The 68,673-nt window shown below is 41.5% G+C and overlaps 4 protein-coding genes across 5 annotated transcripts; 1 reads left to right on the top strand and 3 right to left on the bottom strand.

Annotated features, from left to right (window-relative positions):
- The first annotated feature begins 5,438 nt into the window (after nucleotides 1–5,438).
- Nucleotides 5,439–10,349, top strand: clpp (caseinolytic mitochondrial matrix peptidase proteolytic subunit). 2 transcript variants are annotated; one of them, XM_034089093.2, is made up of 7 exons: nucleotides 5,439–5,560; nucleotides 6,260–6,426; nucleotides 7,024–7,095; nucleotides 7,188–7,284; nucleotides 8,931–9,118; nucleotides 9,217–9,322; nucleotides 10,013–10,349. In XM_034089093.2, the coding sequence occupies exons 1-7, from the start codon at nucleotides 5,458–5,460 to the stop codon at nucleotides 10,225–10,227; spliced, it is 948 nt and encodes a 315-aa protein (XP_033944984.1). In that variant the 5' UTR covers nucleotides 5,439–5,457; the 3' UTR covers nucleotides 10,228–10,349. The 2 variants fall into 2 exon arrangements, with proteins under 2 accessions (XP_033944984.1, XP_033944985.1); XM_034089094.2 differs by having other exon boundaries at nucleotides 5,465–5,560; nucleotides 6,325–6,426.
- Nucleotides 10,350–11,273: 924 nt separating this feature from the next.
- aldh3b1 (aldehyde dehydrogenase 3 family, member B1) lies at nucleotides 11,274–31,175 on the bottom strand. The gene is made up of 10 exons (XM_034089092.2): nucleotides 30,967–31,175; nucleotides 23,422–23,591; nucleotides 17,726–17,836; nucleotides 16,672–16,792; nucleotides 15,350–15,435; nucleotides 14,698–14,779; nucleotides 13,636–14,028; nucleotides 13,230–13,396; nucleotides 12,631–12,730; nucleotides 11,274–12,156 (listed from the first exon to the last, which is right to left on the bottom strand). Exons 2-10 carry the CDS (start codon nucleotides 23,581–23,583, stop codon nucleotides 11,969–11,971), a joined length of 1,410 nt encoding a protein of 469 aa, XP_033944983.1. The 5' UTR covers nucleotides 23,584–23,591; nucleotides 30,967–31,175; the 3' UTR covers nucleotides 11,274–11,968.
- Nucleotides 31,176–36,433: 5,258 nt separating this feature from the next.
- Nucleotides 36,434–44,362, bottom strand: LOC117451238 (serine/threonine-protein phosphatase 4 catalytic subunit B). Its single transcript, XM_034089440.2, has 9 exons — nucleotides 44,196–44,362; nucleotides 43,336–43,602; nucleotides 42,418–42,469; nucleotides 42,274–42,324; nucleotides 40,280–40,381; nucleotides 39,986–40,159; nucleotides 39,318–39,444; nucleotides 38,605–38,794; nucleotides 36,434–37,155 (listed from the first exon to the last, which is right to left on the bottom strand). Exons 2-9 carry the CDS (start codon nucleotides 43,443–43,445, stop codon nucleotides 37,026–37,028), a joined length of 936 nt encoding a protein of 311 aa, XP_033945331.1. The 5' UTR covers nucleotides 43,446–43,602; nucleotides 44,196–44,362; the 3' UTR covers nucleotides 36,434–37,025.
- A 519-nt stretch (nucleotides 44,363–44,881) lies between these two features.
- On the bottom strand, nucleotides 44,882–66,244 carry cln3 (CLN3 lysosomal/endosomal transmembrane protein, battenin). Its single transcript, XM_034089224.2, has 15 exons — nucleotides 65,963–66,244; nucleotides 65,208–65,244; nucleotides 64,106–64,202; nucleotides 63,937–64,014; nucleotides 63,262–63,341; nucleotides 62,184–62,269; nucleotides 54,719–54,791; nucleotides 54,028–54,171; nucleotides 53,686–53,819; nucleotides 51,690–51,742; nucleotides 51,544–51,612; nucleotides 49,264–49,319; nucleotides 48,745–48,838; nucleotides 47,451–47,591; nucleotides 44,882–46,701 (listed from the first exon to the last, which is right to left on the bottom strand). The coding sequence occupies exons 1-15, from the start codon at nucleotides 66,015–66,017 to the stop codon at nucleotides 46,585–46,587; spliced, it is 1,314 nt and encodes a 437-aa protein (XP_033945115.1). The 5' UTR covers nucleotides 66,018–66,244; the 3' UTR covers nucleotides 44,882–46,584.
- Nucleotides 66,245–68,673: the final 2,429 nt, after the last annotated feature.

Genomic DNA, 68,673 nt, shown 5'->3' with positions numbered 1-68,673 from the left:
TTAACAGCATTCCCACTAAATGATATATATCATCATGTTTTTAAACCCATTGTTTGTTTTCTATTTAAAATCTGAATTTGATACGAGAAGCACACATTAAACAATAAAAAACACGAGAATAACACGAGGTGATAAATAGTAGTAAATAAGTAAGTAGTGTTTGTGATGGTCCTAGTGGTAGTAGCCTAGAAGTAATAGAAGAAGTAGTCGTATTAGTGGTAGTTAAAGAGCCTGTGACACGGTTTTCCCCCATCATCCAAACCCATCAATTTGAGTACATATTGTCCCCTTGAAAACCGTTACTGAACTGATTTTGGATATTTGTACTTTGATAATCATTAATCTGCCTTCAATGTTGACAATTTTCTGGAGCTTCTCGCGGATTCTTCAAGTCCCGCCAAATGATGGGTGACGTCATTGCGGGCACAGCGCTCCAGCTGCACCGTCCAGGATCCCAGCATCTGCATGTAAACCTTTATATATATACAGTCAGATGTAAACGCACGATGGTGCACACAGCAGCAAGCTCAGACAGCGATGACAGGTTAATGTTGAACGTGTCTGAGAGCTCATATGAGGCTGAAGGATCGGTTTATGTTGTATCTTCTAAGTTTAGGAATGAGGTGCGTCAATATGGGCGATCATATGGTCATGTAGCCAGTGGTGGAATGGGACTACAAATCATCCCGGGACTCTCGACCGGCCCACTTCGGTACCGCTAGTAAATTGTCAACGGGGGGAGTGGGGATGTCAGGGGCGGCAGGTGCTGTATATAGTAAATGTAAATATGTAAATATTTGTGTCACTGCATCCTGGTAAAATACAAATATAATGTATAATGTCTGTGACTTTGATATTAGCGCTGCTAGCCACCTGTGCCCTGTACTACGAAGCCAGTTCAACAGACCCTGGATATGTTTGAGTAACAAACAAACTAACAACAACAAACTAACAAACGAGATCTCGCTAAGCGGTCCGACGACGCTGGTTATCAACTCGGTAAATCAAGCCAGGGTTTCTCTCTCCAGCTGAGAGCGCGTTCACGTCTAAGACACGCGTGGATCTGACTTTAATTACATTTGTCTCGAGTGTTTCGTCAACATAATGTGTTAAATAATACTTCTGCATACAGTCTGTGACACTGTGAGTGTTGCACGGCCAGATGAGGCTGGAGAAGCTGACTCAGATAAGGAAATATATGATATATTATGATATTATATGATCGACTGATTGATGATGTAATATGAATGATAAGTGCGACACGTCGGCGTCTTCTCTGCATACGGCAGTTTAAACTATATTTCCTTTATCCTGTAATATGACTTGAGAGATTTAAACTCCGCACACTGAGTCCATCTATTTTCTATAGACGCCGGAGGCGGGCAGCGTCAGGTAAAATAAGTTATTTAGCCTTCTCAAACCTGAGCCTCACGCGCCGCCTATGGGGGATGTGCAGGTGACTTATCCGACCGGCCCACTTCGGTACCGACCCATCGGGATTCGTCCCGATGGCCAGTCCGCCACTGCACCCAGCCCACGTAAACTGTCAACGGGGGAGCCTCGCTGCGGGGAAACGATGGACCTAGTGTCCTGATCGGAGTGGGAATAATAATAATAATCCGTGCATTTTATCCATTAATTTCCCCAACATTGTGGTAAAAAAAACACACGTTTAATCCATGTTGTTGGTGTACTACAACTACAAAAAGCATCGGTTTGTTTTCTCATCAGGAAATGCAGACCAGCTCAAACAAACAATCATTTAATGTATCATATGTTCGGCGAATTGACATGAAAGCACTAATAAATGTAGTTTCATCCACTTGAGTTTACAACCACAAAAATAATCGATTTGTTTTTATATCACATCCGACGGGAGGAAATTCAGCAGCTCTCACTCCCGATTTTTAATCCTAATGTAATCATCATCTTCACCACGATCATCTATGTTTATGTTGCCGAATTGACATGAAAGCACTGACAAATATGAATATACTGTAGTCAACTTCATTAAAACGTTATTAACGTGCCTAATCTCAGTAATTCACCATTTCTACGCATAACAACACACTTTGTCCGTGTTTGGCTCTCGAAGCGTTCCCGCATTGACGTCACTTCCGGCTTCCCCCAAAACTTCAAAATGAGTGAAGGAATTTCCCCGCGATGTTCGAAATTATTGATATTTAACGGAACGGTATCGCTTTTTCTTTTTTAAACTGACGGTTCGAGATTACTAGTAGACCAATATTTCATTGCACAACAGTTGTTGGGATGGTGTCACAGGCTCTTTAACTACCACTAATACTAATCCTACTCACCTATAATACTACTACTACTACTACTACTACTACTACTACTACTACTACTACTACTACTACTACTACTACTACTACTACCAGTGCTACTACTTAAAGAGCCTGTGACACCATCCCAACAACTGTTGTGCAATGAAATATTGGTCTACTAGTAATCTCGAACCGTCAGTTTAAAAAAGAAAAAGCGATACCGTTCCGTTAAATATCAATAATTTCGAACATCGCGGGGAAATTCCTTCACTCATTTTGAAGTTTTGGGGGAAGCCGGAAGTGACGTCAATGCGGGAACGCTTCGAGAGCCAAACACGGACAAAGTGTGTTGTTATGCGTAGAAATGGTGAATTACTGAGATTAGGCACGTTAATAACGTTTTAATGAAGTTGACTACAGTATATTCATATTTGTCAGTGCTTTCATGTCACTTCGGCGACATAAACATAAATGATCGTGGTGAAGATGATGATTACATTAGGATTAAAAATCGGGAGTGAGAGCTGCTGAATTTCCTCCCGTCGGATGTGATATAAAAACAAATCGATTATTTTTGTGGTTGTAAACTCAAGTGGATGAAACTACATTTATTAGTGCTTTCATGTCAATTCGCCGAACATATGATACATTAAATGATCGTTTGTTTGAGCCGGTCTGCATTTCCTGATGAGAAAACAAACCGATGCTTTTTGTAGTTGTAGTACACCAACAACATGGATTAAACGTGTGTTTTTTTTACCACAATGTTGGGGAAATTAATGGATAAAATGCACGGATTATTATTATTATTCCCACTCCGATCGGGACACTAGGTCCATCGTTTCCCCGCAGCGAGGCTCCCCCCGTTGACAGTTTACGTGGGCTGGGTGCAGTGGCGGACTGGCCATCGGGACGAATCCCGATGGGTCGGTACCGAAGTGGGCCGGTCGGATAAGTCACCAGCATATCCCCCATAGGCGGCGCGTGAGGCTCAGGTTTGAGAAGGCTAAATAACTTATTTTACCTGACGCTGCCCGCCTCCGGCGTCTATAGAAAAGAGATCAACTCAGTGTGCGGAGTTTAAATCTCTCAAGTCATATTACAGGATAAAGGAAATACAGTTTAAACTGCCGTATGCAGAGAAGACGCCGACGTGTCGCACTTATCATTCATATTACATCATCAATCAGTCGATCATCGATCATATAATATCATAATATATCATATATTTCCTTATCTGAGTCAGCTTCTCCAGCCTCATCTGGCCGTGCAACACTCACAGTGTCACAGACTGTATGCAGAAGTATTATTTAACACATTATGTTGACGAAACACTCGAGACAAATGTAATTAAAGTCAGATCCACGCGTGTCTTAGACGTGAACGCGCTCTCAGCTGGAGAGAGAAACCCTGGCTTGATTTACCGAGTTGATAACCAGCGTCGTCGGACCGCTTAGCGAGATCTCGTTTGTTAGTTTGTTGTTAGTTTGTTTGTTACTCAAACATATCCAGGGTCTGTTGAACTGGCTTCGTAGTACAGGGCACAGGTGGCTAGCAGCGCTAATGTCAAATACACAGACATTATACATTATATTTGTATTTTACCAGGATGCAGTGACACAAATATTTACATATTTACATTTACTATATACAGCACCTGCCGCCCCTGACATCCCCCACTCCCCCCGTTGACAATTTACTAGCGGTACCGAAGTGGGCCGGTCGAGAGTCCCGGGATGATTTGTAGTCCCATTCCACCACTGGCTACATGACCATATGATCGCCCATATTGACGCACCTCATTCCTAAACTTAGAAGATACAACATAAACCGATCCTTCAGCCTCATATGAGCTCTCAGACACGTTCAACATTAACCTGTCATCGCTGTCTGAGCTTGCTGCTGTGTGCACCATCGTGCGTTTACATCTGACTGTATATATATAAAGGTTTACATGCAGATGCTGGGATCCTGGACGGTGCAGCTGGAGCGCTGTGCCCGCAATGACGTCACCCATCATTTGGCGGGACTTGAAGAATCCGCGAGAAGATCCAGAAAATTGTCAACATTGAAGGCAGATTAATGGTTATCAAAGTACAAATATCCAAAATCAGTTCAGTAACGGTTTTCAAGGGGACAATATGTACTCAAATTGATGGGTTTGGATGATGGGGGAAAACCGTGTCACAGGCTCTTTAAGTAGTAGCACTGGTAGTGGTAGTAGTAGTAGTAGTAGTAGTAGTAGTAGTAGTAGTAGTAGTAGTAGTAGTAGTAGTAGTAGTAGTAGTAGTAGTAGTAGTAGTAGTAGTAGTAGTAGGTGAGTAGGAGTAGTATTAGTGGTAGTAGAAGTAAAGCCTATAAGCCGTACTTTTTGTGTCTTAAAGTGAGGTGGACAAAGCTCATGAAATACCTTTCCGACCAGTTTTAGGTGCTAAAAATCCAACGAAGAAAAATGGCAGGTATTAACAAAGATGCTCTATAAGTAAAACCCTATAGAATATCTCTGGTAACAATCCACAGTGTATTTATCAAAGTTGTGGCAGAGGTCTTTGGAGATAAAGAAATGTAGTACATGAGTTATTTATATTCATAGTTTATATCCAGTGGTGTAATTAGTACATTTACTCAAGTAATGTACTTATGTGCAATTTTGAAGGACATGTACTTTACTTGAGTATTTCAATGTTTTGCTATTTTGTAATTCTACTCCAATACAATTCATCGGTATATTGTGTACTTTTACTCCACTGCATTTATTTATACCTTTAGTTACTTTACAGATGTGGATGAATGATGTGAAATATAATCAAGTGTTAAATCAGACTTTAGTTCCACCTGGAGTAAATCCACCAGCTACCCTGCAGTATACAAAGTCATTCAAACTAGCTGCACCTTTACCAGCTTTGAGAACACTTTCATGATCTATCATTATAAAACATATCATATATATTATTCTGAAATTGACCAATCAGAATGTACGAGTACTTTTAGTCTTGGTAGGCCTACTTTAAGTAAATGTTGATGCTAATACTATTCACTAGTTAGTTTATATGAATACTATTTGCTGGTATTCAGATATAGTAATGTTAGGAGTCTATCACTCCGATACAGCAGGGGGCGCTATGCTGCTCCTCTACAGGTGGTCCAGCGATGGCAGTGGTTCTTTGCATGCATGGTTCTTTGGTTCAAGAGCCAAGTGGTAGTAGTTTCCGGGTTATCTGGGGGTCACACACACAGGGGACAGAAACGTGAAAAGCTTCAAAATGCTGCTAAGGGTGAGTACATGTCTCAGTGTTGGGGTCAGGGTCTCACTGTTCTGTGGCTTTAATATATCCGACACGGGGCAGGGGTGTTAGCACGTGGGCTCGATTCAGGCTGTTAGCTAGCTACAGTTAGCCGCTAGTGTTACATCACTTCAGAGCATCCAAACATGTCAGCTTTAATATCATGTTTACCTGTCCGCTGCATGACATCCTCTTTATGTTAGCTTCATAGTATTATGTTAACATGCAGAGGTGGGAGAAGTTAAAGTCCTGAATAGCCAATGTTACTTAGGTAAAAGTACAAAAGTATTAGGATCAAAATATAGTGAAAGTAGCGACAGTAAAAGTAGTCATTGTGCAGATTGGTCCATTTCAGAATAATATATATGATATGTTTTATAATGATTGATCATGAAAGTGTTCTCAAAGCTGGTGAAGGTGCAGCTAGTCTGAAGTACTTTGTAGACTGCAGGGTAGCTTGTGGATTTACTCCAGGTGGAACTAAAGTCTGATTCAACACTTGATTATATTTCACATCATTCATCCAGATCTGTGAAGTAACTAAAGGGATTAAATACATGTAGTGGAGTAAAAGTACAGTATTTACCTCTGAATTGTAGTGGGGTAGAAATACCACCCCTCGCACCCTCAAAGTTGTACATAACTTGAGTAAATATACTTAGTTACTTTAAACCACTGTTTCTCTTTCAGCATCCTCTTATCCTGATATCCTGTGTGTTTGTGTTTGTGTGTGTGTGTGTGTGTGTGTCTTTCAGAGAGTGTTTCACATAGGAGGCTTGACGCTGAAACACAGCAGGTCCATCCATCACAGTCCTGCATGGAGGAGTCCGCTCATCCCCATCGTGGTGGAGCAGACGGTGAGGGAGCTGTGTGAAAGCTGCACTCCGCACACTCTCAGCCTCACTCTGTGGCTACAGTCTGAGAGAATCTACTAACAACAAGTCCAAAATGTCCCTGCTCTTGGACAGGGACATTTAGCATGAGCAGTGGAACACACCTTACAGACAAAGATTTTGGGAAAAAATGACAGTATGCTGGTTGAAAAGAATAATAATACAAATAATTCCTGCGCAGGGAATGGAGATGTTATTCTCCAACAGGTAGACACTTCTGCAATTTATCTTTACATAGCTGCTTTATTATTGCTCTCAATAGAGATCCTATGTACCAAGTGCTTAGGTTGATTCACAGCTCATTGTATAAGAATATAAAATATCAACCGAGCCATTTTAGCGGGAGAAAACTAATCAACCTAAAGGACACTTTAAATGTGGTCACTGTTGGAATCACAAAGGCTTCAGAAGTCAGAGCGTCAACAAGGCGAGTCTATGCCTCCAGTAATTGGATCTTAAAATAACTCAAAGCGATTTAAGCCGGTTCCATCAAACCGAGTTCAGTGCTTACACTACAGACTTGTTTCCTTGGTCATTTATAAACCTTTCTGTCTTTTTCAGGGGAGAGGAGAAAGAGCGTACGACATCTACTCCCGCCTCCTGAGAGAGAGGATCATCTGTCTCATGGGTCCTGTGAGTGTCTCCCCAGATGTGATCAAGACAACTTTTATTTTGACATTTTCAAAGTGATTTTCATTGGTACTCTCTGCCCCCCCCCCCCTCAGATCGATGACAATGTAGCCAGCGTGGTTATCGCCCAGCTGCTCTTCCTACAGTCAGAGAGCAACAACAAACCCATCCACATGTACATCAACAGTCCTGGTAAGACTCACAGCGCACACAAGCCTTCGACCCAGAAGGCAGATATTGAAGGGTTCAATGTTTATTTTTTTGTTTTGCCATTTAAGATTGGTTTACTTCCTGAACATAGTGACATCATTATGTAACACTCAGGCTTCTATTGGCTAGCGCTCCAACACATTGTACGTGATTGGCTAAGGCAGGGGTGGGGAACCTTTTTCCTCTCAAGGGCCATTTCAATTTTGTTCCCATCCTCCGAGGGCCGTACAAATGATTGACCTCTGCTTAAAAAAACTAAAATCACAGCCCATTCATTCGGCCTTTCTTTCATGCAAAGAAAAAGCAACCTCTGAATCCAGATATCTCACCATGACAAGCGCATGCATGCACGTGCACGGTGTGGCATGACCACCAAAACAGAAAGATATGGACACAAGGTGTGTGCACATGTATTTAGTGTCCTATGTGGACATGATTTAAGTGGGGGGGACCTAACCTCGTCTAGGGTGGTCCGGGGGGGCATGCTAAAATGTTGAAGTTAAAAGCATCAATCTGGTGCACTTTCATTTCATTTCAAACCTTTATTTATTCAGATTGGTCCCATTGCGATCATAGATCTCTTTTTCAAGGGAGACCTGCAGCATATAGGTTCCACATGAAACATAAAACAATAAAGGACATTATACTTACTTACTTACTTTGAGAGCAACATTAGGAGATCTATGGATACATCTCTCAACACCCAGATGAAACAGAACTGGAAGCAGATTTACTTTTTCTTTATGGATATTTTACAAATCACTCTCCTTTTTAAACTGTCTTCTTCTTTATTAATAACAACTTTTTTTGTAATATAGTATTTTATACCTGTTTACTTTATTCTCTTATTTTTTATAACTATAATGATGATATAAAGATGTGCCTTTACCTCACTGGTTGGAGAAAAAGCTTCTTATATTCGTTAGCATAGCGAGCTAACCTGATGCTAATAACAACACAGTTATTGTCTGTCTGATCAGTGTGACAGATGAGCAGATGCCACTGGGCTTTCAGCTAAAACACAGCCACGCAGAAACTGCGGCATGTGTACGGCTCCTTATCTGAAGTGCCGGAGCGACGATCTGGTGCGCTCCGTCAGAACTGCACCCCTGTCGAGACATATACCACGTGATGACAGTTAGGCTCGTGTTGTGTTCAAGGACCCTGACCTTGGCCAGGAAAAACAGGCACTCGCTTGTTTAATTATTTTGCGGTCTAGATTTCTTTCTTTCTTTTCTTTTTTGCGTGTGTTTATAAATTACCTCAAGGGCCGTATCAAATGGTCTTGCGGTCCGTATAAGGCCCGGAGGCACCCCACCCCTGACCAATCTCAACAGAGCCGGCCAGCTAACCAATCAGAGCAGACTGGGCTCTGGTTTCAGACAGAGGGTGAAAAGAGGTGCTGCAGCACAGACAGTATGAGAACAATAAAGAGCTTTGTGAACATTAAAGCATGGAGACATGTCCCAGTAGAGACACTACATACTGATATGATCCTGAATATGTGAATACTGGGGCCCTTTTTAAAAAGGTACCATGGTCTCTGCAGAGGTGCACATGAGCAAGGACCCCTGAGGATTTTCAGTCCTCCGTTTCTGTGGTGTTTTCTAAACTCATGCCACCCTCAGGTGGTGTGGTGACAGCGGGCCTGGCCATCTACGACACCATGCAGTACATCCTGAACCCCATCTCCACCTGGTGCGTGGGCCAGGCTGCCAGCATGGGCAGCCTGCTGCTGGCAGCGGGCACGGCAGGCATGAGACATTCACTGCCCAACGCCCGCATCATGTTGCACCAGCCCTCAGGGGGCGCCAGGGTGAGCTGCCCCCCCCCAACTTCCTTATACTGATCTGAGACCAAGCATAGGGGGTTACTGAGTCTGTAAACATGATCATTTCTCTGTGATGCGTTCAGGGTCAGGCCACAGACATCGCCATCCAGGCTGAGGAGATCCTGAAGCTGAAGAAACAGATCAACCAAATCTACGCCAAACACACGGGCCAGCTGCTGCAGACCATCAGTAACTTCCTGCTCTCTCTCTCTCTCTCTGACATTTACTCACGTCGTGCACCTAAATACTGTACTTCAGCTGAGCTCTTCATTTTACTGCTACTTCCTACTTTTACTGAAGATTCAAAGAGATTAGCAGGCTTTATTTTATTATGCACAATAGCTACGTCGTAGTTATGGCAATGAATATCGGAAGTCCCAGGCTCCCTCAACTATTCAACATACATTATACTTAAGACATTCAAAGAAATACAAATAGTACAAGAATACATTGAAATAAAAGACTGCAAGGGGCACACTGGTGCAAGTTAAATGCAGAAATGAACAATATAAATGCAAAATAGAGTAAGATAAAAAGGAATGTACATTGGAATAAAATACTGCGTATTGTAATAATATATAAAGAAATATGTAGACTGTAAATGGATGTATGTGTTTTAATATGTACATATGTATTTTTCCACTGCACTGCATTCATTTTAAAGTTTTAGTTCCTGAATCTGAATTTGTAATTAAAAAATTAATCGAAGTAAAAGGTCATTAATGTCCCTGAAAAATGTAGAAGTATAGTGGCACAGAGAAAAAAGACTAGTATAAAAGACTAGTATATTTGAACCTCAGTACAGTACTTTAGTACACGTCACCACTGATGATGAATGATTGATAGCATGTGGCTAACTGTTAGCTGGTCTCCCTGTAGACGGGGTTATGGAGCGGGACCGCTACATGAGCCCGGTGGAGGCGCAGGACTTCGGCATCATCGACCGGGTGCTGGTCCACCCCCCCCAGGCCGGACAGGACGAGCCCGAGCTGGTGCAGAAAGAGCCGGCAGCCAGTCCCCCCCCACATGCAGAGTGTGCAGCCTCTGAGCAGCCCCTCCCTGGGACCCCCTCCTCACACAAACCAGAGCCATGACGACTCAACAGAGTCGAATAACAAATTATCAGTGTTACAATGTAAGTCGGGGAAGGGGTTCTGTAAGGACTATAATGGACCTGTTTCAACTCTCATATTTGTAATAAACGTTATCATTTTGACCTTCTTGTTCCATGATCGTCTCAAATGAATATGGAGATGTCATTATACAAAAGTGAAAAATAATATATTTGAGATCACAGTGACTGCAGGCACAGGAAGTGGAACCCTCTCGCCTTCATTTAGGCAGGTCTTTCACTGCTTTTTAGTACTTTTCCAGGAAAATACATTTTACTCGAGTATGCATTTTGATGTGTTATTTTTATGACTGAAAGCCCCGATCAGTCAAATGGAATACAAAGTAATGATGTCATCATAGCTCTGTATTTTAATGAAGCTAAAGTGTTCGGGAGCTGTTGAAAATGTTTTTACAGATGTCCTCAGTCAGGTCGTGTAGCAAATTACTACAGATCACTCCTCATATTAATATCTCCGAGTCATCATACAAAGGAATATATTTGAAAAGGGGGGTCAAATTGACATGTCATTAAAGTGCCAGGTCACTAAGAAGTGTGTAGCAAATGATAAGCTCCCTGTGTAAAGCTCTGTATTCATATTAAACGGGTCGACTGAAATAAAGCACTACCTTAAAGTACCAAATCATTTGTTTTAAAGGCTTTGAAATATATATTTTAGAATTGAATCTGAAAATACACAAATACAGTGTCATGAATTCAACATAACCTACTTAAAATTCTTATACTAAAACATTTAGTTTACACCACACTGATGATGGTCTAGCTGGAAGAAGGGAGCCTCCGTAAGCTACCGAGTGTGACTACTGACTACTGTCACGGAGTGGGCAGGGGGCGGTTTGGAATTGGGCCTTATTTTCCCCATCCATTGGACTCCTTTGTTTACTTCCTGCACCAGCTAACCGATTAGAGCGGAACAAATGAAGAGCTTCTTGAGCATTAAAGCACGGGGACATGTCAAACTAGAGGCAGAATATGGGTGTTTGCTTTTTCAAACAAATTGTTCATCAATAAAAGACGATGTTTTATTTATTAGTAGTATTTCATGTAAAACAGTATAAAAATGTACAGTGTCAAGTAACCCAATAAGGTAAAAAAACTAAAACGCTGTAATCCCATTCTCTATTTATCCAGATCAAAATATCAGTGTATTAAACAGATCAGCCATTTTAAAAGGTTTCACTCGTAAAATAAAGCTGTACAGTATCAATGACTTCAAATGAAGTGTGGATGTATCAAACTCAATAGAAATACACAATATAATAGTGGCAAAAAGACGTGTCATGCTAAGAGATGGGGCGAAACACCCAGTAATACACGCAACCATCACATGATTAATCACTGTATATCCCAAACAACACACACACACAGAATCAGGTTTATAGCCTCGTAGGCGTACACACACATAAGAGGCAAGCAGTTGTCAAAAAGGAACAAATATATCACTTTGAATCCTTCAGAAAACATGACTGAGGTTAACTGACCAGCGGTACTGCTCGGCATGAGACAGAAACACATTGGGGAAATACAGGAGCTCCATCTGGGAAAAGAAGCGCCAGCATTAGTCCGTGCTCATTATAGAGAGGTGCAGGAATCAGTTCTAAAACTATTATTCAGCATTTTACCACATCGGGTTCCCTCGTCTTCACGTCAACTGCGTTTGAACGTGTATAGAGTTACAGCAGATGCCTTAACAAGCTCTCACTTCACATGAGTGAGCAGCTGGGTTTGGCAGAGGTGGTCCAGCGCAGCCAGCTCAGCTTGTCCTCTGTGTAGGGGGGGTAGCGCAGGCCGTTGAGTCTCTCCAAGGTCCACCCCCGCAGCATGACGGCCCTCTGGTGGCTGAGGGTCTCAAAGCCCCAGCGGCCATGGTAACTGCCGAACCCGCTGGCCCCTGGAAGGAGGGGTCAGAACCGTGATCCAGCATCTTAAACAGCCTCTTTTCATAATTAAGTTAATCATTATTTTTTAGAATCAGAATACTTTTTTTATCCCCGGAGAAATTGGGTTACAGGCCAGTTGCTTCATTTCAGAAGGAAATAAAAGATAAAAAATATATAAGAAACATTTTCATGTAAACATAAGAAGTTAAAGTAGTTAAAATGAACTGCAAACACTAAGTGTCCTAAAATCAGCTGTTGCTAACAAGTGACTAAATTAGACTACTATACATCATCACGCCAAACATTAGCCACCTTTAGCTTGGCGGTGGTAAAGTGGTTTGTTTATTGCCTAACGTTAGCTTTTCACTTCTGGTGACTCCATTTAGGCTTCAATTATTATAACAAATTATGTTCCCACTGAACAATGTGTGTGTTTGCCACAGATCCCAGTCACTGTACATGTACTGTGTGTGTGTGTCCCTTACCTACACCCCCGAAAGGCAGCGTTGGCAGCGCCATGTGGATGATCCCGTCATTGGAGCAGAATCCTCCGCTGCTGCTCTTCTCCAGCACCGTGTTCACCACCTTCAGAGCGGAGACAACATGGCGTCAAAACAGGGACAGCAGGATGTCGAATAAAAAAAGAAGCTGAATAGTGATCTCCGCATACCGACTGCCATACATTCCAGAATGGTAAATTAAATGATTAATCACGTTACACACCCAAAGTGGACTATGACTGGAGATATGATGGGGATAATCCATGGAGAGTATTACATGTAATGAGCATGTACACTCTAAAGGAGAGAAGGCTCGATGCGTGTCAGGCATTAGATCGTGTCTCTTTGCAGAACTATCGCAAAGTTCAAATCTGGACCTAGTTTTATAAAGTGGGTAAAAACTCTGTATTCGAGTCCACTCGCCTCCATCAGAGTCAACACATCCATACAGATCTTAAAACGTTGCATTGGAACGAGGATGTTTGCTATCACCTCTACTGTTTGTTTACTTTTGCTCACTCTCTGGATATAAAGTAAACGTAGATATCAAAGAAAATGCGTCTGAGGTGTTTCTGTGTACTTACAGAGGACTCTTCAGAGAACACGTAGAGGGCCAGTGGCTTCTCTTGGCGGTTGATTAAGGCGATGGCTTCCTCCAGAGTCTCTGCGGTGAGGATGGGCAGGAAGGGGCCGAAGATCTCCTCCTCCATCAGAGCGTCATCTTCAGCCACGTCCACCAGCACTGTGGGAGCTGACACAAGCAAAGAGAGATTTATAAACACAACATTCTTCAAGTTCCACAAATAAAATAATATATGTGAATATATTAAAAAAGCGAATATCTTTCGAAACTTTCGATCAGGCATTTGTGAATCCAGTTTTTATTTGTGGATCTCAAGTCTATGTGTGTTTTGCATTTTACACACCGTTTTGCGACTCACTTTCCCACTCATCTGAACAACATGTTCATTTACTTGTTTCTCTACCCACCGATGTACTTGCTCTCCTCGTTGCTCTCTCCTCCCATCACCACCTTTCCCTTGGACCTCTTGAGCAGCTCCATGAGTCGGGTCCAGTGTCTTGGGGACACGATGCGTGGCAGGTCGGCGGAGCTCTCGGGCTCCTTGCTGTAGAAATCCTCCAGGGTTTGTCTCAGTGCGGGCAGCAGGGCGTCCCTGGTGGCCTTCGAGCACACCAAGAAGTCCGGAGCCACACAGCTCTGGCCCGTGTTAAAGAACTTTGACCAGGCGAGCCGGCGCGCGGCGTAGGGGATGTTCACCTTACCGTATATCAGGCACGGACACTTCCCACCCAGCTCCAAGGTCACAGGGGTCAGGTGGTCCGCGGCCGCATGCAGGATGTGGTGAGCCACGGCCTGAGAACCTGAGTCAGAGGGAAGGGTTCATGAGCTTATGATAATGTGGCTGCTCGTACTCCAGAGATGTAGCTCCAGACCAAGTGATGGAAGCATGGGAGCAGAGAGAGAGATGGAAACACGTAGGAGGCGGGACTTCGTTCTTTCCTATGAAAGTTGCTCAGTAGCGCATGAAACTAAATATGGACTGACTGTAGGTACAACAAATACCCAGAAATCTTAGACCAGGCACACTTGCATTTTCCTTAAGCCCCGCCTCCAGTCCTCCATCACAGCTTAGTCAAATGAAAGACAGATTTAAATTCTCCAATATTCAAAGACTTGTGGAAGATCAATAACAGAAGTTCATTAAATGCAGGGTGATAACAGCAGACTATGTTATTTTGAAATAAAGACAAAACACTGTCTTCCTCTTACAGCTTTGATCAGTTGAACGCACCGGGTATCCAGACAACATGAGTTTCTACTTTATGAAAATACTGTTTCAGCATGAACCACATGTGTAGATGGATTCGTGTTGCGCACCCTCGATAAATTGTTCATTATAGAAACTTCTAACCCAAATCTGGTAATAGCAGTGGTGTTTTTTGGATCTTAGCCCTGATATGTTCTTAGCTCAAGTCCACTTTGGGATGTTTTGTGTAAAGGACATATGAGAAGAATGACTCATTGTTTACCTGTGTAGAAGATGTGGTCGAATCGGTTCTTCAGTAGAGCCTTGGTCTCCTCGGCTGCCCCGCGGACTACTGCATAACAGTCCTGTAGCACAGGATCATACAAAGTACTGTACATATATACCGTACTTTTCGGACTATAAGCCGCGACTTTTTTCCCCATTTTTTGTGTACAGCTAACGGCCACTAGGGCACCTCCTAGATCTATGGATTTTACAGGTAAAATTAACCACCTTTAACACTATGGGCTCTAGGACCGGTCCGCGCCTGCCACCTTTAAGCGGCGGGCTCCAGCAGGAAAAGCTGGAGGCCGGAAAAGAGTGAGACAGGTAGCGCGCCAAAGTAAAAGTGGAACCGAGAGACAGAACGAGAGCAAGACAGACGGACAGTTTAGCTGCTGCGGCTTATATGCAGGTGCGCTTTATAGTCCGAAAAGTACGGTACTGTGTATAGTGTTGATTACTGTTCATTGTACTTTAAGTTCATTTTGATGTAAATACTTTTGCTTAAGAAAGAGTTTGAATGCAGGACTTTCCTTGTAACAGAGTATTTAGCATGAGTCACAAACAAAGATTCTAATCCTTCTGTTGACGGAGAGTGTTATAGTGTTATACTTCCTGGATTCAAACCATGTACAATCTTGCTGTTGCTTTACCTGAGACATATATTTTGGGATGAGCTCTGCGACAAGAGCATCTGTGGCGGCGCTGACCTCTGAAGGCTTGAGGATGGCACAGTTACCTAGACAACAACATTTCTCAGTCAGTACAGGAAGCAGAAATCCACACGACCTGTTTCAGGAGGTGAGAAATGCTCTTTAAGACCCAGAGTAAGACCCTAAGCCACGTGTTATCTTTGCAGTCTGTGCATGTGGAGCCCCTCAGCACTATATCAGGGACCCTATCAAAAGGCAGCACATATACTACAAATGTTTAGGATCAGGTTTCTTGTTTTGACAACTGCCTATTACATTGGAACAGAGTGTCTTGATGAATAATGACCTTTACAGAAGAATGAGGAAGTAGATGTATAATGGTGTCACGTAAGGACATGCTTTTGTCTCAACAACACATTCAACAGATCAATGACGTCTATTACACAAGAAGCTACATACTTGATGTAAAATGATCTCTCAGGATCCACTCTGAGCTGGCAGCCTGTCTGTACAACCAGGACACCCGTACACTGACCTACTAACTCATCTCTTGCCAATAGATAACTAAGACACAGACGCACTACAAGTGAATAACCAAGCCGCTAACTGTGTGGCACTTCGACCTACAGCTGGAACAATACAGAATGTAAAATCAAAATGGATCACATGGCTGATTGGAGTGTGTAATATTGCAGAAAATAAGATCTGTGGCAAACACGCTTTAATGATACTCGTGTTTTGTTCAGCAGGATAAACACCACTTTTATAATAGTTGAAGCTTAATTGAAATCAGCAGAAGTAATAAAACATTGGCTACAAACAAACTACATCGCGGTCACATGACTTCACATCACCTCCGCTAAGCTAAAGGGGGCTAATGTTTGGAGTAATGACGTTTTGTAGTCTCATTTCAGCAACCGCTGAGCAGAAACCCATTCCAAACACCGTTGACTAAGGGACATGGAACCTGGAATTGCTAAAATAGTAACTTATTTCTGGCCTTTTTGGTACTCTATCAATGCTCTCATCATGTTGTTGTTGCCAACAACATGCAGCTGTTTACTGTGAAATATTAAAGTCAGAGACTAGCTGGTTAATTTAGTAACTTTTACACTCAGTGGTGTGGAAATTAGTCTTTAAACCCTAAAATGAGTTTTCGCTCTTCAATATATTGTATATTTGGCAGCCGTGGCCCAGGGGTAAAATAGGCATCCTATCAGAGGGTCTTTCTCCCATAGGCGTGTCTGCGGTATTGATGTGTATGTTAGTTGCTTTAAAAACTGTAATACGGTAATACTGTGGTGATACGGTGTGGACCATACCTGCACCAATGGCTGCGATCAGAGGTGAGAGGAGGAGCTGCAGGGGGTAGTTCCATGGGCCGATGATCAACACCACCCCCAACGGCTCCCTCCGCACAAAACAATCATCTAGCTTTGTGGCCTGAAAATGGACAAAGACAAATAAATGATAGAGCAAAGGAAAACTATTTTTTGTGGGTATATATATATATATATATATATACACTTTACAATCATACATTTTTTCGAGGACCGAATAATAATTATATCAACAGTCACATTAAAACAGTTACTAAATCAGCCTACTTTAATCCTACTTTAATCCTAAAGAATATATCTAGGATTAAAAGACTAATGTCACAGCAGGATTTGGAAAAACTTGTCCATGCTTTTATCTCCAGTAGACTCGACTACTGCAATGGTGTCTTCACAGGTCTCACTAAAACATATATTAGAAAGCTGCAGCTGATTCAGAACGCCGCTGCTCGAGTCCTCACTAACACTAAGAAAGTGGATCACATCACTCCTGTTCTGAAGTCTTTACACTGGCTTCCTGTGTGTCAAAGAATAGATTTCAAAATACTGCTGCTGGTTTATAAAGCACTGAATGGTTTAGGCCCAAAATACATTTCTGACCTCCTGCTAAATTATGAACCATCAGATCTCTCAGGTCTTCAGGGACTGGTCAGCTTTCTGTCCCCAGAGTCAGAACTAAACCTGGAGAAGCAGCGTTCAGTTATTATGCTCCAAATATCTGGAACAAACTCCCAGAAACCTGCAGGTCCGCTGCAACTCTGACTACTTTTAAATCCAGCAAGAAGACTTTTCTTTTTGTCGCTGCTTTTAATTGAACTATTCATATCTTAGACTGCACTGTAACTTTTATGCATGTATTTTTTCTTTTAATGTTTATTTTATTGTCTTTTTTTTTTAATGACTGAATTTAAATGCCATTTTCTTAATGTCTTTCATTTTTGTAAAGCACTTTGAATTGCTTTGTGTTGAAAGGTGCTATATAAATAAACTGGCCTTGCCTTGCAATAGCCAGTTTTAATAAATGCTATATTAACCCTACCAGGTTCTTGCTGACGTACTCCGGCTGCATCCAGCTGTTCAGGTTAGCGATGGTGAAGTGCAGCTCATTGATCACCATATCCACCTCAGCTATGACGGACTCAAATTTGGGCTGAAGTGCGAGAACAACAATAAGAGAGGCAGGTTAGTTCTTCATAATATTCAGGACTGCAAACCCCCAAACTGAAGGTTAATAATGATCAGCTAGAAAGGGAAGATACATCCTACAGTAGGTCGCATTTTAACTTCCATCATTCACTTCGTTAATAGTGAGCATCACAAGGGCTCCCTCGACAAAATCGCCTTTTGGCTGAAACTTTAAGTGGGTATCCCGCATGGGGGGTGTTAGAGAATGGGTCCACAGGTTCAGCTGGTGGGTGAGGTTCCTCTAGATCAGTGGTTCTCAAAGTGTGGTCTGCGGACCACTGGTGGTCCGTGAGCACCCCCTAGTGGTCCGTGAGTATATCGGTAAAATGTCACATTTGAAATAAATTAATTAATTTAAGTTTTCCGCACTGTCGCGGGAATATCTCCGCAATGGAGCAAGCTTAAGTTTCACTTTCGATTGCATGATATAGCCTAGATAAACACCTTCATCACACATGTTGCCACTTGTTTGTACCATTTTCAGGCGATTTGTAAAAAACGATGTGTTTTTGGATATTTGTGGAGTTAGGTGGTCCGCGAGTGTTTTTTTATTGGTTAAGTGGTCCTTGGTATGAAAAAGTTTGAGAAACACTGCTCAAGATCAGTGCTTCTCAAAGTGTGGTCCTCGGACCACTGGTGGTCTGTGAACGCCCCCCAGTGGTCCGTGAGTGTATTGGTACAATTTCACATTTGAAATGAACATTTATCCATGCTGGAAGTAGATTTAGATGTTAGGAGTGAGATAGAGATTATTATCTAAATATGCATCCGATAAAGCATTGCATGAAGTCTGTTGATGATCAGAGGCTGTTGTTGGGGCTGCAAAAACTCTTTTATTTTTGTTTTGTAGGCAGACCATGCAGGCCAGCCCGATGGTCACCAGGGTTCATGTTTTAATAGCATTTAAAAAAAAAAAAGCCCAGGCGAGTCTAACATGCGAAAACATGGCTTAGACCTCAGAGTGTTAAACTTGGGCCTGCGACCATAGTTTTACTGTATTTTGTTTTGAAAATCCACAGCGGAGGTTTGTGTCGTACTACATGCGGTGTATTTTGCATTTCTCTCAGTTGCCAACGATCTGGCTCGGACATAAACTCCGTAATAAATGTAGTCTACATTTCATAAGAGCTGTAAAACCTATGAGCATTTTAAATCGCATTTGAACTAAATGCTTATATAATGTATACAGTGGGGCAAAAAAGTATTCAGTCAGCCACCAATTGTGCAAGTTCTCCCACTTAAAAAGATGAGAGAGGCCTGTCATTTTCATCCTAGGTATACCTCAACTATGAGAGACAAAATGAGAAAGAAAAAAAATCCAGAAAATCACATCGAAAAGATGCAAAATAAGTATTTGCTCAATAACAAAAGTTCATCTCAATACTTTGTTATATACCCTTTGTTGGCAATGACAGAGGTCAAACGTTTTCTGTAAGTCTTCACAAGGTTTTCACACACTGTTGGTGGTATTTTGGCCCATTCCTCCATGCAGATATCCTCTAGAGCAGTGATGTTTTGGGGCTGTCGCTGGGCAACACGGACTATCAACTCCCTCCAAAGATTTTCTATGGGGTTGAGATCTGGAGACTGGCTAGGCCACTCCAGGACCTTGAAATGCTTCTTACAAAGCCACTCCTTCGTTGCCCGGGTGGTGTGTTTGGGATCATTGTCATGCTGAAAGACCCAGCCACGTTTCATCTTCAATGTCCTTGCTGATGGAAGGAGGTTGTCACTCAAAATCTCACGATACATGGCCCCATTCATTCTTTCCTTTACACGGATCAGTCGTCCTGGTCCCTTTGCAGAAAAACAGCCCCAAAGCATGATGTTTCCACCCCATGTTTCACAGTAGGTGTTCTTTGGATGCAACTCAGCATTCTTTCTCCTCCAAACACGTCTAGTTGAGTTTTTACCAAAAAGTTCTATTTTGGTTTCATCTGACCATATGACATTCTCCCAATCCTCTTCTGGATCATCTAAATGCTCTCTAGCAAACTTCAGACGGGCCTGGACATGTACTGGCTTAAGCAGGGGGACACGTCTGGCACTGCAGGATTTGAGTCCCTGGCGGCGTAGTGTGTTACTGATGGTAGCCTTTGTTACTTTGGTCCCAGCTCTCTGCAGGTCATTGACTAGGTCCCCCCGTGTGGTTCTGGGAGTTTTGCTCACCGTTCTTGTGATCATTTTGACCCCACGGGGTGAGATCTTGTGTGGAGCCCCAGATCGAGGGAGATTATCAGTGGTCTTGTATGTCTTCCATTTTCTAATAATTGCTCCCACAGTTGATTTCTTCACACCAAGCTGCTTACCTATTGCAGATGCAGTCTTCCCAGCCTGGTGCAGGTCTACAATTTTGTTTCTGGTGTCCTTTGACAGCTCTTTGGTCTTGGCCATAGTGGAGTTTGGAGTGTGACTGTTTGAGGTTGTGGACAGGTGTCTTTTATACTGATAACGAGTTCAAACAGGTGCCATTAATACAGTTAACGAGTGGAGGACAGAGGAGGCTCTTAAAGAAGAAGTTACAGGTCTGTGAGAGCCAGAAATCTTGTTTGTTTGGAGGTGACCAAATACTTATTTTACCGAGGAATTCACCACTTAATTAATTAAAAATCCTACAATGTGATTTCCTGGATTCTTTCCCCCCATTCTGTCTCTCATAGTTGAGGTATACCTAGGATGAAAATGACAGGCCTCTCATCTTTTTACGTGGGAGAACTTGCACAATTGGTGGCTGACTAAATACTTTTTTGCCCCACTGTATTTGTATTGTTGATTAAATGTATTGTTGATTTACTGTGTGGCGAGGAGATATAGGTTAGAAGGTTAAGCTGTCATTATTAGGCTGTACTTTGTTATATACTGTTGGAGTGGTAAGCCGGCCTATTGTTTTGGGATATTTGGGGAGTTAGGTGGTCCGTGAGTGTATTTTATTGGTTAAGTGGTCCTTGGTATGAAAAAGTTTGAGAAACACTGCTCTAGATCAGGGGAGTCCAAACATTTTTCACTGAGGGCCACATACAGAAAAACATACAAAGGGCTCGATACTTGAATATGCTTTAAGAAAATAAACAGCTCTTCATAGGGTTTCGTTTATTTAGTTACAAAAAGTGTTAGCAGCTCGTTCCTTAAAACAGAGGCTTCAGATTGATTATAATAAGGGGAAATATGAAGGGAATATTTCAAGCAAGCTATGTAAATAACATATTGGGATTTTTTGCATCAATACAAATGTTTTTAGCTTTAATTGACTGCATTTATTTGAAAAGTGGGCTTATAACCACATGAACACTACTGTGTGATATATTTACACTGAACAAAAATATAAATGCAACACTTTTGTTTTTGCTCCCATTTTTCATGAGATGAACTCAAAGATCTAAAACATTTTCTATATACACAAAATAACCATTTCTCTCAAATATTGTTCCCAAATCTGAAAAAATATGTGATAGTGAGCACTTCTCCTTTGCCGAGATAATCCATCCCACCTCACAGGTGTGGCATATCAAGATGCTGATTAGACAGCATGATTATTGCACAGGTGTGCCTTAGGCTGGCCACAATAAAGGGCCACTCTGAAACGTGCAGTTTTGCTTTATTGGGGGGGTCTGGGGGGGTCCGAAAACCAGTCAGTATCTGGTGTGACCACCATTTGCCTCACGCAGTGCAACACATCTCCTTCGCCTAGAGTTGATCAGGTTGTTGATTGTGGCTTGTGGAATGTTGCTCCACTCCTCTTCAATGGCTGTGCCAAGTTGCTGGATATTGGCAGGAACTGGAACACGCTGTCGTAAACGCCGATCCAGAGCATCCCAAACATGCTCAATGGGTGACATGTCCGGTGAGCATGCTGGCCATGCAAGAACTGGGATGTTTTCAGCCTCCAGGAATTGTGTACAGATCCTTGCAACATGGGGCCGTGCATTATCCTGCTGCAACATGAGGTGATGGTCGTGGATGAATGGCACAACAATGGGCCTCAGGATCTCGTCACGGTATCTCTGTGCATTCACAATGCCATCAATAAAATGCACCTGTGTTCGTCGTCCATAACATACGCCTGCCCATACCATAACCCCACCACCACCATGGGCCACTCCATTCACAACATTGACATCAGAAAACCGCTCACCCACACGACGCCACACACGCTGTCTGCCATCTGCCCTGAACAGTGAAAACCGGGATTCATCCTTGAAGAGAACACCTCTCCAATGTGCCAGATGCCATCGAATGTGAGCATTTGCCCACTCAAGTTGGTTACGACGACGAACCGGAGTCAGGTGGAGACACCGATGAGGACGACGAGCATGCAGATGAGCTTCCCTGAGACGGTTTCTGACAGCAGAAATTCTTTGGTTATGCAAACCGATTGTTGCAGCAGCTGTCCGAGTGGCTGGTCTCAGACGATCTTAGAGGTGAACATGCTGGATGTGGAGGTCCTGGGCTGGTGTGGTTACACGTGGTCTGCGGTTGTGAGGCCAGTTGGATGTACTGCCAAATTCTCTGATACGCCTTTGGAGACGGCTTATGGTAGAGAAATGAACATTCAATTCACGGGCAACAGCTCTGGTGGACATTCCTGCTGTCAGCATGCCAATTGCAAACTCCCTCAAAACTTGCGACATCTGTGGCATTGTGCTGTGTGATAAAACTGAACATTTTAGAGTGGCCTTTTATTGTGGCCAGCCTAAGGCACACCTGTGTGTGCAATAATCATGCTGTCTAATCAGCATCTTGATATGCCACACCTGTGAGGTGGGATGGATTATCTCGGCAAAGGAGAAGTGCTCACTATCACAGATTTTTTCAGATTTGTGAACAATATTTGAGATAAATGGTTATTTTGTGTATATAGAAAATGTTTTAGATCTTTGAGTTCATCTCATGAAAAATGGGAGCAAAAACAAAAGTGTTGCATTTATATTTTTGTTCAGTGTATATATATCTATTTAAGAATTACAATATAAGACAAGCACAAGTTTCAGGTGTGGGCCATATTCCATTATACTTTTGGTCCTAAAAGTATAGGCCCGGGTGCTGCAGTTGGCACCCGGGCCGTAGTTTGGACACCCCTGCTCGAGAAAGTATTAGAGGCGGCCTTGACAAAGAGCTAATGGGATTTTTTCCAGTCTGGTATTTAAGGCTGTATTTTATGTTGTAGAACAAAATCAAAATAACTTGTAAGCTTGTAATAATGACATTTTACAACCTTAATTTCAGGCATCTAAATAGTGTTAAAAAACAAAATGCTGACTCACTCTACGGTCTCCAGGGTGGGGGCTGAGAGCCGCTATAGAACATGTTCAGTTTAACCATCATCGGGACGGTTGCTGCGTCACGCGGCCAGGCCTTTGGCTGGTTGTGTAAAGATGTGTGGTTTGTGTATGTAGCTGTGTGTGTGTGTGTGTGTGTGTGTGTGTGTGTGTGTGGGTGTGTGTGTGTGTGTGTGTGTGTGTGTGTGTGTGTGTGTGTGTGTGTGTGTGTGTGTGTGTGTGTGTGTGTGTGTGTGTGTGTGTGTGTGTGTCACATGAGTGAGCAGTGTTGTACCTTGGCGAGGTCTTTCTTCAGTGCATCTAAAATCTGATCTTCATTTTCTGTCATCAGGGACATGAGCTGTTTTAGCTGAGCTTGACGGAACGCCTCTGGTACCGTGATACCGGACCGAAACGCCGAGCGCAACCTGTCCAGAATCTGGCTGTGGGTCTCCATCCTTTCACCTGAAAAACACACACAAACAAAAAAGCATGTTTAACAGAAATATATACATTGAAGAGGCCCTATTCTGCTTTTTGGGGTCCTCCCTTTCCAGTGGTGTGTTCAATAGGTTTTATTTGCATGTAAATTATGTGAAAAGGCTAAAATATCCTGTGTATTATGACGTGTCTTCCAGAGTAAGGAACTCTTTACTTCAGGTCCACTTCGGCAGAACAGCAGAAATGTAATTTGTGCTATTTCCTGGTGCACACTGAGACAGCAGGTGGCACATTTTAATGTAACCCACGCAGTGGCAGCGCCAGAGATTTTCTTTTTGGGGTGCTGTGGGGTAGCTTGACGTTTCATAGAGGGTGCTCAAACATGTGGGGTTTCCTATTTCTTTTTTTAATATTGAAGTTAAAAGCATCAATCTGGTGCACTTTGAGAGCAACATGAAGAAATCTATGGATACATCTCTCAACACCCATATGAAACAGAACTGTAAACAGATTTTCTATTTCTTTATGGATATTTTACAAATCACTCCCCTTTTAAACTCTATTCTTGTTTCATACCTGTTTTTCATTCATTCTCTCGCGCACGCACACAAAATGGCTCGTGCTGCACACACACAGAGCTGAGGTTGAATGAAACACAGAGACCCAGAAGTACTTCTACTGTAGCATATTATTTTCGAATCAATCATTTTTCAAATTATGAATTTCACAACAACAAAAAAAGACACTGTAGAGCCGATGAATGGGAGTCGGAGGCGGCGTGTTTAGTATGGAACTCCACACTTTATTTTCCATTAGATTTACAGAGGAAAGAATAACTTGCTACCTGCTACTGTCAAGCTAGAATGATAACAACAACAAGGTACACTCTCCAACAGGTCCGTGGTGCAACACACACTATATACCACGGTGAATTCTGTCCCATAATGTTCCACCACAACACATACATTTATTGGGGGTGCTTAGGGCAGTGGTTCTCAAATGTTTTCTGTCATTCCCCACTTTGAACAGGTGGGTTAATAAAATGTTAGGCCAAGCTTAAAACTGTCAAATGTATCGTTCTATAACAGGGGTCTCCAACCTTTTTTAGGATGAGAGCTACTTTAAAACAATAAAACAAGTCGTGAGCTACTTTTACTCCTCTTTGTTTTTCAGTGTATATAATTACAACATTTTAACATTATTATATGTTTACCTTTAACCTTTGTGTGTTGTTTGGGTCTGTGGGACCCGTTTTCAGTGTTTACTAAAAGAACATTTATGCAATTTAATTATTTTTAACCTGCAATCTGGTGCACTTTGAGCACAAAATGAATTAATGAATACAGCTCTCAACACTCATATGAAAGGGAGCTGTATACTTGTCCTCGACAACTTCTGTAGTCCTATTCAACCACTTGTTAACAACCATCGTTTTTCAGACACGTAAACTCTTCAAAAATCATCATGTCATAGAACAAAACGTGATCCGTCTCTTATATTTGTGTCAACCACAGACCTTATTTCGAGCTATTTTCCGAAATCCTATGGAGAAATCCCATTGGAGGGAACAAGTCCCCAGGAACTGCGCCGGACTCTGAGGAAAATATGTGTTGTGGCCAAACGGCGGTACTACACTTCCGTATCAGTTGCTGGGCCCGGAAATACTAACATTGGGAAAGAGACGTCTGTAAAATCGTTGGATATTTTTTTTAAAACTAAATAAACTACCCAGTATGAACATTTGTATAGCCCTTATTAACATTTGGTCCACAAGTTGTAAAAATGTGCTCATAACATTATTCTGAGTTATTTTCCTCTGCATTATGAACGCGGATCTAACCCACAGGACCGCGCTGCCCGACACGTTCATGTGACGTGTTCAGTACTACATGAGTACCTTTTTTTTTACCTTTACCCATGGATGCACAATAAGAACGGATTATATGAATACTTTAATGACGTTTCGCTCGCTCAAAAGTTAGGCCATTTTGTCTTCATGCACTAATGAGCGACTCTCATAGGAATGGTGGTAAAATGCTAACTCACTACCGGGTTTTAGGACTCGTCACTGCACCTCTCTATAGAGAGGCGTAGTCCCGCCCATCTACTTCCTATTGGGACATGGGACATGGGACCTTATTTCGGAAAAATTATGTATTGAAGTCAATGGGGAGAGAAAGATTATCTTTCGATCCCGTTTGATTTGTGTCACGAATTACACATATGATGTTTGTCAATCTTAAACAATTATTTCCATGTAAAAAAAGTCACAGTTTGTCGTAAAACTGTTGAAATATAAGACTATGAAAAATACACAACTAGAAAGACTACAAATCCCAGAATCCCGGTCCTGCATGCTGGCTCTTACGACTGCTGAAGCACCCCCCAGGATTGCCAAAGCACCCCCTAAGCACCCCCAAGAAATATGTGTTTTTTTTCTTTCTGAAAATTATTATTATTATTTTTATTAAATTAGAAAAATAATTGATTACATCAATGCAAATGTGAAACAAACACATTTTTTACCAAAAACATAAAGCCAACACAGGTGATATGATTAGGCCAATGGCCAGCATCCATTCGATTTTTGACCTACCCATAGGCTAAATTACTTTGTGACACTTGAGTGACTTCCTGTTAGCTAGAGCGCCAAATTATTTGCCAACAGCAAAGTGAAACATTTATCGTTTTTTAGTCCTTAAAAGTCCACGTGTGGACACTCAATCAAAACCACCTGAAAGCGAGAGGGATTCTGCACATAATAGCATATAGTCCATGGGCCCATACCTGGATTTCCACTTATCGGTACCACCCACGGTGGCACATTTTAGTGAAGTGTTTTCAAGTGGCATATATCTATAGATGATATTTTGGTATGATAGACATTCCAGAGTGGTAGCTTAGTCATAGAAATCAGCTATTGAATACAATGGCCTGAAGTGCCAAATTCGAAGGTGTAAAATGTGGCTTGAATGTACATATAACTCAAATACCAACATGAAGTCAACCATTTAATGGCTAATGCATTGTTCTTATGGTGTTGTTTAGTTAGACAGGTCATTCTAAAGTAACTTGGACAATATTTTAGCCAAATAAAATTATTATTACTTGAAAAAAAAACATAAAACATGGAACTGCATAACATAGTTACATGTACATGTCTGTAGTGTCTAGCTTTGACCAGCCAACTAGACAAAGTCAACTATACTACCAGTTTTACATGTAGAACTCCTTCACAAGGTCAAGAAATATTCATGGGGGCAAGTCTAGTTTGATTTACTTACATATTTACCCAGTACTTGAGTATACATCAGTTTATACTCATCGACAGTGACTTGCCATGCACTTCATGGGTACTATACATTCATCTGAAGTTGTACCGGTATGACTATAAAGTCCAGACCATTGCCTAAACAAAACATTGTCAGTTCTCTTCATCATCAGTGTCAGACTCGTCCAGTTCCACTGCGACTTCGTCCTCATCTTCACTTCTCTGGTTGGTGCATGTCTGCAGTTTGCACATGTCCGTGCACTTCAGTTGGTTCTCCAGGCACACACAGGCTGGAAGTTTGCAGATATGTGCACACTTGCAGGACATCAGCTGCAATACTGCATCAGGTGCCGGTGATCCCTGCATCCATTCTATTTCCAGACTGCCATCGTCACCTGTAGTCCAGCCACAGCCCTTGGGGTCTGGCACAACAGGTTCACTCACAAGACAGCGTCGCCAAATCGCGGTCTGATAGTTCGTGCGGAGGACGTGCATGTGCAAGCAATCCTTGCATGGTGGCAGTTGGCTGGATTCCACCTCTCCCCGTTGTGCACAGAAGAGTTGGTAGCGGAGTTCATTGACATCAGAGGTGGTGGATGAGGATGCATACAACCGGCAAACAAAGTCCTGCATCTTATCAAATAGGTCAGCAGATACATCCCATGCTTCACCAAGACGCTTGAAGGCCTCCTGGTAGGTCTCATTCTCCTTCAGATGCTTCAGTGCACTTAACTTTCCACGACCAGCGAATGCACTGACCGTGTCACACCCAGTGAGAGCATGTAGTCCAACAAGACCTTGGCAGACTTCCTCGCCCAGGGAGCTCGCTAGTTTACCAATGTCTATGTATCGTGTACGATTCTGTGTACCACACTTCTGATACAGAGGGCAGGCCATCGTCTTGCTGAAGCAAAGGCACAGTATCAGCACATCAGTGTCTTCAGCTGTGATGATTATGGACCCATAACCATCCCCTGAAGCATGTCTGGCATGAAGTAGCATGCGCGTATCAGCTTCTTCTTGGGTTGATCTCAGATCTTGGATTTCATGCCAGTGATCCTTGGTGATCAGGTAGCATGCCTCGCCACAGGTCACGTACAGCGACTTGTCCTGGAGCCTCTCTCCAGTAAAGATGCTTCTGCACTTCCTATGGTAGGTGACAGGTGGTATGACATCATCTGGCAAGTCCTTTGCGATGTCTAAGATCGGTGCATGCTGTCTGATTTCTGCTGCTCTCAGCAGGGTTTTCCAGGAACTAATGTCTTTTGGTGATACCAGGGTTGAGTCTTCATCTTGAGATGTGCAATGGATGAGGCACTCCAGGCGTGGCCGCTTTGGTGCCGTGCCGCTGGGTCCTGCCTCTGGGACTGAAATATTAACTTAATCTTAACTATACATCTTTACTAAAAATGTATGTCTACATACCGGTACATCAGACGCAGTGTCCGATAACATGTAAAATGGCAATAACATGCGGCTCCAATAACATTATCTGAAAAGCAACAAAATGAGCTTCTTCCCCAAAAATCTGAAAATATATTCCAAATAGAACATACAAAGCTTATATAATATTCATTCAGGCAAGTTTCATTACCATTTTCCACATAGCAGGGACAAACACAGAACATACCGCCAAACTTTGTAAGTGACAAAATGCGTTATTTGATCAATAATGGGGTAGCATGTAACTCCGCTAAGCTACTCAGTTGGAAAGTCTATCATGGCTTAATGTACTTATATGGACCCTAACAAAATGGTACCACAAATGTTTTGCCACCTCGGGTGGTACCGATATTTGGTCTGGCCCATGGACTAATAGCCTCGTGAGTACAAGTAGCTTACTTCTGGGTCTCTGTGTTTCATTCAAGCTCTGCTCTGTGTGTGTGTGGCACGAGCCATTTTGTGTGCGTGCGCGAGCGAGAGAGCTCGCGCACCGGTGGTTATCTACTGGAGATCGTTGTGGTTAGCATCTGGTGCTAGCTAGCCAAGCTAACGGATATAAGGAGCTTTTTCAACAACAAGGTGGAGGGAGAACTCTCTCCTGTCAAACGGAGAGTCTCAGATAACCTCAGCTCAGGTGAAGTAAAGGACTCTCAGTGTTTAGATAGTTAACTTTAGTCTAGTTATCTCAGTGGGTCTCAAACGGTTTGTTTTAAAAGGGGAGTGATTTGTAAAATATCTATAAAGAAATAGAAAATCTGTTTACAGTTCTGTTTCATATGGGTGTTGAGAGATGTATCCATAGAGCTCTTAATGTTGCTCTCAAAGTGCACCAGATTGATGCTTTTAACTTCAATATTTAAAAAAAATCTTCCCGGGGAAACATGCCCCCGGACCCCACTAGAGGAGGTGAGGACCCTCCTAGAGGAGGTGAGGTCCACCACCCACTTGTAAAATTAGCACTTTACCCCTGCTTCCACCTATATGCCGTGAGCTGATTATCGTGCCTTCATTGTAACAGTCGCGGGTAGGCTACACTGTGTGGGGAGTATTGCAGTAGAAAATTCAACGGTAGCGCTGGTGCATTAATGGGAAACCCTTAATGTTTGAGCAACCTCTATGAAACGTCAAGCTACCCCACAGCACCCCCTAGAGAAAATCTCTGGCGCCGCCACTGCGTGACGACCGTCTTGGTGTAGATGTAGTTCATTGAGCGGTTTCACACAAAAAGTGTTACTTCAAACCCTTTTCCGGGGGAGCGCCATGGGACCTTATTTCGGAAAAATTATGTATTGAAGTCAATGGGGAGAGAAAGACTATCTTTAGATTCTGTTTGAATTGTGCCACGAATCACACATACGATGTTTGTCAATTTAAAAGATAAGTTAAAAAATAATGATGTGTCCTACAACTGTGAAGTTAAGACACTTTTTTGTGTGAAAACACTCAATGATCTACATCTCCCGTCTCGCACCACACACCAAGACGGCACATTTGACTTCTTTCTTTCAGAATGAGGCAAAAAGTATTAAACAAGGTGAAAATCACTTCAAGTCTAGGCATGTTGAGAGCCGTACATACATACACAAAAGGGGAGTTAGTCGGTTCCGTAAGAGCCAGCATGCGGGACCGGGATTCTGGGATTTGTAGTCTTTTTAGTTGCGTATTTTTCATTGTCTTATATTTCAACAGTTTTACGACAAACTGTGACTTTTTTGACATGGAAATTATTTTTTAAGATTGACAAACATCATAGCCTATGTGTAATTCGTGGCACAATTCAAACGGGATCGAAAGATAATCTTTCTCTCTCCATTGACTTCAATACATAATTTTTCCAAAATAAGGACCCACGTGTCGGAAGTAGATGGGCGGGACTTCGCCTCTCTTAATTTTAATAGATTAAATAAATACAAATCCAGTTCTAACCATAGACTGTATATAAATGGACGTAGTGTCTGTGACGTCACCCATAGGATTCTGCAGAGTTGCAGAGAAACCCTTACCCCCTAATCCCACCAGGAGTGTCTGCTCTGCGGCGTTTTTAGCGATCTCTAGTCAATGGGTGCTATTCCACCAGACCCGCTGCGCCGCGGCTCGAAGCGTCCCAGAAGCTCCTCGCCGCAAGGAATGACTAAAATATAGGATAATTTGCTCCCGTTTAGCATTATGGACGTCATAGCCATAGACTATAAAAGTCTTACCCAAGGCTGAATCATAAACTAAAATGTATATGTATGCATAAAGAGTTACGTCCTTAGCTGGCTAATAAGTAACAAGCTAAACTACCAAGCACACAAACACCTGCGGGGAACGGGGATTAACATGTATAATATTATCATTTTAGACTTCTTGGAAGTTCTGTTAGTAGGTGGAATATAACTATATCGATAATAATATTTATTGCATCCATGGGTAGAAACATGTTTTTTTCTGCTGTAAAATTGGGCATTTTAACATGGGGGTCTATGGAAATTGCTCCTTTCTGAAGCCAGTCTCTAGCGGCCCATGTATGAACTGCAGTGTGTGGCACTTCCGTATTGGCGTCCCGGCTGTTCCCCAGAGTTTGCCGCTTGGTTCTAACAGTATATCCGAGAATTGACACTTAATTTCCATGAAGCCTTTCACACAAACGTCGGTTTACCAGCACCAGGGGAAAAAAGAGAGTAGCGAAGAGAGTAACGTTACCTGCTGCTGTGTTCCGAGGAGATGGTAGGGAGGACGTTTAAGTTTCTAGAGTGTTCCCGGGATTGTTCTCTTTTCTAACACCGCTCGACCTGGCAGTTCCTGTGACAGGGCGTGGGGGGGGGGGGGAGGTTGTGGTTCAGCCTGAAAAACGAGCTTCCAACCTGTCAGGCGAGAGACACACCGGGCGAGCTATTGCTACACTAACTACGGAGCCCGGTAAGGGACAGCAAGAAATGATGTCGAACATTTATCAAGGTGATAACCGTGATAACTTCATTTCATTTCATTTAAAACCTTTATTTATCCAGATTGGTCCCATTGAGATCATAGATCTCTTTTTCAAGGGAGACCTGCAGCATATAGATTCCACATGAAACATAAAACAATAAAGGACATTATACATTATATTTACAGGATACATAGTTATAGACATTTACAAGTGCCCATTGTATCAGCAAGCATTTCATTTTGCCTAGCTTTAAAAACATGCAGAGGAATGAGATTGCTCAGTTTCAATTCTTGCTGAAGATTGTTCCAAGCAAGTGGAGCTGCGCACATAAAAGCTGTCTTACCGAAGACAGTCCTTGCTCTTGGCACATCTAACAAGACTACATCATGTGACCTCAGACAATAGCTGCTTGCAACTCTCTGTGTTATCAGAGAGCAGATATAATACGGGAGTTTACCCAACAAAGCTTTATAGATAAACGTGTACCAGTGACTGAGCCTCCGTACAGAGAGTGATGGTAAACCTGCCTTGGTATACAGTGTACAGTGATGTGTAAGCGCTTTACAATTTGTAACTAGTGGTACTCTCCGATTTACTACTTTAGTTAAAGTAGCAATACTACATTTTAAAAGTACTTCGTTACAAGAGAAAGTCCTGCATTCATAATCAAAGCCAAGTGAAAGTCAACAGAGGTGGGAAGTAACGAAGTAGCCTACATTTACTCAAGTACTGTACTTAATTACAAGTTTGAGATACTTGTACTTAACTTGAGTATTTCAATGTATGCTACTCTGTACTTCTTCTGTACAATTTTAAGGCAAACAGTGTCATTTTACTCCACTACATTTATGTAGTGCATTTAGTTACTTTGCAGATTTGGATTAATAAATATAATTTAATCAACGCTTAAACAGATGTGGGAGAAGTACTCTGATCTTGTACTTGAGTAAAAGACGTAGTACCAGTAGTACTACCAAGTAGAAGTACCAGAGAGTAGGAATACTCCTGTTACAAGTAAAAAATCCTGCATTCAAAATGTTACTCAAGTAAAAGTACAAAAATATTAGCATCAAAATATGTTAAGTACCAAAAGTCAGCTAGTGATTTGTGCAGATTGGTCCATTTCAGAATAATATATATGATATGCTTTATAATGATTGATCATTAAAGTGTTCTCAAAGCTGGTAAAGGAGCAGCTAGTCTGAATGACTTTGTAGACTGCAGGGTAGCTGGTGGATTTACTCCAGGTGGAACTAAAGTCTGATTCAACACTTGATTATATTTCACATCATTCATCCACATCTGTAAAGTAACTGAAGGTATTAAATACATGTAGTGGAGTAAAAGTAAACAATTTACCTCTTTTGACCTTTGAAGACCATTAACATGCACAACACCTTTATAACACACTACAGGAGAGGGAGAACCCTACAATTAATAAAATGGCCTCTTTAACAGGCATGGGGCCTTTCTCATTTCACTAATTTCCCCTCCTCGACTCCTATCCTCGTGTCTTAGAGTCCCGCCCACAGGAGAAGCGAGTGGAGGACTGAGGAGGGGAGCCGAGGAGAGAGGAGGGGAAGCAGCAGGCGGTTAGAGAAATGAGAACTCCTCTCCTCTGAGCGGTCATTTTAAAGAGACGTCCATTAATGATGACAGGAGGCACAGCAGCCCTCTGTCTGATGGACAGATGTGTTCATGACGACTTATATATTTACTTTTAATTAATTCACAGTGCGGTATGAGACAATAACAGGCTACAGATGCGGACATACACACATATATATATATATATAGGTGTATATATATACTGAACAAAAATATAAATGCAACACTTTTGTTTTTGCTCCCATTTTTCATGAGATGAACTCAAAGATCTAAAACATATTCTATATACACAAAATAACCATTTCTCTCAAATATTGTTCACAAATCTGAAAAAATCTGTGATAGTGAGCACTTCTCCTTTGCCGAGATAATCCATCCCACCTCACAGGTGTGGCATATCAAGATGCTGATTAGACAGCATGATTATTGCACACACAGGTGTGCCTTAGGCTGGCCACAATAAAAGGCAGGCCCCCCCAACACAAGTCAGGCTCAGTGGCGGCGCTAGAGATTTATTTTGGGGGTGCTGTGGTGGGGTAGCTTGAAGTTTCATAGAGGGTTCTCAAACATTTAGGGTTTCCCATTAATGTACCGGTCGCTACAGTGGAATGTTCTACTGCAACACTCCCCACGCAAATACACAATGTACCCGCAACTGTTACAATGAAGGCTCGATAATCAGCTCACAGCATATAGGTGTAAGCAGGGGTAAAGTGCTATTTTTATAAGTGGGGAGTGGACATCACATAGGGGGGTCCGGGGGCATGCTCCCCCGGGAAGATTTATTTTTAAATATTGAAGTTAAAAGCATCAATCTGGTGCACTTTGAGAGCAAAATTAAGAGATCTATGAATACATCTCTCAACACCCATATGAAACAGAACTGTAAGCAGATGTTCTTTTTCTTTATGGATATTTTACAAATCACTCCCCTTTCAAACTGTATTCTTGTTTTACTGTCATATAGTATTTTATACCTGTTTTTCATTTATTCTCTTATTTTTTTATAACTATAATGATCATATAAATGTGTGCCTCGGAAATAATTGTTTACATTAATGGTGACCAAAATGTTTGAGACCCACTGAGATAACACAGAGTCCTTTAGCTCACTGAGCCTCTCAGTATGACAGGAGAGGACTCTCCTCCACTTTGTTGTTGACAAAACTCCTTATATCCGTTAGCGTAGCTCGCTAGCACCAGAAGCTAACAACAACGATCTCCGGTACCGGTGCGCTCTCGCTCGCGCACACAACATGGCTCGTTCCACACACACACACAGCCAAGCTTTAATGAAACACAGAGACCCAGACGTAATAGTACTGTATCATATTATTTCCGAATCAATAATTTTTCAAATTATGATTTTCTTTTTAACCATTTTTCGTCCTGGTCTCTCGCGCCCCCGTCATGCCTCTGCACCCCCCACTTTGGGAACCACTAAATTAATACATTTAAATGATCATAATCTATTCATTTAATATAATTGATTGTGAGATGGGCCATTATGTTTAACAAGTCATTTTAGTTTTGGTAGTATAAAGATTTATTTTGATACATTTTTGAATGCATGATTTTTATTGTAACAGTATTTTTTACCAATTAGAACTGCAACGTTTACTTAAAATATATAGGTTGAAAATAGTATAGTAAATATAGTAATAAAGTACTTCTTCCATAGCCGTTTGTGTCATTAGCTTAGGCACATGAGGCGCTTTCACACCGGAGTACATTTCCCAGAAATAGTTCCGATAGTTCCTGGGATGTTGCGTTCACAACAAAAATATTTTTTTCTTTCCGGGAACCTTTTCACCCCTTTTTGGTCCATGCTAGATAGCAGGGACTTTCCCGGGCTGAAAAAGGTTCCAATTTCGGATTGGCTGGACGAATTCTCTCGCATTAGCATTATTAGCATTAGCCCAGCGCACCAAAGGAGAGAGACTAACTTATGGCAACACAAAATAAAACGTGGGATCGGTGGAGTGATGAGGAGGAGGTGTCGGTGCTTCTGGCGATTTACTGCCACCCAAAGTCCCGGACTCCGGCGGGCAGTATATGCCGTGAAGTTGTTTGCGGCCTGCCAGTAAACACAAAGCAGAAGAAGTGATGTCAGCAGCTTCATTTGCCTAATCCCCCCTCAGGGACTTATTCCCGTGTGAACGCGATTTACTAGATAGTTCCGGTAACTATTCCTGAGAAAAGTACTTGGTGTGAAAGCGCCTAATGGCGTGTGTCTCCAACTGGTTCACATATTTGTTGTGACTGTAATTCACACACACGGGAATATCCTCTTTTCCACAAATTGTTTCACTAAAGACAAAAGCACTGTAGTGGGATACAATGCTTTTTCCATGTCTCCATTGCGGCTTTCACACCAGCGCTTTTCAGTTTCTAGCTCCGAGCGGGAGCTTTTCTGGTTCAGCTCCGGTTTCCCTTTTCAGCTCCCGCTCTGTGCACACCGCCCACTGGCGCCCCAGAGCTGCGTCATGACGTCACCGTTTACATCGCTGATTTGCCCCCCAACGGCAGCTCACAACAACAACTGCGTCGGGTCGATGATCGTGTTGCCTTTAATCACACGAAGCCAGAATAAATCGAATAACGACTTCTCCAACCTTATACTTTTCTCCAGAGTGCCGTGGTTCATTGTTTATTAATGTGTTTCTGCAGCATTTACCGACCGCTGCAGTGCTGCTCTTCCACAGGAGTTTATTCTCCCGTTAGCTCACACTGCAGCGGCCGCTCTAAAGTATCACTGTCCGACTCACACAAGCAGCTGATGCATATCCCCAGTTCCCCTTAGCCTAAGTGAATGTGTGTCAGTCTGAATTGACACTGTTTGGTATCACAACGCTGTTATGAAAGTTTCTCTGGTATAAAACGGGTGATGTTGGCATAGCAACCGAAGCTAAACTGACTACTTGCATCCGATAGCTGCAATAATACAAAACAACACGTCTGCCTCTCTCCACAATGATCGATAACAGCGAACGGATGGTCAAAGTAAGGCACAAATAAACAGAATCACACGCAGCCTGGTTAGTGTTGCCTGACTTTATAAAGTGTGTTTATAGGCACTACTGCTTGTAGGCAGGCATAACAGTCGACCCATGGGAGGTGGGTTTAGTTTCCTGCACGCCTCGACGTAAGCGACGTCACCTCTTAGCTCCAAAGCTCTTGCCTCTAGACCGACAATTTTTTGGAGCTGGAAATGAAGCGGATTCCGGAGCTAAGAGCCGGCGCAGCTCCAGTGTGAACTGGAAAACCCGGCGCTTTTCAGGCTCTAGCTCCGAGCCGGAGCTGAAAAGGCGCTGGTGTGAAAGGGGCACATGAGAGAGATTGTCATATGATGTCCAAGTGAGTCTAGTGAAAATGAATCATATACATCATTTTTGACTGCTACATTTAGTAAACCTCACTATACGTTGGACTCATTAGGGGACAGTCTCATCAAACAGGCAAATAGTTAGATCAATATCAGCACCGAAATAAATGCTTTCTCCTAATATCGCATTATTTTGGATTTAGTTAGCAGTGTTCTTGTGTTGTGTTGTGCTAGTTTTATCTTCAGAGCTTTTTGGGTGAACTGACCCTTTCAACATGAAGCATTAAACCACAACTTTACAGAAGTCAGTATTGATACAAAAACTTTATTCTCACAATATCAAAATTGACAGACCTAGAGAGATTTGTAGATTAAAAGGAATTAAGAGAAAATAATGGTGACAGTGACCCCTGCTGGCCACTCATTGCATTTCTGCAGATCATCTGTGATAGTGGCTCTGTTAAATAGTGACGCACATGACTGCTGAAACAGAAACAAAGAGCGAGAAGAAAGTGAGCTTACATCTGAAGCCAGCGGCGACAATTATACAAAAAAAAAAAACCTAAAATAAAGAGAACGTATGCATTGAAGGAGTTCCTTAAATTGTTGAACTTCCTTCATCTGCATTTAAAATAAAACTTCTAAAACTAAAAGACAATGTTCGTCGTGGAAAAATACCACAAGTGGTGGTGAGTTTAGGTGGAGTATCTACAGAGAAAGAGAGAGATGGAAGGAGGCGGAGGGGGGAGAAAACGATGAAGTGACAGCAGTCTGTCCGCCTCACAGGGACTGCTGTCAGCCGCGGGCAGGCTTGAGTTCAGGCGGACATGTTGGAGGGTGGAGGCTGGGAGGTGGCAGTGGAGACCTCCACTCATCGCTGCTGTCTGCTCTAGCCCCTCACAGGAAGTAGTCGGCTACTGGCTTCTTGGAGGGGATGCCTCTGGTCTCTTGTGGCGCCGCTTCAAATATGATGAACTCCCGCTGTAGATGCTCGTCCAGCTCCAAGATGGCCGCCACGTTGCCACATCTGATTGTCAAGAGACAGGACCGGTTAGAACAGGGGTATCAAATATACGGATGACTTTGCATCATGTGCAAAATGACAGAAGACTTTTATTGCAATTTTCATTTTATGTATTTATTTTATACATTTAAGAGGCAGGGGGTTAGATTAACCTTCTTCCTGAATAGTTCCCACTTTAGTTTGTATGGTGGCGAGTGGAATATAATTTTAAATAATTTCAAGAACCTTGAGAAGTTGTTTTGATCTTAAATGAAAGACACTATTGTTCAGTTTCAGATACATGTGTTTAAATGTGTTTGTGGAACACTGATCTGCAAGTTGTTATCACATGTGTAAATGATGAACTGAGTCACAAAATTGTTTAACTTGTTTTTTATGAAGAAATGTCAGGTTTTTTGTAATGTTTTCTAAAAGAATAGTAGAGTAGTTATACGTTATTATGCTATGATCTTGAAACACTAGCACTTGAAACGATTGGCTCTTTGAAACCTGATGTTCTTATATGATTCTGTTTTCTTCAGGGTTGTGTCTTCCTGGTCGAATGTACTTATTGTAAGTCGCTTTGGATAAAAGCGTCAGCTAAATGCAATGTAATGATCTCACTGGTCCGGCTCATTGAGATCAAGTATGTATATGGCCCCTGGAGTCAAATGAGTTTGACGTCCACGGGTTAGAACCTTCACATACTCATTGATTGTTTTACGAGCTGCTATTTTAACACTTCATGTGATGTGAAATAGCTCTTGTGTATATTGAATGTTTAAATATTTAGCCATATCTGAAGATCACTCATCTCCCACATGCCTCCCATTAAACTGACCATGTTCCAATGTTCCACTCTTTATGCTAAATGCTCTGCATTTATAAAGTGCTTTCTCAGTCTTTGCAACCACTTAAATCTCTTTTACATAAACAAATCAGCATTCACCAATTCACACATTAGGAGCAATTCAGGGTTTGGTATCCTGCCAAAGGACTGGTTCCATATCGTGAGGCTCTTTTGTAGAAAATGGTATAAAGCTTATTTGACTGACTTTAACTGTTGATAGCAATGTGAGACGAACAGCTTCTATCTCGGATTACACGAGGCATATGTTGCTCACTTCTCAGCTAAAAACTCAACAAGAGAACCATTTGAAACAGCTCATCTTAACACTATGTTTCAATAGTGACACTGTCACTGCCCAGCTGTTACTGTGTGAAGGCAAAACGTCCCAGAATAGGGCACATAAGATAAAAGCTAGTGTTTAACTAAAGACAATGTAATCCAGATGAGTGGACATTCACCTTGCTTCGCCTCTGTGATCAGTGTGTGGTTTGTTGTTCGAGTAGGTCGACTCAAAAGCACTTCATAAATGCAGTTCATTTTATCAAAGGGAGTCGGATCATTTGTGAAACTTATCACAAACCTGAAACTAGACTCAGACGTTAGTATAAAGCTTTACTTCCTACCTGTAGCAGTAGTTGGGTGCTGACCACACGGTGAGCACCGTCTCGTTGAAGTGCCACTTGTAGCCCTCCATCACCAGCTGGTGCGCTCGACAGATCATGTGGATGTCGTTGGCGGCGTTGAACTGGGCCACCACGTCGCTGCCAAACAAATAGCCGGCACCTCTGGGACTCACCCCCCACCCTGTGGTGTCTGAGGGACGGGAGATCAGAGGGCAACAGGGTTAAGACGACAACAACGTTTTTCTTTGTGCATGGTTGGTTACGTTTGACCATTTGTGCATCTCATTTGGCTGACGCCTCTACCCAAAGCTACTGAAAATAAGTGCATTCTCCAATGAAGAAACTAACTGGAAGCAAGAACCCTGCAGGTAAACCCCCCACCTAGAAGCCCAACCAGATGTAGTGCTACTGCATTAGCTTCACTTAAGGCAAACCTTTTATAGTGCTACGTACACAAGAGACCCAGGCTGAAGAGACGTTCATGTTCAGTAAACTCCCCACTGGTGAATGTCTGAAGCTTCCAAAACAAGTGTCCAAATGAGACTACTAAACGTCATCAGACCAGTCTGGTCTGTCTAGTTTAGTGGTGGTGACAACCAGCCATGTTACCTGTGATGCTAACTCCCTTCTATTGCTGTATATCCAAATACTAAATGTTCTGTGCCCTTCACGATTAGATGTGTGTTAACAGGGCGCATGGGGGGCCTGCATACCTTCAGGGTCCGACCACAGCAGATCACACATTGGCCCGTCGTGGGGAACTTCCTGTTTTCTGTCAATGGTCCGGATCTGGTCCAGTGTCTGGATGGAGGGAGACAAGCCCCCGTGCACACAGAAGATCTGACGGGAGAGAGAGGAGATCATCGATCATCATGCCTGTGGTGTTAACCCGGAAATGTTGAGCACCCCAACGTTTTATGATGGCACCGACCGGATGCATCATAAGCACATAGAAACTGCCGGATACTAACTTGCAAATGTCAGGCAAGAGTGGTTTTTGAGGCTGTTGAATCAATTTCTGACATTTTCAGGATCAATAATCCCCTAAAACTTTAAAATTGACCAAAATTCATCAAAACCAGCCCGGAGGTACAAATATGGCCAGTTTCAGGATTAAATTGCCATTTTTGATCCTGAAAATGTCAGAAATGGAATCGGCATCCTCAATAACCTGAAAAACATTCAAGTGTCCAAATCGGCCAGGGATTTTTTTAATGATTGTCTGCATATGCTCATTAGTGCAAAACGATGTACTCAACATTTCCGGGTGCACAAAAGGACTATGAGCTGGCACCTAGACTATCAGAGTAGAGATACAGCCACACAAACAGTAATTTCATGGTTGTCAGTTTGAAAGGAAATGTGTCACATGGTATCTCACCTTGCCATCGATGATAGCGGAGAGGGACAGGTAGTCGAATATCTCGGTGCAGTATCTCCAGACGGTGACGGAGCCGTACTTGCGGAGGCACTCATCATAGAAGCCGTACACCTGGGTGATCTGACGGGACTCGTGGTTCCCCCGAATCAAGGTAATCCTGTCTGGGTAACGCACCTGAGGAACAAAGCAGCAGCAATGAGACAAAGGGGGAACCAAGTAACCCAACTGCTGCGATGTACAGGTAAAGGGAACACTAAGATGGCTGAAACAAAAAGAGAAACCGGTCCCATGTACCTTAAGAGCTAGCAGAAGGAGGAAAGTCTCCACACTGTAGAAGCCTCTGTCCACAAAGTCTCCCATGAAAAGATAATTTGTCTCGGGGACGTCGCCACCAACCTGTCACGTGGAGAAAACAAAAACAACAAGTTAAAAAGTGGGATACTAAGAATCTTACTAAATAATACCTCCAATCTGGTTGATGATAGAGAAAAACAAGCTCCATTCAACAAGTGCATGTCACAATCATGTTAGATCTGGGCGCTCTAATTCATAAAAATTCCTATCCATTTTGCAGTAAAACGTTATTAAATCATATTTTAGTTGCTTTTTGTGAGCGGATAGAAAGGATTTAAAAGTTAAATTGGCATATGATATACTTTTTATACGCCATGATGATACAAGAGAAATAATCTCACGTAGACTGACATCAGAGGCCTGTACTACGAATCCAGTTCAACAGACCCTGGATATGTTTGAGTTACCCAGCTTATCTAATCCAAAACAAACGAGATTTCGCTAAGCGGTCCTACGACGCTGGTTATCCACTCGGTAACTCAAGCCAGAGTTTCTCTGTCCGGCTGAGAGTGCGTTCACATGAAAGGGCCGGGGTTAGCAACATTTAACCAATCACAAACATGGACAAGCGCACTGACAGCGCAGCGTCATACTTCCTGAATGAAAAGTCAACTATAATATTAGACATATGAAGAAGTTAAACTTTAAACATCCATGACTTAAACACTTGATCAGGATAAAAGCCACAGAGCTGCACCTGCAAGGTGAACACAGCTGGGAACAGAACAAGTGTTTGAATGCGTACATTAACAGGTTTATGATATCACTGCCCCGTCTAAAACACGATCTGACTTTAATTACATTTGTCTCGAGTGTTTCGTCAACTTAATGTGTTGCTTAAAATAATACTTCTGCATACAGTACGTGACACTGTGAGTGTTGCACGGCCAGATACGGCTCAGCTGACTCAGATCAGGAGATATATGATACATTATGAAGTGATATGCCGCGGACTGTACTTAATGTACTCTGATCCGGTTACTTATGTTGTGGCCGATATTTAAGTAAGCTTTCTTAACGCTAATGTTATAATAGTCAGATTGCTCTTTTCTGCATTTCCTTTCTCCTGTAATATGACTTGATCGCTTTAAACTCCGCACACTGAGCTCTGATTGGTCAGCAGGCGGTGCTTTCACTGAGTTGAGCTCTTAGCCTGCAACCTAACCAGGGGGGTATACTACGAAGCAGGATTTTCGTTTAGCAAGATAACTTCTGGGATTTCCGGTCCTACGAAGCTGGTTCACTTTTTAGCGGGCTAGATAACTTATTCTGAACGGCTAGCCTGCGCCGGAGCAGGATAGGTTCCAGGATAAGAGATCAACTGTGCGGAGTTCTTCTTCGCTTTAATGGCGAATCGCTTCCACTTACGATATCGCCACTATACTGTTGATTTATCTCATGTATAAACTGCCCATATTGTTCATGTAGAACAGTGTTCACGTAAGCCTGCACATTGATTTTAGTTTTCATTGAATGTAACCGTTTCAATAAGAATAAATCTATTACAGGTTGGGGTAGAAACCATGGTGGAACAGCTGATAACAACAGTGTGCACAGTTTAAAGCGATCAAGTCATATTACAGGAGAAAGGAAATACAGAAAAGCTGCCGTTGCAGAAAAGACGGTCGGCAAAAATCACTTTTACCAGCTGTGTTCACCTTGCAGGTGCAGCTCTGTGGCTTTTATCCTGGATAAAGTGTTTAAGCTATGGATGTTTAAAGTTTAACTTCTTCATATTTGACTAATATTATAGTTGACTTTTCATTCAGGAAGGATGACGCTGCGCTGCGAGTACGCTTCTCCATGTTTGTGATCGAATGCCACCCCTTTCATGTGAACGCGCACCTCACTAGATAGGACACGGCTGGCTTGAGCGAACGAGTTATACAAAATCAAACACAGTGATGGGTGTGTAAAAGGAAACAGAAACTTACTCTAAACAGCTCCTTTAAGTCATAGAACTGACCATGTATATCACCACACACCTATGAGAGAGAACACATTATTAGAACATGTAATACTTCTTTTTTTTAATGATAAATATAAGCTACAAAGAGCAGTAATTCAATGAGACTTACTGTGACGGGGGAGTCTACTCTCTGGACATTGCTTTCCTCAACCAGAATCTCTCTGAAAATAAATACACACAAAGCAAGATTGGTCAACTTGACATCATCACTTATATTACAAATGCAAAGCAATGTAATGAGGGGGAAATCCTGATACTGTTAAGCCTAGCTAAACTCCGGAAACAAGCTTTGTGCAACATACATTCTAATTCAAATAAATAGGTTTGCCTTGTGGTTTCTTATTACATTCTAATTTAAAAAACAAAAGTGTAATGACAATGTCAATGCAGGGCAGGATATGAAATAAGCCATGAAACCATTTATAAATTGTACCAAAGTGTATTTATAAGTTTTAATATACAATCATGGCTGGAGTAAAGTATTGAAATAAAGATCAGCTCTTTGTTCACATGTCACACTGCTGCTCATAACAGCGTTTATCCTTGCTTGAGTAGTAATGTGAACTCTTGATGAGTCGCCGTTCATAGCAGAATGCACTGAGCTCATTTAAGTCCTATCCATGCAGTGATTGGAAGCGATCTGTCAGTCTTTAAGGACTGATCCTGATCAAATTGGGGTTTGCACTGTGTTAAGGGCATTGTGTGATACTTTTCTAATATCAGTATATTATTCAACATGTATGCCTCCACCAAACAGACAAGTTGCAATTTAGATACATGTCTACATGAGGTAAATACTATATTCGAATAATATGTAGTAGGCTGTTAGGAGACCAGCATTTGTTAATTTACTTTGTGTGTTGAATTGTTACTTATTGTAAGTCGCTTTGGATAAAAGCGTCAGCTAAATGCAATGTAATGAATGGTGGTATCTCACAGGAGACATTAGCTCTTATAATACTCTATAGTCTTCTCCCATGTGTGTGTGTGTGTGTGTGTGTGTGTGTTGTGTGAAGTTGACCATTACCTGGCTTTGGCACACAGAGCCTTCACTTCATTTTCTTTGATGAGTTCACAGCGTCTGAGCTGCTCTATCTGTCGGTCCAGGTCACTGATGTCCCCCATAGTGACACACATAGGGAGAGCTGCTCACACAGAGACACAAACTCTGGTTCTTCTGACACACACCGGCCCGGGACTCTAATGGGACAGGAACTACACACTCCCTCTTCGGAAACACACAGGGCTTCAACACTTGGTCAGCCTCTTCTTATCGAGACGCTCCGAATGAGAACTGTAACGGGAACAAACGGCCAAGCAGTTAAATAATGAATCTGAATATAGGCAAAGCAAGGCAGCCACATTTGAGTAACATGGATAAGATTCACGTTTTGAATGCAAGATAACCAACTGAACAAATATGAATAATACCAGTTACAATAAACATGAGAAACCCGACTTTATTCGTCCAGGAATGTGAGGCCTAAGGGCGTAGCTAAATGGTAAGCTAACCATTAGCACGCTAGCTTAGATCACAGCTAACTACGTCAGCGAACAACTGATTGTTTGATATCTCTACCAACCATTTTGTTTAGGAATTCGTCCTGACGGTTAACAAAAATGTCTACCGAGTGGTAGCGAACAACCGCCAATACTTTATGTGCTAATTAAATAAGAAGCGTGTTTAGCTTAGCTGTATGTTAGCTTGTCGAGGCACCAGGCGGCGTCAACACTGTCAGCGCTGCTTGGCTAACTTTGTGAACAGAACAGCTAAGGCTAGCAACACAGGCTAGCTGAGGCTAGCAACACAGGATAGCCAACGTTAGCAACACATATCAGAATCATTCACACGACGATGTAACACGAAACATGCGTTAGAGTGATTACCGTGAAGTGTATGATAGCTGAACGGTGACAAACAAACATATATTTGTTTCATTCCGTGGATTGATCCACCGGCTGGTTCTCTTCTTCCCACGGTAGCTAACGTGTTTGCCGGGTCCACTCCTGCTCCCGTGCTCATGAACACGCACAACTTGACTATGACTTCCGGTATCGGGAGCGCGCCTGGGTTTGATAACATATACAGCTTCAGTGGTTTGACTATTTATAGGTTTATGGTTTAGTACATTTAACATTGTTTACTCATTGTACAAACTTCTAACAATGTTCCTCTCAAATTTAAAATGAAAATATGTTAAGTTGGAGAATGTATTTACAGAAAGTTGCAACTGGTCAAAAAACATGCAGTGGCACTGGTTTCAGAAAAGAACATAATACAAATGTTTTAACTTAAGAGTTCATCACCATTTGGATGAATAACCCTGATTCACGGTCACAGCTCACAGCTTTAATGAGTGTTGACATCTTTCCATCCTCTGGCTGACTTTATGATTTGTTTCGTGAAATAAATATACATACTTATACATAAACTGTATATCCTACTGCGATGTGAAAACCTGAAGCATGAGATGAGAATCTATCAATAGTAGAAGAGAGCAGGCACGGATGCAATGTTTAGAATTGAAAATAAATCTGACCTGTTGTGTAGAAAAACAATACCAGACATATGATTATTCAAGCTCAGTATTTTTATATGGAAAGAAACACATCGAAAGGAGATCTTTGAATCTTTTCCGCTGTTGCACAACTGTGATCATTTGGGGCCACATTTAACCACATGGTGTCAGTAGTGGTTTGTTACTATACCTGAGGATATATGAAAACAATTCAGTAAAGTTTGGAACTGAATCAGAGCTAAAGGTTTAATGATTCATGTAGAACGATAAAAGAAATGAACACAAAAACACATTGTTGTTAAAAATGAGGCTCAACTTTCACTTTAATTACAGGTCAACTTGAGCTGAAAAGATGATTTGACAGAAAAGGATCAGCAATTATAATAGTCATCGATTTTGGTCCAACAGAGCAAATCGAAGAAGTCACATTAAGTGAATTGTGATGAGCATTTTCATTATTATCTGACATTTGATTAATGTTTAAAGATAGAGTTATTGAAGATAGAGTTATTGGGACAATGTAGACGTAACCGTCGTTAATTGCAGTGCAAATGGGCAAAATAGCTAGGAATGAAATCATTCAATATAATAATTCAAAGGTGGCAGCAAGCAGATTTGTACGTTCAATTGATTTAAAAACAGATGATCTGCGTATGCATAAATCAGAATACTTTATTTATCCAGGGGGAAATTGGGGTTTATGACAGTTGCTCCATTTAAAATGATATATATATATATATATATATATATATACACAAAAGAGAAATAAATACAAATAATAAAAATATTAATATAAACATAAGATGTTAAAGTAAGCAATACAATTAAATTAAGATGTATGTACATTTAATAATATTAGTATTTTAAAGCTCTGGGCATAGTCCAGTATTTCATATTGTTACAGTATATTCAATATTAAAGCACACAAAAGACCTTTATCTTTGGTAGAAAGGTGTAGTAAAATGCATGCGACCCATTGTAAAAGTACCACAGACAGAGAAGCAACAACACACGTCAGTCAGTTAACCTGTTTCTAATAAAGAAGGCACTAAAAAACCTTTTAACTTCCTTTGTTAACATCACTTTGACGTGTTAAACCACAAGCAGTCAGTACTCAATAGCTGTGTCAAGTGTCAACTGTGTCAGTATCAAGGACACTTCAGCAAAATGCAATAACGTAAAAACAGATTAAAGATCCCACAACATCATATCAATTACAATCTTGAAAATGTCTAATTACATTTTAGCCTTCAGTACAGAATTGTGTTGTCCTACTTGTTTTTGATTAAAAGCTTAACATGGTTGTATAATGTTAACCTTAGTAAGATTAGTTGTATGTTTGAAAATAAGATGATCGACGACTGCTGTAGACATCAACTGGATATTTCCTGACATGCATTTGCTTCTTCATATTAAACGTTTTTCACGATTGAACCCAAGGAAAGATAACCCCAAAAGAAGTGCACTACAAGTCTGCAATCATTTTCTGCCGGCAACAGACTTCTAATACCGTTTTTGCATTATTCATTTCAGTTAGCTTTTACCATGCCTTCTGTAAAGAAATACTGGAAGCAGGCTCCAATCAGAGGTGTGCTTCCCAAAAAGCAGCAGTAGTTGATCAGTAGTAGAAGTAGGTCAAAAGTGTTTCCACCACCACCACTTTTATGTAGAAATGTAGTCTCCTGTTTTCAATCCCTGAAATAGCAGGCACCCACCCACTTCCTGCTGATTCATGGTGGAGGTGTGTGTGGGCTGCGTCATAGGGAACAGAAGTATCTGTGCACGGGGAAAGCAGCGAGTCCAGCCAGAGCGATGCCCAGACTGTCTCCTACACTGGCAGCAGCCATGGCAAACTCCCTGTGTCTGTCTTCAGACTGTGGACACAACAAAGAATTCAGGATGAACACACACTGGACATGTGATGTAGAATAATGAACAAGTATGCTGATGCATCACCAAACACTTTCTTAAAAGTCTACTTGCCAGCAGTTTGAACCTGGAAATGTTGAGTACCCAAACAGTTTATGTTAGAAATGTATAGTGTAGGTCCTCAGCACATAGAAACTACCGGATGCTAACTTGCCTATGTTATATAATTGGCATAAGTTGTGTTACTTAGCATTAATTAGCATATGTAGACAAAAGCTAAGAAATGACTTGGCAGATTTGGAAAATGTTTGGATGTTTTTTGTAGGTTATTGAAGGATGTTAAATCAATTTCAGCCAACCAGGAGTACAGATATGGCCACGTTCTGGTTCAAACTGAAATTCTTGATCCTGAAAGCTCAGATATCGATACAATATCCTCAATAACCTCCAAGACCACTCCAAAATTGTCCAAATGGGCCAAGATTTTTTTTTAGCTATTGTCTGCATACAGTATGCTAAATAACGCAACTTGTGCTAATTGCCCAACATATGTAAGTTAGCATCCGGAAGTTTCTATGTGCTGGGGACCCGTTCTACACATTTCTAACATAACACTTTGGGGAACTCAACAGTTCCGGGTTCACAATAAGCAACTGGCAAATAAACTATAAAGGGTTTGAAGTGGAATACAAAGACTTACCCCTAAAGTCAATGAATTATCACAATCTACATTTTGATCAATGGTGCAGCCTACCTCCTTGCTGATGAAGTAGAAGGTGTTGACGTAGGCCGCTCCGCCCAGCAGACCCTCGTAGAGGATGATGGCGAACACGGCCCAGGGATTGGGCAGGAAGTGAAACCGCACCGCCAGCAGGAGCAGCAGCGCGTTCACCACCTGGAGCACAGACAGCGGAGTCAGCAGTATGCAAACATCCACCCACAGATTAGAAGGAAAGGGATTTGTACTCTGGACTGAAATATTTTATTCTGTGCATATTTGTGATAACAGCTGGTGATAAAGATATGTGTGTGGTGTTTATTACCAGGTAGGTTTACACGTATGAGGAATTTGATTTAATAAAAAATATAGTCAAATATAACAGTATTACCTTCTAAATAATAAAATATATTAATAATTCCTAAAGCAAAATTAATGGTGATCACAGCGTATTTTGTGATTAACCCTACATTACAGGAAATTGCTTATGAAATAAAATAAATAAAAAAGATTTCCAACAGTCTTTAATTTAACGAAATAAAATGAACACAAAAGACGCCAATAAAAAAAGCGATAGCTATATTTGAAAGAGCAGTTTTCTACTATTTAGTTCAGCAGGATAATCTCCTCATATCAACACCACTTAGTAGTTGAAGCATAAAAGCAATTACCCAAAGTAAAAAACTAATGGTAAAAAAAACGATATGATGTCACATGACCAGCGCTAAGCTAAAGGCGGCTAATAGAATAGAATCGGAGGAATGAAACCCTCTTTAATGGTCACACATGCAGAGAACACAGCACACGGTGACATTTGACCTCTGCATTTAACCCATCCTAGTACTAGGAGCAGTGGGCAGCTATTGTACAGCGCCCGGGGGGGTTTACTGACATATAAATATGTAAGACATTTTAAGTATTCAAATGCTAACTAATTTCCGAGTTAATGAGTCAGTCCTGAACCACACTATCTGGGTTAGGTGAAAAAAGGGAATTTTTTTCTCCTAAAATGTATTGCATCCATACCACATACCCACAGTATGTCAAATGGTACATCCAGAACAAATGTATGGTTGGTTGTAGATTAGTATTAAGCAGTATATCAAATGCAAATGTACCCAATAAGTGCTTACTATCAACCAATAGCTTTGTAGCTTTTTTTAACATTTGACTTTGCCCTTTGGGTGTTTGTCCTCCCAAATTCGTTGCCACATGTGGACATTTAAGGAATACGGAATTTATTTATTTTTGGCAGTTGACATTTTACATATTTGTTCAAATTGAAATGTCATCATAATTTGAGATTTTTTTCTTAGTGTGCATTTCTCACCTGGAGCAAAGAGAGAACCCACAGCTTCCTGATCTTTATGCAGCACAGGGATGATCGAGACACCAACACACCAACCTGGTACAGCGCCTGGTACCTGCACACACACACACACACACACACACACACACACACACACACACACACACACACACACACACACACACACACACACACACACACACACACACACACACACACACACACACACACACACACACACACCCACACACACACACACACACACACACACACACACACACACACACACACACACACACACACACACACACACACACACACACACACACACACACACACACACACACACACACACACACACACACACACACACACACACACACACACACACACACACACACACACACACACACACACACACACACACACATAGGTTTATAGCCTCGTAGGCGTACACACACATAAGAGGCAAGCAGTTGTCAAAAAGGAACAAATATATCACTTTGAATCCTTCAGAAAACATGACTGAGGTTAACTGACCAGCGGTACTGCTCGGCATGAGACAGAAACACATTGGGGAAATACAGGAGCTCCATCTGGGAAAAGAAACGCCAGCATTAGTCCGTGCTCATTATAGAGAGGTGCAGGAATCAGTTCTAAAACTATTATTCAGCATTTTACCACATCGGGTTCCCTCGTCTTCACGTCAACTGCGTTTGAACGTGTATAGAGTTACAGCAGATGCCTTAACAAGGTCTGTGGCTAACTCAAGCTTAAAGGTCTCCTATCATGCTATTTTTAGGCATATATTATTAATATTATTATTATTATGATATTATATATCAGATATATAAAAATATATACAAACATGTCTATGATGTATTTTGCTCAAAATACCAAACAGATCATGCATTTTAGACATCCCTCACATCCCTCTATTTCAGCCATGATGTATAATAAGAACTGGATACAGCGTGAGAGGTGGGGCCTCGTTCTTTCCTATGAGAGCTGCTCATTGGCGCAGGAAGACAAAATGGCCCAACTTTTGAGAGAGCGAAACGTCACAGATTACCCATCATGCCTAGCTGTCAGAGCAGAAGAACCCATATGTGCGCTCACAGAGCCTGCTCCCCTTAAGCCCCGCCCCCCGAGCTCCCACTCTCAGCCATGCTCTCAGCTCAGTAGAATGAATGGAGAGAGAAAATAAATCTAGATTCGGCTTTTAGTGCATTTTAGAAATGTAAGGACCTAATGATTATAATAAGGGCTATAAAATAGTTCATACTGGGTAGTTTGTTTAGTTTAAAAAAAAGTATCCGCTGATTTACAGACGTTTCTTTCCCCATGTCAGTCAATGGGGAAAAGTCTTTCTGGGCCCAATGACGTCACGGACTGATACGGAAAGTGTAGTACCGCCGTTTGGACGCAACGAATATTTTCATCAGAGTCCGGCGCACTTCCTGAGGCTTGATTTCAGCCCTGTTAGAGGACTGTAGGTTCGGGGTCCTTAACTTGAAAAAAAGAAAAAAGAGGAGGGGGAGCAAATGCCTGCTCAGAATTCTACGAGATACTCAGCTAAATGCTGCCGTGATTAAACACTAACATGTTCCAAACCACATCAAGGATTATTTCTGAAACAGTATGGAGCTCAAATGCTTTTTCTCTTGCGGGTTTCCCACAAGGTGAGTTCCTTTTTAGTGTTAGCGATGCTTGCTAATGTAAACAAAAACCATATTACGTCCAAAACATGTCGGGCATTGTTTCTGATAGGGCCGTGGGTGTGAAGCCAGTCCACATTTCCGATATTACGTCATATCGGCAGCAAATCTGTATCCGCTCGTTGTACCCCCGTTTTTAGAGATTTGGGTACGGAGGAAAAGAGAGAGGGTTTTGTTTTCTGACGCTGCGTGAGTTCCCTGACACACCGGGGGGGGGGACATATTTATGTATAGAAGACATACAAAAGTATATTTTGCATGATAGGTCCCCTTTAAGATATGTTAATGTTTTATCTTAGACAAAAACATAGTCTAATTAGTGTTGCACGGTGTACCGATACTTGAAAGGTACCGCGATACCCTGCCGTTAAAAACGTTACGATTCCTCCGTTTCATTAGTATCGGTACTTTAAGAATGACGGGGGAAAGTACTCCGGTGAGAAAGCGCCGTTTTAATAAGAGCCGTGTGTGTTCAGCGCTCTGCTTCCACTCCCTGCACTGCAGCTGTGCCTGCAGTCCCTCCCCTCTCAAGCACGCTCTAAGTCCCTCCCCTCTCTCGTGCACGCGCTAGCTGCCAGAGCACGTGAGAAGACGAGAAGCATGGCTGTGAGTGGGAACTGCCGCTGCGCCTCGGCTTGTTGACAAAAAAGACGCCAGAAGCGAAAAACAAAACACTTGTTTATAGATGATGCTTAATTGTATTCAATACAAATTCTTGTCATGTATTTTATTTATTGTTCTCATTGTTTAAAAGTTTGTGTTATCGTTATGGTGTGAAATAAAGCACAATAATTACATTTAAGACTGTTTCCCTTTTTTTAAGAAAATTATCGAAAAAGAATCGGAATCGCAATTCTTGACTTGGTATCGAAACCAAAATGTTGGTATCGTGCCAACACTAGTCTAAATACCCCACTGGTGAATGTCTGAGGCTTCTTTTTGCCATTGGTTATATATATAGCCATTACACTTTTGTTGTTAACATTCATGTCGGCAGAGAAAAACAAGTGATCACTGTTGAAATGTCACGAACCATCAATGCATGCCATCTCTCAGACTACAGCACACTAATGCTGGATTTGGCCCAACAACTGAAACTTACCAAGCCCTGGTTTATGAAATACTCGGCGAAGTAGACCAGTGCCAGCGGGAACACAAACCTCATCAGGCCCTGCTCACAGGAACAAGAGATGTTAGGGCTGATCAGAAAGATACACATATTTAAAATGAAGGGAAGAGTGTGCTTACTCTGATGACATGAAGTTTTTCTTTAGGGGTGAGCGGTCCGCTGCTCCTGGTCCCTGTCACATTGAGGGGGACGAAAGCATGAACCAGTAACACGAGTCGTTCATTGTGAAAAGCCTCTCTCAGTCTGCCTGTGTTGTCTAATAGGCGAGAAACAGCACGGTCTCAGCAACTCCGGCTGCCCATATTACGGCTGTTTGATTTTGAAAAAAGTATAACTTGCAAATATTTTGACTGATATTCCAATTGCGATATGATTTGCAATAATTGAGCGAAGGAGCATCATTTAGAAAAGAAAATGAAAATGATCATTGTGTGGATCTGTACCAAATGAGGATCGTAGCGTGAGAATGCCGTTTGTAGACCACGACTTCTCTGCAGCAGCACAATCATTAATATAAAATCATATTAAAGATATTTGCCCTTTACTAAAACATTGTGCTTACTGGGATTTAGATATTGCACGGGTTTCAATTTACGATAAGATTTTGATTAATTATGCAGCACTTGCGCATAAAGTGGTTATACATGAATTAAAACTGACAAGAAAAAGCTAATTCTATCCCCTCAAGAGAAGGGAACTGTTAGATCTGTTATTATATTTCAGTAACATGCATCAGGTGAAGTGGAACCAAAGGAAGTGATACTATTTGCCTCAGGAGCTGGTGGATGGCTTGACCCCACCACATCTTTCTGAGCTGCTACACCCTTACACGCACCGCCCTCTCAGGTCAGCTGATCAACTGCTCCTGAACGTGCCCAGAACCAGGTCTAAGCTCAGAGGGGGCCGTGGCTCCCACACCGTGGAACCATCTGCCCCTGCATATCAGACACACTGCCTGTTTTTAAATGGCTTCTTAAAACCCACCTCTTCTCCTTAGCAGATTGACATATTTTAGAGTGTTGCTTTTATTGATTTTAAATTGTCTATTGTTTTTACTTATACTTGTTTTCTGGTGTGTGAGCTGTGCTGTGTTATGTTTTTGTTTATTTGACTGTACAGCACTTTGGTCTGGAGGTTCAAAGTGCTCTATAAATAAAGCTGTATTGTATGTCAGCTACATGTGTCAATAAGAACATATTATATTACTATTTGGGTTATCATCTCAAAAGGTCTTAATATGTCAATGATGTGTTAGCATGTGTTTCCGCTACTCCAAAAACAATCTAAATCTGCAGGTTTAGGCCTTGTGCATCCCTTACAAAAATAATATGATGTCATTAGAGGACAATAGTGTCCATTTAAAAAAAACGCAGTAAAAATTGTATATTAACATTATTTTATTCTTTCTCTTTAGATAGTTTGCTTTGGTAAATATGTATAAATATGTGTTATTATGTGTTGTATAGTTGATGCCAAGCAGAACTTGTATTGTTATTTAGTCCGGGATCTATCAATGATTAGCAACAACATTGGTTGCTTTTTATCAATCAGTGTCAGATTTGTTTCAAAACTCCCACTCGTTGCTTTAAAACACCATATCAGTGTAATTTTACATTAGTTCTATCTTTTACAAAGTAGTTCAATATTCTTGTTTGCCATCTAATTGCGCAGCCAAGCTGAGCACTCGGAATGGAAGTTGGGTGAAACTGCTATCTTTGCAGTATCTAAAGAAGTTATTAACACATTGAGCTCAAAGTGTAAATATTAGCTTTCTCTGCACACATCCACCCACGTACATTCCTTATCACTGAAACCACTTCCTCCACACTGAGATAAACCAATGACTTCATCTGATCTTAAATCTCACGAGGCCTGGTGTTTAATGTAATCAGCTGTTTAAAATCAGAGGTGTGCTTATATGAAATCCCTTTCATATCAAAATGAAGTTGAAATGTTTCCCCGCTGAAACAACATGTGCTTCCTTTATTATCTGATCAAATACCAGAAATGCACTCAAAGGCCTTCCACGCATGCAATGCACAACGGCAGCTAAACTCGTTCATGTCATTTCAATCCCATCCACGTGAACCTTTTTGATTTGTCTGCGACATGTACCTGGGGTTGACTCTCCCGGCTCCTCTTCCTCCGAGTCATCCATCAGCTGCTGCCTCTCCTCTGACACCACGGCAGCATACTGCTTCTCTCTCCACTGGGGGAGAGTAGGTGGAGGAGCCAGCAGGAAGAAGTAGCTGGCAGGGGGGAAAGCAAAAGTACAAATATTTTCATTTGAACGGTGAGAAGAACTGAGGTGATTCTGCTTTTTGGAGTTTTGACTTCCCTGTAGTGTGTTTATCGTGTTTATGTGCATTCAAATGGTGTGCAAAGGTTAGCATCCCTGTGGTCCCTCCAGAAGGACATCTCTCCCACAAACAAACAGCTCTGGAACTCCACACTCACCTGATCAACAAGGCGACCGGGACCACCAGCATGATTTGGAGCGTGACCTGGGGAGACAGGCCCACCTGGGTGAGTCCTGAGTACAGGAAGGCTCCAGCGACACCAGCTCCCCCGGTGCCCGAGCCCCAGGCGCCCAGCACATCCCTGCGGGGGGGGGGGGGGGGGGATTGGATATTGGAATATTGCAGAAAATAATATCTGTGGCAAACACACGTTTACGATACTCAACCACAGCCTTTATTTCAGGCCTCGAACCAAAACCCATTTCATTTGAGAGCAGTGAAACAGAATTGCTGACTCATCCCCTGTTTAACAGACTCATACCGGCACCACTCGATAGACAGACCATCAGACGCTGTGGTGTGACATCATTGCTGACGATCGCCTGGCCATGGCCCACTGCGTTGGGTGTGTGACAAAGAGCTATTTAAATGCTCTCTCATGAGTTAGCACTTAGTTGGGTGGGTAGAAGGGGGTATCATACACCCCCCTAACTAGCTTGAGTCACAGCATTGAGAGGAGAGCGTTGTTTGGAAGGTGCTTCCTTCTAGGTTCCTCCGAGTAAGCTCGAACATCAGCGATTTCAGAGTGAAGGGCAAAACTAGACCTGCCCCCACCGTGTTGTGAGGTCACAGTGAACTTTGGCCCCGAAAGTGTAACCAGTTCATCCGTGGTTAGAGGAAGCGTTTACCTGCTGAAGTACACGGTGAGGGAGAGGAAGGACAGTTCTCCCAGTCCGGCGCTGACACTGGCAAAGACCACTCCTGGAACACACAGGAGGGAGGCACAGAGCGCCTTATGAAATGAGCTTCAAGTGAATAGTGCTATGTGTGGTTGGTAGATCTAATCATGTTTCTTCCTCTAGCATTTACCCCACAACGCCTCTCCGTAACCTGCACTGAACTGCTCGATGTGCAACTGACAATTTGACCCTTTAGTGGACAATAAAGTTGTGTTCTTATATCATTTCAATAGAAATGTCACCAGTACAGTTAATAAGCTTTAATCATGATTATTCAAGACTTGAGTGATTCAAGTATTTCCTCTGTGCCTCCCAAACATGTGACATTATTGACCCTTGTGAGGAACTGCAAACACTATGGATTAATGACATGTATTAGTAAAATAAATCAAAGTACTATTTGTCAGTTACGACAGAAAACCTGAATAATCCTAGGACATTTTGGAAAGCCATAAAATCGATTTCCACTGGTGATATCCCAAATGAGCTACCTCCGTGCCTCACCACAGCATCTGGCACTATATCAGACAGGGCTACTTTGCTAAATTGCTTTAATAAGCATTTTGTGTCCTGTGGCTCTCTATTTGATTCTGTCACTGACTGTACTTCTGCTTCTGTGAACGCTCCAATCCTTGACTCTGAACAACGTGGTCTGGAAAACCCTTTCAGTTTTACTCCTTTAACTATTGGTATTGTTCATGAAGCCTTATCCAAGTTAGATCCTAGGAAACCGGCTGGCCCGGACAACTTAGAACCTTTCTTTTTAAAGATAGCTGCAGATTTTATTGCTCCACCTCTCACTTCTCTTTTTAACCTCTCCCTCAGCACAAATGCAATTCCAAAAGTATGGAAGTCTGCTTATGTCTTGCCTTTACTGAAAGGAGGGGAGGCAACTATTTTAAATAACTATAGGCCAATCTCTAAATTGTCAGTTCTGGCAAAGGTGCTCGAACGCTTAGTGAGTGAACAAGTAAAGGAGTTTTTATCTATAAATGATATCCTGTCTAAACATCAGTCAGGCTTCAGAAAAAAACACAGCACCATCACTGCGACAATGAAAGTGGCAAATGACATTACTAGTATTTTAGATAATAAGCAGAGTTGTGCAGCTCTGTTTATTGACCTTTCCAAAGCGTTTGACACCGTTGAGCATCTCATCTTAAAGCAGAGGCTACTCATTATTGGCATATCCAGCCTTGCAGTGGGGTGGTTTGTGAACTACCTCTCTGAAAGGTCCCAATGTGTTCACTTTGATGGACTGTCTTCTGAGTGGTTAAACATTGCTAATGGTGTACCACAAGGTTCTGTTTTAGGACCACTTTTATTCTCCATATTAACAGCGTAGGTGATAATGTGGATGAAGCTACTTTACATTTTTATGCGGATGGTACTGTGATTGTGTTGTGCAGGTCCCTCCATTAAAGAGGCTGTTGTTAAATTACAGGCTGTTTTTAACACTATTCAGACTCAGCTCTCTGAATTAAAGCTTCTTTTAAATGTGGATAAAACCAAGGTAATGCTATTTTCAAAAGCAAAAAAGACACCAGAGCCTGTTTTAGATATTGTAACTACGCAAGGAACAAAACTTGAAGTTGTTGCCTGTTACAAATACCTTGGTATCTGGCTTGATGATTGTCTCACTTTTAAACTTCACTGCTTAAAAAGCTGAGGGTTCGGCTAGGTTTCTTCTACAGCAGGGGTGGGGAACCTCCGGCCCCCGGGCCGTATACGGCCCGCGAGACAATTTGGTACGGCCCTCGAGGTAATTTATAAACACACGCAAAAAAGAAAAAAATGTAAGAAATCTAGACCGCAAAAAAAATTAACCAAGCGAGTACCTGTTTTTCCTGGCCAAGGTCAGGGTCCTTGAAAACAACACGAGCCTAACGTGTCATCACGTGGTATATGTCTCGACTGACAGGGGTGCAGTTCTGACGGAGAGCACCAGAATATGGGCTCAGAACAGTCTCATAATACACACATGCACACAGAAGGATTCAAACTTGTATTTCCGGATCCATACTTGTGTTTTTCAATGCACACACAAATGTATTCCGTTTCATATACATGTAAATAAAATCCAAATACAGAAAAAAGTTTTACATGTGTATTTTTGATCCTCACTTATTAGTTTCCCGTTTAAATCCCCTGCACCTGCAAACACAAACAGCTTTCTGTGCACGGATCGCTTTGCATTCGTGTGTGGGTTTTTTGAGACTCCCCTGACAGTCAGCCGATTCGTACTTGTAATTATTTCTATCTATAGCCAATCAGATGTCTCCTTCATTCTAAACCAATCACATGAGCGCGCCCCCACGAGGGTAAGATTACTTATATGCATTTTGCGCAGTCCGGTCAGCTCGCTAAACAGAGGGAGGAGCATCAGGTGATCATGCAGAGCTGCGTGTCTCCGTCAGACTCAGCAGCTGATCTGATCTCTCTCTCGCGACCGGTTATACTTCACTCGCGTGTATGTCCATATCGATCAGATCCAGCTCTCCTGATCGGCCTTTATAGAGAGCACCGATCAAACTATTAAGAGTGAATATCGGCCGATAATGACCGGCGGGGCTCCCCCCGTTAACAGGTCACTGTCTAGCACTGGCTTCGTAGTGCACTGATCGATTAGGCTAAGCTAACCTGTAGCTGCTCCCTCCACACTCACAACAACTTCATACAGACATAAACAAAGCAGCTGTATTCGCCATACAGGAAACACACATTTAAAACGGTTTTGCCTGCCGTTTTTGTGTACACAAGCATTCATCAATGGTTTGGAAAGTGGCGCTGTACCTTAATAATATAAAGGCTTGTATTTGCGTGCATTTCCTGTTCGGAAAGTGGCGCTGTACTGAGAGTGGAGGGTGTCCTGAGATTAGCGCCTGCAGGCAGGCTCCATGGAGCTGTCAGCTCAGCTCAGCTCAGCAAAATGCGTACATGAAGCGCTACGTCATGAACGTAAGAAATCTACCCTCGTGGGGGCTCGCTCATCTGATTGGCTATAGATAGAAATAATTACAAGTACGAATCGGCTGACCGTCAGGGGAGTCTCAAAAAACCCACACACGAATGCAAAGCGATCCGTGCACAGAAAGCTGTTTGTGTTTGCAGGTGCAGCGGTTTTAAACGGAAAACAAATATGTGAGGATCAAAAATACACATGTAAAACTTTTTTCTGTATTTGGATTTTATTTACATGTATATGAAACGGAATACATTTGTCTGTGCATTGAAAAACACAAGTGTGGATCCGGAAATACAAGTTTGAATCCTTTGCGGATCATGAAATACAAGTGTGAATCCTTCTGTGCACATGTGTGTATTATGAGACTGTTCTGAGCCCATACCAGAACGCGCTCCAGCACTTCAGAAATTGGAGTACCCTTAGGAGCCGTACACATGCCGCAGTTTCTGCGTGTCTGTGTCTTTTAGGCTGCGGCCCCACGAGGACGAATTCGGTCGTTTGCGTTACTGTTTAGTGTCATATAGACCGTTCGGCCACACGAGGACGACCGAATATGGCACTAAACGACTGAGGAAACGACAACGGGTCCCAAGGTGGATAGAAATGCATACGCAACTCTCTGGGGGGTCAAACAGCTCCGTGTGTGCGCCCTATACGGACATTTTCAGATCACTGATAGTGATTGCGCAATAGCCCCGCCTCTCCCCACCTCTTCTGCTCACCTCCGCTTACCCCGCGCCAGTGCTGAAGTGTTTCGCCACCAACAACAACAACAATGGCGGATCGCAGAGTTGCTATCGTGCTCCGGACGCTATTGACCATGCTACAGTTGTTTGTGCAACATCTACAGCAATAATGATGAGGCAATAGCCCCGCCTCTCCCCACCTCTGCTGCTCACCCCCACGTCAAAGTAAACTGCACCCTGAATTCAGATTATTTATCTTTCTCTCGCGAGTGAAGTCTAATCTGACAGGACGGAGACACGCAGCTCTGCTCACCTGCAGCTCCTCCCTCTGCAGCAAAACACACACTTCAAGTCAGATCATCACCCTTAGCTATTTTAATTACCTCTCAAACTAAACTAGTTATAAATATGTTTATTTTTATAGTCGGCCGGGTCACTGATTACTGGATGAGCTGCTGCATGAGACAGACACTGGCGCTGTCCGAAGAGAGGGAGGAAAAAGAGAGGCTCCGTGTATTTTATCATTATATTATATAGAGTCGTTATTCATTTGTTTTAAAGCTCAATAAATAACAAAGAAGACCTTTGACCGGCACTTTTATAATTTTGTCCGGAAGATTTCAACTTTAATACACGCTGACTGGCGAAAAACTCTGCCCGGTTCCCTCGGCCCCCACCGCGGAGAATAAACAGAAGGGCAACCATGACAACCTTCTTCTTCGCTGCTTTTGTGGAGGAAGTTACAGCGCCACCTACAGGCTCCTGCATATGTACTGCAGCTTCTCCAGCGGTTGGAGCTAAACGGAGCGGTCTCGTGTGGGCAGACACTATCCGGATAATTATTGCATGTGGACGGAAGCCGTTTGCGATTGCGTTTGCGTTAATCCTATGCGTTTAGCCGTTTTCGTCCTCGTGGGGCCGCAGCCTTAGATGAGAGCCCAGTGGCGATCTGTTCATCTGTCACACTGATCAGACAGTCAATAACTTTGTTGTTATTAGCATCTGGTTAGCTAGCTATGCTAACGAATATAAGAAGCTTTTTCTACAACCAGTGAGGTAAAGGCACATCTTTATATGATCATTATAGTTATACAAAAATAAGAGAATAAAGTAAACTACTATATGACAGTAAAATAAAAATAAATAAATAATACAGTTTAAAAGGAGAGTGATTTGTAAAAGTCCATAAAGTAAAAGAAATCTGCTTGCAGTTCTGTTTCATCTGGGTGTTGAGAGATGTATCCATAGATCTCTCAATGTTGCTCTCAAAGTGCATCAGATTGATGCTTTTAACTTCAATATTTAAAAAAAAAAAAAAAAAAACCTTTCGGACCCCCCTAGAGGAAGTTAGGTCCCCCCCCCACCACTTAAATCATGTATAGGATGATAGGAAACTAAATATTACAATATTGTGTGCAAATATTATATATAACATTTGCACACATCTTGTGTCCATATCTTTCTGTGTTGGTGGTCATGCCACACCGTGCACATGCATGCGTGAGTCATGGTGAGATATCTGGATTTAGAGGTTGCTTTTTCTTTGCACAGCATGAAAGAAAGGCCAAATGAATGGGCTGTGATTTTAGTATTTTTAAGCAGAGGTCAATCATTTGTACGGCCCTCGGAGGATGTTGTAAACATTGAAATGGCCCTTGAGAGGAAAAAGGTTCCCCACCCCTGTTCTACAGGAACAAGTCCTGCTTCTGGCTTGAGGCCAGGAAAAGGCTCTGTGACCTTTGACCTGTGCTGGAATATGGGGATCTGGTCTATATGAATGCACCTGCCCATTGCCTGGTCAAGTTAGATGCTGCGTATCACAGTGCTCTGAGATGTGTGACAAACTGTAAAGCATTAACCCATCACTGTACCCTGTATGCAAGGGCTGGTTTGCTTTCACTAACTGTACGGAGGCTCAGTCACTGGTACATTTTCATATACAAAGCCATGCTAGGGAAACTTCCATCTTATATCTGCTCCCTGATCTCACGGAGAATTCTAAGTGGCTACTGCCTGAGATCGAATGCTGTGGTTTTATTAAATGTGCCAACTGCTAGGACTGTCTTAGGGAAGACAGCTTTTAGATGCGCAGCTCCTCTGTCTTGGAATAGTCTGCAAATTAAATGGAAACTGAACAATCTGGTGCCACTAAATGTTTTTAAAGCTCGGTTGGGTGCTAGTCAATCAGAAGCTATTGGTACCTGTTTATGTGGATAATTGTGTAAATGATGCTGTATGATGTCCTTTTGTTGTTCTGTTTATGTTATGTTTCATGTGGAACTACTTGAGCAGGTCTCCCTTGGAAAAGAGATCAATGATCTCAATGGGATTTATCTGTATAAATAAAGGTTTGAAATGAAATGAAAGTCATTTTTAAAAAGAACATTCTCACACACTACAATTGATATAAAGAGGCCCGTGCTAAACTACTCGTTTCTCTGGTTTTTACTATTTAAAGATATGTTTGAGTCAAATAATTGTTTTAGATTTATTCCGAAAAGCACTGATAAAATAGCAAGTCAAAAATAAGAATATTGTAAATTGGAGTATGTATTTGGATAAAGTAAAAAATGGTTAAAAGAATAAAAGATGACGTGGTTTTATACTTGTAATAATGCAAAAAAAACTAGGTTCATTCTTATTCAATACTTCTTTTAACCACAAAATATGTATAAAGTACACGTTTTTAATGTATTTTAATATGTGTATAGTAAAAGAAAGTTATGACCTCAAAGATGAGTCAACAAAGACCATAAGGGTTGGACTACAGAGGCCTGGAGCAAGGCCATGCTCTCTGATGAGTCTAATGGGTTACCAGAGACCTGTTTCACGCCCAGTGATACAGTCTGTTGAGAATTGGTGATGAGGCTTCAGCAAGGCTTGAATAAGGCAGATTAGTGAAAGACATATGAACCAAGCCACATACAGGATGAACCAAGAAGACATCTTGTTTTCTGTTGCTGTGCCAAGCTCCCAACACTCAGAGGTTTGTCAACAGACGGGTCAGTCGAGGTGTGATGGAGGAGCAGCAGATCACGGTTTGCCTAATCCCCAAAGCGCCAGCATTTACAAACCTCAGGATACCCAGCTATCAAGATAAACATGGATGGTCATGAACTGTTGTCGACATGTTTGGGGCAGGAGCGGCATAAAGTCAGCTCGAGCATGGTGACACTAAAGCTGTTACTGCCAATCAGGGTTATTGCACCAAATATTCATTATTGAACTCTTCCTTAGTTAAAATATCAGTATTGTGGTGATATATATATATATATATAAAGTAATATGAACTTGTTTTTGTCAGACTGTGCCTTTTCTTAGAGATACAGAGGTGAAATGGGGAGATAGAGGGGATGACATTGTCTGATGGGTTCAGGCGCCATCTGGCAGCCTGATTATTGTTCTTTTGAGCAGTTTTCATTTTAAAGCAAATATTTTATTTGGAACTATATAATAATAATAATAATAATATAAGAAATAAGGCAGTTCAATCAAATATTTCCTCCACATCATGTTCTGTAACTCAGCACTCATTCAGATTCATTTGCCTCCTTCTCTTCTGCAGACGCACTTGTTCTCATCGGGCACGCTGATCCATATGTCATGATAACACCATGAACACTTCAGTGGAATCGTCGCAGCAGCACCCGTTCAGATAAGCTTAGCTGAAACCAAGCTGACTCTTTCTGATACTCCGTTATCAGATGTTCCACTACACGCAACGATAAGAGCTGTGACTCAAAATAATAAGAACAGAATTTACCTAGAATGCTCATCCACATCGCTGAGGAGAAGGACACCAGGAGGAAACTTGTGGCTGCCATCAGGGCGCAGAACAACACCCGGAAACTACAGAAACAGAATGAGGCAGTAAATCCACCACTACTAATGTATTATACAGATAAACATGCTGTTTGGACAACGTGCTCCTATGAGCAGCCAATCGGATGTATAGCACTTTCATACGCTTCCATCAATCAAACTGAACCCTTTTAAATATAAGACCACGGGGAAATGGTATGAAAGAGTCGAGTGAAACAGCAGCACGGTGCTAAATGTATCAATAAAACAGCTTAGAAGGACCCTAGCCAGGTTAGAAGGACCCCAACCATCAGCAGCCAAACCCTTTTCATCTGTGTAACTCAGGACTAATATCAGAGTACACTAATACACTGTATCAGCTGGAATATACACTACATGTTAGACTTGTACTGCAATGTGCTCATTCTTTATTTCACTTGTTATGTTTATATAGTTTAGTCTTTTATTGGACATTTTATTGTAACTGCTTGTATTCATATATCTTTATATTATTTTTTTCTTTGATAGCACATTTTTACTTTAACTTGTTTTTTTATTTAAATATTTGTGTTTATGTAATCAATTTCTTGTTTTGATATCTTCATTTTGTCTTTCAATTGCACATTCATTCTTCCATTTCTTATTTCTATATACATTTATTTGATCTTCTTGATTTAATTTCTCATATTTATATAAATATTTGTATATCTTATTTTTTATTTCTTAATTTAACTTATTGTGTTTTTATAAAAATGTATTTATTTGATCTTTTTGATTTCATATTCTTACTTTAAATTCTTATTTCAATATAAATATGTTATTATATATTTGTTATTGATCTTTTATTTGCTTTCCTTCCAAAAGGAATAAACATTGAAAGGAAGTGTTGGGATGTGAATGGCACATGGAACAAGCGTCGAGTCAACCAGGTACAGGGACATGTATCTTGAATGTATTTTAAGTCAACTGAGCGACACCACTACAGGTCTGTGTTCTGTTCACCCTGGACTTTGACGGACAGGTACACGGCGGCGTCTTACCCATAAGGCAGTTTGTGGATGACACAGGGAGCCGCCAGCTTGATGATGAGCGTTGGGAGGATGTCCGCTAACAGCACAGCCTGAGGAGGACAGCGTCTTTGAAATCCATTGTGTCTTTATGTCAGACTTACTATTTCATGTGTGGCGATATATACTGCATGTTTGCTATGTGTGTAACAACGGCTTCGTTTCTCTGATTGACAGATGAGTTTCAGTACCTCTGCACTCATCTCGCTTCCTGTTTGTCTAAAAACCTGTTTAAAATGGTCGGCTCTCTTGCACACACACACACACACACACACACACACACACACACACACACACACACACACACACACACACACACACACACACACACACACACACACACACACACACACACACATACACACACGCACACACACACACACACACACACACACACACACACACACACACACACACACACACACACCACACACACACACACACACACACACACACACACACACACACACACACACACACACACACACACACACACACACACACACACAGACACACACACACACACACACACACACACACACACACACACACACACACACACACACACACACACACACAGATAATATAATAGTGTATCCTTATTGTATGTGTTGGCACAGCAGAGCTGGTGGTGTAGTGACTGTTTACCGCAGTAGAAACAGGGTTACAGTCGTAGGGGCTGCTGCTGTTCCCAGCCTGGACATCCACAGTCAGCGGGGCTGGAGTCTACATATAGAACAGGGGAATCATGTTGTGTTCATTAGGACATACAGCTTCAAGGCATTGGTAATAACAAGACTCATACTGAACTGCTCACAGGTGAGGGGGCGTTCGCTGACTCCTGCTCTTTGAGGATGTCGTGTGCGGCGCTCAGCATTACCACATAGGCAAAGTTGTTGCACAACCCGAGGAGCCTAATCATCATAATAATAATAATGCAGGGTAAGCAGCACATTCACATCAAGAACACACAGCTGAGCCACTGGCTGGTTTAAAAGAGTAACTCCTGAATGACAAAGAAAAGACCAAAATATACCGTGCTCCAGAGTACGATCAGTGTCGTAGAGGAGGGACCTGTATGCAGGAGTTCATTTAAGTAGTATTTCATACTTTTTTGCCATTAATTTAACTACAATATTATTAATTCTGCTTCATTAAAGGAAAGGAAGGATGTGTCTTTTTATTTCTTTTTTAGCATTCGTTCTCTCCCTGCACACCTTTCCTTTGAATCAAATCTTTTTTTAACGTAATAATAATAATAATGAAATAAACAGTCAAATAAATGTTAGACCTGTTGCTACTGTCTTTCAATTTAAATTTGATTTGAAAAACTCAATGAATTGGCATTTTACTGACATGTTGATATCATATTCTGTTATAATCTCATATAACATCTACATTGATCATTTGATCATGTTTCCGAAGCAGATTGCATCACTTTGACTAAGTAGCTTCAGTTAATCCTTAAGAAGCTTTGCTGTAGTCTACCTGTGTGAAGAAGATATATGTATAAAGATATAAACATTTATATGTACAGATATAAAACAACAATTCCATTACATGTGTCCACACAATGATGCCGAAGGGGGATGCAACACATTGGGGATGATGAATGTAACTTACCCTTAAAGCATAAGTGGGTCTTTTTTGACCCGGTGAGGTGGTTTTCTTGAAGTATCTTTGTAATTACATTTTTTTTTATCATTTCACATTCCAGCTATTCCTCAAAAAACATGTTTTGGATATCATGCCATTCAAATGTTAATTTAAAATTGTATACATTTTAAGAAATTGTAGTTTTTGTATTACTACCCCAAGCTTCCATAAGTGGGTCAAAAATTACCAGCACGCATTTTCTATGGAATTTATTTTGTAATAGTGTTTATTCCGTTAGACTTTCAACTTTTGCAAACACTCACCAGAATCCAGTCCAGTCCCGCCATTTTGAGCAGCTGCCTGTGAACACACAGACACATGGCTTTAGCTTTATACAGCATATCAGTGTGTTTGCCTTAGAGTCCTATTGTGAATCCAGACATGTTGAGTAATGTATAGTACGGGTCCCCAGCACATAGAAACTGCCGGATGCTAACTTTCATATGTTGGGCAATTTGTACAATTTGCAATGTGGACTACAGTTCAACTTTGGGATATTTCTGGTTTGGTTTTGGAGGTTATTGAGGATGCTGATTCCATTTCTGTTCCAGTTTGAACCAGAAAGTGGCAATATGTATACTCTCTGTTGGCTGATGTTTGCTGAATTTTGTGTCGATTTTAAAAGATCTAGGGGACTCTGGATCGTTGGAATTCGACATATTGCTTATTTATTTGTAAAAAAATAAAATGTCCACAGTAGAGATAATAATGTCATCTTGTCCAATGCTCGCAACACTACTACTCATGGTAGTCAAAATCAGTCCACCGAGAGTATACATATTTACACTTTCTGGTTCAAACTGCTATGTTTGATCCTGAAAATGTCAACAATAACTTCCAAAACCACTTCAAAATTCTAAATCGGCCAAGCCATTTTAAAACTATGTCTACATATGCTAATGCAACTAATACTAATTGTGCAAATTGCCCAACATATGCAAGTTAGCGTCCAGCAGTTTCTATGTGCTGGGGACCCGTAGGCCTACTAGTACATTTCTAACATAAAACTTGAACCCACCGTTACTGTCAGAGGGCTGCGCCGGGTCTGCGTTAACGCTGGCCGCCTGCTCCATGGTTCCGAACCGGAGGAGAGGTATCACACTGACGTTACTGGACGTCAGGCTACCAACAGTTAACGTTACCGGGCTAACGCTGTTAATGTTACCGTGCTAACGTTTTTACCGGGCTGACGTTGCTAATGTTCCCAGGATAAGCATCGTAGACTGCGGCTCACCAGCTGTGACGATATGTATTTGAAAAGCGCGAGCTGGTTTCTTTTTGTAAACTTTGACGACGTCCTGTCACATGAAATGCGGTGTTTCATAAAAATAACTCCCAGTGGAAACAAAACTATCTAAAATCGTTCCCATGCAGTGACGCAGCATAGTCTACATACCGAGTTTGCAGTATACATGTACATATGTATTTACATGTAGTAAGACAATAATACTTTCAAAATGAAATGGTAAACCAACTTGATTAAACCCCCCTATTTAATTCAATAGAGGGGGTTACATTTCTACTTAAATGTGATTATAATATTGAGAAATTGCCTATACAATTATCTAACTTTCATAAGCAAGCCCTGCTGGCCTAGAAACTAATTTACAAACACCATTTTTCACCAACCAATTATTACATTTGGAACAACAGGAATATTCAATATAAAAGAAAATCTCTATATTATGAAAGATGGGTTGAACATGGTATTTGATTAGTTAGACAACTTGTTAATACTGATGGGCAATTACTAAAATACAATTAATTCCTTTCTAAATTTCACCTACCGGTTACACCAAAAGAATATGCAGTGGTCTTTTTGATGCTTTGCCAAGGAGTGTGCTGCAGCTTCTCAGATGTTCAGATACTGAGGTTTCAGTTGTCTTTCTAGCAGTATTCCTTGGTGAAGTGGACATTACCAAGAATAAATGCTCAAACAAACTAATATATTAGAAACTGCATTCAAACTGTAACTCTGCCCAGATGAAGATTCTTCTGGGCTTCACTTTATGGAGACATCTATTGGAAACGAATTTGGTTCATTGGAAATATAGTGTTGCTCAATAATAAAGTTAAGGAGCGGAGGATTCTTTTACACACAACATATCCAGCAAAAAAGACACTGCAAAGATTTGGACTTGATATTGAATATTCCTGTACATTTTGTAATCTACAAGAAGAGACTATTGGCCATTTATTTTATGAATGCTTTTATTGTAGAATATTGTGGTATGAGGTGGAATGTTTTATTTAAAAAGACGGGACAAAAGGTTCAACTCCAGGACAAAGACATTCTGATGTACTTCAAGGATGATAGTATGGATGCAAATGTTGTCTTGTTGGTGCAGCTAATTTTATTTTTAGGGAAATTTCATATCCATAAAAAGAAATGGGCTGACTCCAAACCACATTTTGTACATTTCTATGAAGAATTTAAACAAACAAAAAAAAAACATTAAGAATAAGAAGGCAATCAAAACTAATTTGCTATTTGAAAAATATTGAATCTGAAGTATCAAAATGTATTTTTCTTTACTGTATGTAATGTCTTATTGCTTTGTATGTCTGCCCCTGGACTTTGTCTGTTGCATGTCAAATGTATGATGTTCATGTATGACAATTGAATAGATGAATACAAAATACAAATAAAAAAGTATGTAGTAAGACAACATTTTCAAATCTTTTTAAGCAACGAAACACAATCCTTCTGGCTTTGTGACAGCCGTGGCCCCTGCCTCCAGCCACAGCAGTCAGGGGTGTATTTGTGCTTTTATTTTGACATTCAATACACTTTTAAGGGAAAACAACCATAACTTCCATATGAGGCATCCATGACTAGACTGGAACATTGTAATAATATACTAACATAACATACCGTGCATGGGAAGCCAACCACTTTTTCACAAAGCTTCCCAGGGAGAAATGTAGTGTGTTTTACCATAACTGCTAATAAAAATGTGTTTACTTTTAAAAACAATTACAAATAATAAACCCTATTACCTAATATATTACAAAAAGTCCCATGTCAGCAAAATGTGGCTCTTGAAAGTGTACGCATGTTCCCAGGTTATAATAAACCAAAATAATAAAATACCCCACCAATTTATTTTTTTGAAATTCAATCAAGTCACTTATTTACAGTCGAGAATGAAAAGTAAAAAATACAAAATAGGTTGTAGTTTTAGTTAAATTAAACAATATCAACCCAGTGATTTTACTACTTGAATACCTATGAATCTACCAATCTAATAATAATGATAATAATAATAAAATGATATGTTATGATAAAGATGACTTACAGTTTGTGAAAATATTATCAACAAGTAATATATCTAATAATAGAGATATATCTTTTTAGATCCCTTGGTGAAATTCACAAGTTACTCTACTACAGAATGTAACTGTGTGAAGTGTGAACTAAAAACCCCATCTTCACCTTTACACACGTATAGATGTACATGTTGGCCATGAGGGTTGTGCAATACGTTACACGTTGACATTAGTCACGTGTTAATATGTTAATGTCTGTTAACGTGTACTATGTATGATTTTCATCTTCTGTGGAACTGCAGTCCAGAAGACATTTCCTGAAAGGGTCAATTAAGGTTATTTTATCATATTGTATCTAACATTAAAGTAATAATCACATCAATGCCTCCATGATTGTAATTAAAAATGCAATATATCAATCTGCAGAATCCTTACTTTTTTTCTTCTGACATATCTATA

The sequence above is a fragment of the Pseudochaenichthys georgianus genome, chromosome 8 (assembly GCF_902827115.2).
Source record: "Pseudochaenichthys georgianus chromosome 8, fPseGeo1.2, whole genome shotgun sequence".
Classification (NCBI taxonomy): Eukaryota; Metazoa; Chordata; class Actinopteri; order Perciformes; family Channichthyidae; genus Pseudochaenichthys; species Pseudochaenichthys georgianus.
This window is presented reverse-complemented; position numbering and strand designations above follow the sequence as displayed.

Excerpts from the sequence above, each read along its gene's own strand:
- clpp (XM_034089093.2), top strand. The coding sequence starts at position 5,458 with ATGGTTCTTTGGTTCAAGAGCCAAGTGGTAGTAGTTTCCGGGTTATCT. Across the intron at positions 5,561-6,259 it reads GCTTCAAAATGCTGCTAAGG|CATCCTCTTATCCTGATATC; the intron begins GTGAGTACATGT and ends TTTCTCTTTCAG. Across the intron at positions 9,323-10,012 it reads CCAGCTGCTGCAGACCATCA|ACGGGGTTATGGAGCGGGAC; the intron begins GTAACTTCCTGC and ends GTCTCCCTGTAG.
- aldh3b1 (XM_034089092.2), bottom strand. The coding sequence starts at position 23,583 with ATGGAGACCCACAGCCAGATTCTGGACAGGTTGCGCTCGGCGTTTCGG. Across the intron at positions 14,029-14,697 it reads CGACCACATCTTCTACACAG|GTTCTCAGGCCGTGGCTCAC; the intron begins GTAAACAATGAG and ends CCTCTGACTCAG. Across the intron at positions 12,157-12,630 it reads GCTGCCTTTCGGGGGTGTAG|GGGCCAGCGGGTTCGGCAGT; the intron begins GTAAGGGACACA and ends CCCTCCTTCCAG.
- LOC117451238 (XM_034089440.2), bottom strand. The coding sequence starts at position 43,445 with ATGTGTGTCACTATGGGGGACATCAGTGACCTGGACCGACAGATAGAG. Across the intron at positions 42,325-42,417 it reads GAGTAGACTCCCCCGTCACA|GTGTGTGGTGATATACATGG; the intron begins GTAAGTCTCATT and ends TCTCTCTCATAG. Across the intron at positions 38,795-39,317 it reads GCTGTGGTCGGACCCTGAAG|ACACCACAGGGTGGGGGGTG; the intron begins GTATGCAGGCCC and ends CCCGTCCCTCAG.
- cln3 (XM_034089224.2), bottom strand. The coding sequence starts at position 66,017 with ATGGAGCAGGCGGCCAGCGTTAACGCAGACCCGGCGCAGCCCTCTGAC. Across the intron at positions 63,342-63,936 it reads GTAACCCTGTTTCTACTGCG|GCTGTGCTGTTAGCGGACAT; the intron begins GTAAACAGTCAC and ends TGTCCTCCTCAG. Across the intron at positions 51,613-51,689 it reads AAAAACTTCATGTCATCAGA|GGCCTGATGAGGTTTGTGTT; the intron begins GTAAGCACACTC and ends TCCTGTGAGCAG.